The sequence below is a fragment of the Hyaena hyaena genome, unplaced genomic scaffold, assembly GCF_003009895.1.
Source record: "Hyaena hyaena isolate Hyena2069 unplaced genomic scaffold, ASM300989v1 scaffold_84, whole genome shotgun sequence".
Classification (NCBI taxonomy): Eukaryota; Metazoa; Chordata; class Mammalia; order Carnivora; family Hyaenidae; genus Hyaena; species Hyaena hyaena.
In genome coordinates this window covers 3734053-3806141 of record NW_024080716.1, presented here as the reverse complement: position 1 = coordinate 3806141, position 72089 = coordinate 3734053, and the positions used below count along the sequence as shown (strand labels likewise).

At 35.3% G+C, this 72089-nt stretch overlaps 1 protein-coding gene across 3 annotated transcripts; it reads right to left on the bottom strand.

Moving 5' to 3' along the window:
* Nucleotides 1-17407: 17407 nt before the first annotated feature.
* Nucleotides 17408-61138, bottom strand: OSTN (osteocrin). 3 transcript variants are annotated; one of them, XR_005528718.1, is made up of 6 exons: nt 61063-61138; nt 47060-47158; nt 44401-44615; nt 21404-21500; nt 18976-19016; nt 17598-17742 (listed from the first exon to the last, which is right to left on the bottom strand). XR_005528718.1 is itself a non-coding variant. In XM_039234236.1 (5 exons), the coding sequence occupies exons 2-4, from the start codon at nt 47156-47158 to the stop codon at nt 21416-21418; spliced, it is 399 nt and encodes a 132-aa protein (XP_039090167.1). In that variant the 5' UTR covers nt 61063-61138; the 3' UTR covers nt 17408-17461; nt 21404-21415. The 3 variants fall into 3 exon arrangements, 2 of the variants coding, with proteins under 2 accessions (XP_039090167.1, XP_039090166.1); XM_039234236.1 differs by lacking the exons at nt 17598-17742; nt 18976-19016 and adding an exon at nt 17408-17461; XM_039234235.1 differs by lacking the exon at nt 18976-19016.
* Between the last annotated feature and the right edge of the window lie 10951 nt (nt 61139-72089).

Sequence of the window (72089 nt, the reverse complement as noted above, 5' to 3'; positions counted from 1 at the left end):
TCTCTCTCTCTAAATAAATAAACTTAAAAAATATTTTAAAAACTTTTAATTTATATTTTTCATATTAAACACAAGAATAGAAAATTCCAACAACACAGATAAAAAATAAGAAATTTACCTGAGATTCTACTACCCAGAAATGATAGCAGGCAAATTTTAGGGTGTTACCTTTCAGACATACTCTCTGTCTCTCCTTTTCTCTCTTCCTCTCTCATAATCTCTCTTTGAGTGCTCCTATACATTCAATGATTTTTGAAACAGGCCATCTTTTTAGGTTACACACCTTTTTTTGGTGAGTATAGGCATTAATAGTTAGCTATAAAATGTATTTAATTAGAAGTGCTTTTGGTGACACAGATTGAAAATGGAGGCTTCATTACATTGGGGTGATCATTACAGGAAATGAATTGTTTCCAGATAAGGAAGATGCAAACCATGAAGAACTATTGCTGGCTCTACTGAATAAAAATTTTGATTTCCAAAGACCTTCCAACATTGGTGAGAAGAATTTATTCTGTCCTCTGACCTGCTCTTTCTCAATGTTAATTTATAGCAAATAAAATAATAACTACTCCTTTTTATGCTGCACTGGCACCTTAAGTATGTTTCATTACTTCATATTCACGATAAAAACAGTGGTATCACTAAGAAATATTAAAATTCTATTTTCTTCAATTAGAGGGTCTTAATGGGACCAGTAACCATCTAGTTACAAAATAGGTATCTTTACTCATATTCTCATCTCTGTAACTCCTCACTGGTATAGTTAATGTTTTCTTTTACTAAATGCTTCAAATCTATTCACAGGTTTCCATTAGAAATTTCACAAAGTAAGTGCAGTTTTATGGCAGTTAAGTTAGCACATTTTGCAATTGAATTTTCTCCACACGGGAAACGACTGGAGTAGAGACGACTGGGAAATTTAGGCATACCTATTGAGATATTTTTCTTTGAAGATCAAAAGAATCTAATTTACAATTATGCACCAGCATTTTATCCTAGAAATGACAAATCCTGTCAGAAACTTAGCAAGTCAAGCCTAAGAGAAAATGTGACAATATGTCAACGTGGTACACTCTCAGAAAACATGGTCCTCTAAAAAAATTGTCTAGTTATGGGACAATGTACTGACTATAACAATATCTTAATGACTTCTTTAAAAATGTAGGGTTTTAAAATTAAAAATAAGGTATTCTCCTTGAAGAAAATGTATGAAGTTATAAAAAAGAAAAATTCATACTCAAACTGTAAAACCCAGAAGGAGTTACTATTAATATTCTGGGAATTTCTTTCATGAATGAATTATATAGATATTTGTGTCCAGCTTTTTTTCACTTACGATTGTTTCATAAAATTCCTTCATGTTAGTAGAATAGTTTATTTCTAAATAATAGTCTTTGTTAGAACTATGATCTGTTTTAGAAAACTTTGTGCTTACCACAAGTAATCAAGTATTTTCTTATTACATAACTGGTTGCAATTCAATATTTCAGGCACTGAGAAAATATTAGGGATGTTGGGTGGTCTCAAATCTATGAAAAGGACCTTTGCCTTCCACATAGGATCCCAAATGTGTGTTGTAACGTGAATCAAATATTATTTGCCGTGAAATTTTTCATCTGACAAACATGTCTTACAGATACAGAACTGGCTAGCAAATTGGAAGAACGTAACCAGGTAAGAGTGTGAAATACTTCCATTTCACTTTTGGATATGGTCTCATATCCAATTCATATGGTCGCATGTAAAGGTGGAGCTGTTTTGTTTAAAACAGCTAGTTGGGGGCCTGAAGGGCCACCTCTTTGTTTTTTGTTTTTTGGGTTTAAAAAAATTTTTTTTATGTTTTACTTATTTCTGAGAGAGAGAGAGAGAGAGAGAGAGAGAGAGAGAGAGACAGCATGAACAGGTGAGGGTCAGAAAGAGAGGGAGACACAGAATCCAAAACAGGCTCCAGGCTCTGAGCTAGCTGACAGCATAGAGCCCAACGCAGGGCTTGATTCCACCAACTGGGAGATCATGACCTGAGCCGAAGCTGGGAATTTAACTGACTGAGCCACTCAGGCTCCCCAAGGGTCACCTCTTTGAACCTGCTCTTAGCCTCCTGATAGGGAGACGCTTAGCAGCCGTATTCCTCAACCCCTTGACATGCTGTAAAGTTGAAAATCACCAGATAAGATGATTTCAAAACTTTTTCCACATACATGCATGCAAATCCATTATTAGGCAAACCATGTGTCTGTTTGGGAGAGAGAATTGTGCCCTAACATCATTCTCAGTGGGACAGACATGGACAACCTCAGTAGCCAGGTTGAACTCTACTTTGGTAGAGATAGGTCTTCAGGGTGTAGACAGAGAGCTTGCTAAAAATTAACATATGTTGAATTCCAGGTAAAAACCTTATGGCTTCAAAATACTTCTCCCTTCCTGCTGGAAAGGAGAAATATTTCAGGAAATCCAAACACTTACATAACTCTGTAGAGCTCCTTGAAAAGCACTGCTCATTAGAGGTGACATGAAATCAAGTCCAGGAACACGGGCTATGTTTACAGGCTCCCCATTAATTAACACCCAGAGTGGATTTCCTTCATCATAAACCTGTTTTTTCCTGATGTCCTGTTGAATTATGTACCTTTTTCAGTCAGTCTCTAAATACAAGTTTCCTTGTATTTTTCCTATTTATTTCTTTTTGCTTATTTTCTTCATTACTTTTTCTCCTTTTCTATTCCTTATTTCTCCTTTCTCCCTTTCTTCCATTTTTCCTGCTCTTTTTCATTTTTTACTCAAATACTTTCTCTTCTTCAATAGAAAACAGCATTATTCTAATTAAAGATGAATAATTTTTATGTTTGTGTTTTAACAGCTGGAAAATCTAAAAGAACAGCTTTCGGAGACAGAAGATCCTGAGATATCCTACGCTATAGGTGGTCTATCTTCTTCCCATCCAAATAAGCGAGGTAAATTTTTATTTCAAAGTTTTACAACTGACATCTGAAAGATTACTTTTGCAATTACTAAGAAGGAAGAGACTAACTTGATATTTCTTAGTCTTATGGTAATGATCAAGGCTCATATTTTTATTTTTTATTTTATTTATTTTTTTAAAAAATTTATGTTTATCTATTTTTGAGAGGGAGGAGGGGCAGAGAGAGAGGGAGACACAGAATCCAAAGCAGGCTCCAGGCTCCGAGCTGTCAGCACAGAGCCCAATGCGGGGCTCTAATCCATTAATCGTGAGATCATGACCTGAGCCAAAGTCGGATGCTTAATCTACTGAGCCACCCAGATGCCCCTATTTTATTATTATTATTATATTATTTTTTTAAGTTTATTTATTTATTTTCAGAGAGAGAAAGTGAGAGTGAGGGAGAGGTAGAGAGAAAAGACAGTGAGAATCTCAAGCAGGTTCCATACTGGCAGGGCAGAGCCCAATGCAGGGCTTAAACTCAGGATCAGTGAAATCATGACCTAAGCCACAGACACTTCACCTACTGAGCCACCCAGGCACCTCCAAGGCTCGTATTTAAAAAAGAAAAGATTCCAATGAAAATGTTCCCATATGGATGTATCTGAGTTCTGCTGTGTTTGTAGCAGCATGTCACAAGGTCATACCTTCTAGGTAGGCCCTTATTGTTTGAAATTGTGACCTACCCTTGCTATTTTGCTTAAATACTGGAGTTAGGAGAATCACAAATAGGAACAATCACGTTTCAAGTCAATTCAGAATTTTAGAACATCTTAGTTAACACCGTTGCTCTAACATTTGGTTCAAGACTTGATTCATGATGTCTAATTTTAGAAAGATTGGTCTTTTGGATCCCTCTTACTTTTTATAACATTTCTTGGGAAATTCTTGTTTCTTGCTGAATTAGTTCTTATATTTGAAAAACTTGTATGTGTATTTTTCCATTCATAGAGTGATGTGAGCCTTCCTAAAATGAGTTTTATTTATACTTGTTCTTCTTCCCCCAGATTTGTCTTTAACTTGTACATAAACTTATGTCACAATGCTACTAAGAGGGAAGAGGAGGCACTAGTATTATTTAAACACTTAGCATATGCCAGACATTTTATATTTTAATATCTCAAAATATTGTGGTTAAATACATAAGCTCTAGAGCTAAACTGCCTGGGTTCAAATCAACATTGACGTTTTCTACCTGCTTGAACTTGTGCAATTATCTAACTTCCTGTGCCATATTTTCTTTGCCCCCAAATGCAAATCATAATCCGAATTATCTTTATGATATTGTTGGGGGGATTTGATGAGTAAATATATGAAAGGAATTTTGAATAATGCCTGGTATACAGTAAGTACTATGTAAGCTTAACTTGTTTTTTATGGTTTTGATCAATGCTATAATTATTATTTTATTCTCATCATAAATTATCATAAACTAGCTATTACTATGCCTATTTTATAGATGAGGAAATTACATCTCAGAGGGGTTAAATTATATGCTGAAAATAACCCCACTACTAAGTGACTCTGCCAGTGAGCCCGAAGGATATGGTAGTAGCAGATGAATTGGAAGATGGAAGGGTGAGAACCTTCAGGATTTTTAAGGACTTTGGCTTTTACTAGGTATCATGTGGGGCATCACTGGAAAGCTTGAGCACACAAGTAATATGAGATAAGGTTTCACAGAACCACTCCTGATGCTTTGTAGAGAATATACTGTAAAAGATGGGCAAAGGTTGAAGCAGAGAAACCTTTAATAAAAATAATTTAATGGTAGTAGCTTGGATTAGGTTTGGCAATAGTGAATTGATAAGGAGGGGTATTATTCTTTGGATATGTTTTCAACAAAGTCAACAAAATTTGTTGAAGAATTACATGTGGATTGTATTAAAAATAATGATGGAAGGTGTCAAAAATGACTCCAAAGATTTCTTCTAAGCAAGTAGGCAAAAGAGGGCAATTTCTACTTATTGAGCCAGAGATAGCTAGCAGAGGAGAAAGTTTGGTGGTGTAAAAGGGTTGAAATAGAGATTTGTTGGGTCTTCTCATAATTAACATAGCTTAGGCTATGATGTGTTACCAGTGTTAATCCAAATCTCAGAGGCCTATTATATAATATAGTCCAATATGTAGTACAACTTTCTTCTTTTTTCTGGCTATACCACCTGGAAGGTTGTTATATCTTGACTCCTTCTAATATTGTCGAGACATAGTAAAGGGTCTAAACTGCCTCAGTTCAGAACTTGGTTCAGTGATAGGTGTCATTTCTGAAGTCCACTGGCTAGAGTTAGTTACGTGGGCTGCCACCAAAATATTGGCAAGATAGGCTGAAATTTTAGGAAGTACATATAATACCTGGGGACCAATGCCTCTACCACAGTCAGTGTTTTGATCTCTCCTTAACCACATAGACTATACTTATCTCATTCCCATTAGAGAGAATCCCAGATCTCTTTCACTGACTGAACCCAGAACAAAGAACAGGTTTTCCAGGAGATACTTACTATTCTTCATCAGATACAGTGTGGCTTCTTCCGCTTCATTCACAGACCTGTTGGCTAAAAGGACAATACCAATAATTTGCAGAGGAACAGGGACAGGATAACCACACACAGAAATCCATCCATAAAGGAAACAGACTAGAGACACACAGAATGCTATCCTTCAACAATTCTGAAACACCGCTGGGCAAACATTATAAAGGTCTCCTGCCTTGGGGATGGAAAAAGGTGTCTTGATTGGAGTCTTTAGTAGTCTTTAGTCCTCTAGGAAGAGTCATTTGCCTATTGTAACATTTCCAGTGGTTGCACTGTCCGAGATTTTCCCTTTTTTCATTTTCATCTCTGGACACATCTTATGTGCTCCTTGGGGAATATTCCCTTCTCTAGGATGGTACCGTTTTCTTGGGTTTCATCCTGCTCTTGCAAAGTTGGGGGCCCAAGGTTTATTTTGCCTTAAAGTGTCAAAGATATTTTTATTTTAGGTTTTATGATGTCCTTTCAAAAGTTTAGAAAGTTTCTCATCCACTTGCTACATGCAAATGCTTTTGAAGAAACAATTTTAATTATTCTGCCTTCTCACCCCGATGGGTTGGCTCATTCGGTTAAGCATCTGACTCGGCTCAGGTCATGATCTCATGGCTCATGGATTTGAGCCCAGCATTGGGCTCTGTGCTGCCAGCTCAGAGCTTGGAGCCTGATTCAGATTCGGTGTCTCCCTCTCTCTCTGCCTTCCCTTCACTCCTACTCTGTCTCTCTCTCAAAAATAAATAAACATCAAAAATTTTTTTAAAGTATCTGGAACATACATTAAAAACTAAGCACTCACTCCAATTTTTGCCCTGACTTCTTTATTCAAATTTATTTATAAATTTATGTTATTTATAGAGCCTCTGTCACTTGGAATAATTTTAAATCTCATTTATAGCATTTGGGATGTTGAGGAAGTCAACCCTTTCAACATTTCAAGACCTTGTATTTCTGGATTCTTTATTCCCTTTGCATTTGTTGTCACATTGCATTTGGGGATGAATTAGGCAAACTACATTAGCAAAATAACCTTATGATCTCAGTGTGTAACTTGCTTTAAGATTATTTTTTATTTACATGAAGCCTTCTGTATATTGGTCATTTTCCTTTACTCTGTATCCACACTGTGTGTCCCTGGAGTGGGACAGGAAAGAAACAGAGGTAAACACATTCTTAGCTGCCAAAGTTAGGCACATGATCTTAATCTAACTTAATGGGGTCAGGGGAGCACCTTGGAAATGTGAAAAAAGCACAAGGAATATTTGGACAGTCACACCCCTACCACAGAGGTTTTGGGCTTGCTATGCCCCACATAACAATACCATCCCAGTATAGCAGGCCTCCTTATGTCCATTTTTGGGTTTCAGATACTTGTGGTCAACCATGGTCTAGAAGCAAATGATCTCCTTCTGACATACCATCAGAAGGTCAATAGTACTTTTATGCTATGTCACAGAGCCTACGTCATTCACCTTACTTCATGTCATCATATAGGCATTTTATCATCTTACATCATCATCAAAAGAAAGGTGATTGTAGTATAATAAGATATTGTGGAGGAAGGAGGCCACATTCACATAACTTGTATTATAGTATATGGTTATAATTGTTCTAGTTTATTATTGTTGTTGTTAATTTCTTTCTGTGCCTAATTTATAAACTAAACTTTATCATAGGTATATATGTGTAGGAAAAATACGGTATTTATAGCATTCAGAACTATCTGCAGTTTTAGGTATCCACTTATGGTCTTGGAACACATCCCACACAGATAATGCAGGACTTCCTGTAGGGATCGGAGTAGGCCATTAAGTATATAAATTTGAAGCTAGGGAAGCAGCTCATACTTGAGCTATACATTTGACAGTTATCAACATATCAGTATTGCTTGGTATTGTGATGAAGCCATCGAAGGAATGACTCTAGATATTAAAGAGAAGATAGCCAGGCCTGAAGCTTGGGTGATTCCTCGGTTAAAGATTGGGCAGATGAGAGTCTAATCAGCAAAGGAGACTGGCAGCTACCAAGGAAGGAAGTGACAAAGAATGTCTCACTCCTTCCAGGAAGAAGTTGTGAAACTGTATTTGAAGTTGGATTACTTCAGCTTTCCTTATGAACAGCAGTAGAAAGATTATTAATGACTTGGCCAAGAATTTTTTGGTGGACTTTTGTTTAAAGAGAAAATGATAAAACAAAATTATTATCATTTGTCAGTAAACACTGACAATACACACCACTTTTGAAAAATTTTGTCCTAAAGGGTAGACAAATTGGGATATTAGCTAAAGCATTTGTGGGGGTGGGGGGGTGTCAAAGAAATGTTTTGTGTTTAAGCAAGTACATATTAAAACATATTTGTATATAGCTGGAACAAAATAAATATTTGGGGTGATAAACATGAATTCGATGCCCAGGTTAGGTGACAAAAACAACCCACATTACATTTAAAGTGTAGTTCTATTGCAAAAGTATGAATAACATTATATGAAATTAAATGGACCCAGAGATCCACCTAATGCAATAGTAAATTATACTTACTGAGAAATACTATACTTATAATTAAATGATTATTATACATATAATTAAATTAAATGATTATCTGATCATTTAATAGTTGACATATACCTGCTAAATTCATTAAGAATTTATGATAAAGTCTGATAAAATAAAACATCTTTCCATGATAAAAATTCTTAACAGATTGGGTATAGAAGGAACATACCTCAACACAATAAAGTCCATATATAACAAGTCCACAGCTAATATTATATTCAATGGAGGAAAATTGAAAGAGATTTCTCTGAGGTTGGGAACAAGGCGTCACTTCTATTAAATATAGTACTGGAATTCCTAGCTATGCAATCAGAAAAGACAAAGAAATAAAAGGCATCCAAATCAGGAAGGAAGATGTAAAACTGTCACTATTTGCTGATGATATGATCTTATATATACAGAATCTCAAAGAGTTAATTTAAAAAACTGTTGAAATTTATTGATTATTTTAGTAAAGTGGCAGATACAAAATCAACTTACAGAAATCAGTGGCATGCCTTTATACTAATTATGAAGCACCATAAGGAAAAACTATCCTATCACAATAGCATAAAAATAATAAAATACTTAAGAATAACTTTTTTATTGAATTGCATTTGCTGTACAATATTATGTTAGTTTCAGGTGTACAGCACAGTGATAGATTAGAAAGTAATCACCAGGATAAATCTAGCCACTGTCTGTTAACCATATAGAGTCTTTCAATATTATTAACCATTTTCCCTATGCTATACATTGAATTCCCATGTCTTATTTATTTTATAACTGGAAGTTTGTACCTTTTAATCCCCTTCCTTTATTTCACCATTCTCCCCTCTGCCAGGTTATTCTCTGTATCTAAGAGTCTGTTTCTGCTTGTTTGTTCATTAGTTTTATTTTTCAGATTCTCCATGTAAGTGAAATTATATGGCCTTTGTCTTATTTTATTTAGCATTATACCTTCTGGGTCTATCCATGTTGTCACAAATGGCAAATTTTAATTTTTTAATGGATATTCCATTGTGTGTGTGTATGTGTGTGTGTCTGTGTGTGTGTGTGCGTGCGCATGTATGTGTAAAATTAATCATCTTTATCCATTCATCTGCTGATGAACCCTTAGGTTGCTTCTATATCTTGGCTATTATAAATAATGCTGCAATGAACATAGGGACACATGTATCTTCTCAAATTACTGCTTTCATTTTCTTCAGTTAAACGCCCAGAAGTAGACTTGCTGTATTCTATAGTAGTTGTATATTTAATTTTTGAGGTACTTCCATACTGTCTTCCAAAGTGGCTATACCATTTTGCCTTCCAATCAACAATGTATGAGGGTTCCCTTTTCTTCACATCTCTGCCAATTGTTGCTATTTATATTATTATTTACGTATATAACAGCCATTCTGACAGGTATGAGGTGATAGCTCATTGTGGCTTGATTTGCATTTATCTGATGATTTGTGATATTGAACATGTTTACATGTGTCTTTGGTCACTTATAGTTTCTTTGGAGAAATGTTTATTCAGGTCTTTTACTCATTTACCTAGGAATAAATATAGCCAAGGAAGTGAAAGAGCTGCACAATGAAAACTGCAAGTCTTTGCTGAAAGAAATCAAAGAAGACACAAACAGATAGAAAGAAATCTCTGTTCATGAAATGGAATAATAATTATTGTTAAAGTGGTGTATTCCCCAGAGCAATTTACAGATTCAGTGCAATCCCAAAATACTATTTCACAGAAAACAGCATTTCACAGAAATCATACAAAATTCTATTTCACATAAATAGAGGAAATAATCCTAAAATTTATATGGTACCACAAAAGATCCCAAATAGCCAAAGATATCTTGAGAATAGAAGAACAAAATCTTATTTTAAACTGTTCTTCAAAGCCATAGTAATAAAAACTGTATTGTACTGGCACAAAAATTGACATATATATCAATAAAACAGAATAGAAAGTCCAGAATTAAATCTTGGCATATAATATTCAACATAGAGCCAAGAACACCCAATAGAGAAAATATAGTCTATTCAACAAATGATGCTGGGAAAACTGGAAAATACATGCAGAATTGAATACATGAAATTGGGCCCTTATGTCACACCACTCACAAAAATTTACTTGAAATGGATAAAAGATTTAAACATTGTATTTGATAACATAAAACTCCTAGAAGAAAATATAGGGTAGTAGCTTATCAGTACTGGTCTTGGTAATGACTTTTTGGACACGACCCCAAAATTGCAAGCAACAAAAGCAAAAATTAACAAATGGGACTACATCAAACTTAAAAGTTTCTTCACAGCAAAAGAAACTATTAAAAAAATGATACGGCAGGCGATAAAAGGTAAGAAAATATTTACAAATCACCTGTTGGTTAAGAGGTTATTATCTCAAAAAATATAAAGGATACTACTTAATAACAACCCAAGAGTATCTGATTTAAAACATGGACAAAAGAACTAAATAGATTTTTTTTCTCAAAGAAGATATCAAAATAGCCAACAGGCACACAACAGATTCTCTGCTTCACTAATCAGTAGGGAAATACAGATCAAAACCACAATCAAATATCACCTTGCACTTGTTAGAATGGCTATCATCAAGAAGACAAGAGACAATAAGTTCTGGTGAGGGTGTGGAAAGTCACCCACTGTTGGTAGGAATGTAAATTAGTCGAACCACTATGGAAAACAATATGGAAATTCCTCAAGAACTTAAAAACAGATTTACCACATGATCCAGCAATTTAACTTCTGGATATAGTACAACAGAAGAATGGATAAAAAAGAAAATGGGGTATATTTACACAGTGGAATATTATTCAGCGGTGAGAAAGGAGGATATCCTGCATGTGTAATGACATGGATGTACACTGAGTACATTGAGCTAAGCAAGATAAGTCAGAGAAAGAAAGACAGGTACTGCATGATATCACTCATATGTAGAATCTAAAAAAAGTCAAACCTGTAGAAAAAAAATAGCAAGTAAAATAGTGGTAACCAGGGGACCATGGAGAGAAAGGCTTTGGTTAAGGTTGGTGGTGTTTATGTAAAAAACTTCTAATGAGTAGTAAATAAGCCACCGACATCTAATGCACAGTGTAATGAATGTGAACTATTATACCATAGTGATGTAATATGACAAATACTACTTCAATGGAAATCAGATTTACAATATATAAATTTATAAAGTAACACTCTATATACCTTAAATTTACAAAACGTACTGTGAAATTTATCAAATAGAAAAGAGAGAAGAAAAAAACCTCCGCTTAGCTTTTACTCCAATCTATTCACTTAGCTGGACTCCTAATAACTTTAGCTTTTTTTCTATCAGGATAGAAGCAGCACATTTGAAGAAACTTGGGAATGGGAGAGGAAAAATAAATATAAAGTGGCCTAGTATGTAATATCCTCCTAAAAACAGGGATTACAAGAGTGAACCAGACAGAGATCAAAAAACACCAGAATGCTGGCTGGAGTTTTCCTTCACCTAGATGGTACACGATAGATAAACACTAAGAAGTTTGGCTGCTCTATCAGGAGTATCATTTAACACACCTCCTTTAATACAGGTCCAAAATATTTCCAACTATACTCTATTGCATACTTCATCGAGCCACTTGTGTGATGTAATTTTTGCACATGCGTAGATTTATATTTTCCTGGAAGACTGAGATATTCAGTGATATCTGAAGGGCCAGAAATGGCAATGATGATAACTTTCTGAAGTACAGTATAAAAAGAAGATTGGATTGGTCTGCCAAGCTCCTCAGTTTAATGTCTGAAAATAAACTTCTTTCATTGGATTTGAATGTAGTTTTGTTTAAAGGAGGCTGTGACTCTTGTATAAATGAAAAGTAGGGGCGCCTGGGTGGCTCGGTCGGTTCAGCATCTGACTTCGGCTCAGGTCATGATCTCACAGTTCATGGGTTCGAGCCCCGCGTCGGGCTCTGTGCTGACTGCCAGCTCAGAGCCTGGAGCCTGTTTCAGATTCTGTGTCTCCCTCTCTCTCTGACCCTCCCCTGCTCATGCTGTCTCTCTCTCTTTCTCTCAGAAATAAATAAAACCTTAAAATTTTTTTTTAAAAAAAGAAAGAAAAGTAGACTCAGTGCTATCATAACACTGTGTGTAGGTGGTGGTGAGCTTGAGGATTACAGTTTACACAGTGAGAAGAGAGGGAGGAGACCTGATGAGTAGACACACTCACTCATTTATTTCAAAGGGTATCTTTACAGCACTCTGAGGTTTTTCTTTTTCATTATGCACCCCATTAATCAATAGTGAATAAAATATCCTTCTCTTTGGGGTCTTAATTTTAGAAACCACTTAGATGGAAGGAAATTAGATAAATTTATAATGAGTTCAATGAAGCTACTATAAGCCCGATGATGGATTGGGAAGAGCTGACGGAAACATCTAAAAGGACTCCTTGTGCATTTGAAGATTAAAATACGGATAGAACTGATTTTTCTGAAGCATCATTTTAATGATCAGAATGTAAAGATTCGATGTGATAATTAAATTACTTAAATAACATTTGGTGGTTTTCAAAGTGAGCCTTAAACTCTCTTGCTTCATTTTCTCCCAATAAATAGAAACTTATGTATCATCCTTTTTGCTCATGCGACTTCCTCTTTGGGATTTCAGTTATCCCAAAGACAAAACAGAGGGGTGTATCTAATAGCATGACCTACTGTATTCTCCTTATGGTATTACATACATTGTAATGTAGAAGAGTATTGTCCAATAGAACTTTCTGTGATGATGTGAGTGTTCTCTTATGCAGTGCCCATTATGTTAGCCGCTAGACACAACTCATTACAGAGCACTAGAAATGTGGCTAGTGTGATGGAGAAGCTGAATTTTCTCTTTTTTTTTTGTTTTGTTTTTTAATTTTATTTAAATCCAAGTTAGTTAACATAGTGTAATAATGATTTCAGGAGTAGGATTTAGTGACTCATTACTAACGTATAACACCCAGTGCTCATCCCAACAAATGCCCTCCTTAATGCCCATCACCCATTCATTTTAATTAATTTATAGATTCACGTGACGCTAAGAACTCCACAGGGAACATTCCTTTTACAAAACACTCTCATACTGGCACGCATCAACTATTTTATTCAAAGGTAATATTTCATCAAATATCCTCCTACTAAAGAATTTGTTTTGCTTTCTTTTTTAGCCTGCTTTTGGAAATACTGTGTCTGAAGTTTTCTCTCTGGATACAAAAGGATAAGAACATTAGAAAAAGATACACATCTACTCATGACTGCTTAAAGATTGTAGCTATTTTCAGCATAAAGAAATGGTGGCATTTATTTTGCATACTGTATGCTTAAGGTTTAGGTTTTGAATAAAGGCAAATCAGTTGCACTTTTGCATGGCATGGGCTATCAAGTGACCTTGTAGTGCTGAAACTGGCAATGCCGTCTGTATCTATTGGATGCTTTCCATAGATTCATTGTCTACATATAGTTTTGTTTGGTGATGACTCTGCTTTTGAGGTATCAATTAAAATGTTTTAAAAAGTGGGGCACCTGGATGGCTCAGTTGGTTAAGCCTCCGACTGCGGCTCAGGTCATGATCTAGCCCTGAATGGGGCTCACTGCTGTCAGGACTGTCAGCACGGAACTTGCTTCAGATCCTCTGTACCCCTCTCTCTCTGCCCCTACCCAGCTCATGCTCTCTATCTCAAAAATAAATAGGCATTAAAATAAAAAAGTAAAATATTTTAGGGGCGCCTGGGTGGCATAGTTGGTTAAGCATCCAACTTCAGTAGAGGTCATGATTTCCGGGCTCCTGAGTTTGAGCCTCATGTTGGGCTCTGTGCTGACAGCTCAGAGCCTGCTTCCGGTTTTGTGCTTCTCTCTCTCTGCCCCTCCCCTCTCACACTTTGTCTCTCTCTCTCTCAAAAATAAATAAACATTAAAATTTTTTTAAAAAACAGAATATTTTAAAAATCATCTTGGAAAATTAAAATAGATTTAATTATATGAACTTATGGAAAAATATGCATATTGTCCCTTGTCTTTCTTATGATTGTGCAAGCTATTATCTCTTTTCTGTACATTTGGACAATTGTCACTGAAACTACTACCACCAAATGAATACATTCATTACTGGGGGCAGGAATATATGGTTTATTGGACTCTGGGAGAAAGTAATACCAGATGTCTCAGAGATAGACAACTTCCTTATGAAACAATTTGCCTTTTGGTTTCTTAACTCTCATCTCTGCCCCCTGCACAGCATCACGAACTCTTTGAAACTCAGCATGTCTATAAGAGATTGGATTTGTTGTGCTACAAAATAAACAAAACAAAATTGCTTATTGGCTTTCTCTTGATTCTTTTTTTCCCTTTTCACATCTATACATCAAACTGCTCTTGCTTACATCTGAACAAGCTCATTTAGTCAATTCAAGGCAGGGAATTCAACTTCAGTTTTGTGTGTCAACTGTGCTATCCCAGAAACATTGTCAACTAAAATAATATTAAGGACTAGACTAGATGGTGAGGCCAGTCTGCTCACACTGTCTTAATTCACAATCTGGGGGAAATGCAGTTTATTTACATAATATCAATTTTGTGGTGCTTAAAGAGAAAACTATCTCAGAGTGTGAACCATATTGCTTAAGTTGAAAAAAACATAAAACAACCAAGTTGAGCGATTTATCTATAGTGCTATATATATACTACACTTATTAAGATCCACTCAAATGTACATAAATACTAGTTGCTCAATAATGCCTGATTATTCCTCCATATTTATAGCAGTTATAAACAGGAACATAATATTGTAATAAAGACAAAAATTCTTGCTTTCATCATCTCATGTTTCTTAAAGTTGGAACAGTTAAACAATACGCAGGCAGTTTGAATCTTCAAGAGTAAGGTCACACAAAAAGGTTTTTGCTACTTCTTCCATTTAGGAGAATCCATTAAATTATCTTTTAATCGTTTGCTTTAAGGAATTTAATTCTCTAAAGCTATCTGTAGATTAAAGGTAGAATTTGTTAGACTTTCTGTAGCGTGAGTAAATTTTAAGATGATGTAGCATCATAAAATATCTCTCATAAAAAATTTGTTATGTAATTGATGACAGAACACAGAAATCCATATTCACAGTCTGCTCTGTGAAGCTTCACAAATGAATGAGATAAATTGTCATATTCTGAACAGAAATTATGTTTTACTTTCCTGCTATGTTAAAAGAATGGCATATTTCAAACTGGTGTACCACTGATTTATTTTCTACTTTGTATAAGTAGTGGCAGAAATTAAAACATGAAATAAAATAGTTATAAGTGAAGAAAACATTCTTTTGTTTTTGTTCATTAAAGTCTTGTATATATATTATGAGATAGATGCATTATTACACATTATAATAGAATATAAATCCATACATTGTGACCTCTGACTTTAATCAAAAGGAATGCCATAAGCATAACTTTGCATTAAAAAAATAAAGGTGATAGGAAATCAATTTGTTTAATTCACCTTTAAACCTTCACCATGAGAAAATTTTAGGCTAAAGTAGGCTCTAATGCCTTTTGTCAATGCATGAAGCAGTAGCACCCAGGTGGATTAGAAGCTTACAAATAATCAAATGGGAGAAAAAGGGAAGAAAGAACCTTTAAGGAATAGAACACATTTCTAAAATTCAACAGAAGGTTGGGGAAAGGTGGCGAGAGACATTCTAACTTCTTCTTAAATAACTCTCAAATAGCAGATCCTACAAGACATTTTCCCATGTACCACTGCTAACTTTCTAATGCAAGTTAGTGAAAAACAGAATTGGTTAGCTCTCTTGAAATTCATTTCTCCTTGCTATGTATAGCCCATCTACCATAATTAACAGAATCATTCACTTATTTTTTTTCTAAATGTAAATTTGAAGATTTTCAGCAGCTGAAAAAAATTTCCCCCAAACTAAGAATTTATATACAAAGCCATCTGTATTCTAAGTGCATATGTTCATTTCTATGTTTCTTTGAGTTCATTTTATTCTTTGGATCATAGAGTTATTCAATTTTAGTTAAAATTAACAGCTATCCATTTCTCGCCTCTTGTTATATGCATTTACCTTCTCATAACATTCTTCCTTTTTATTTTAAAATAAATCTCTGCCCTATTGATCAAACTTTTCTCCTCACATATATCAGGTTCATCTGACAGTGATTGTTAAGGTTTAAAGAAGTTTTTCAGAGGCTTTACACACTTCTGCTACTGTCTGGTTCAAGAAACATGTTATCTTTGTGTTTTGAAGGCATACCCAATGCACTATGGGCTTATGTGCCTAAGTTGCAGTAATATCATACTTATTGTTGAGAACTGAGCTTTCCAGACTATCAAACTTTTTACTTTGATAGACCACTTAAAAATAATTGGAATCATTTAAAGAAATCATTCTTAAACACATTGTACTTTTCAATGCCTTTTTAAGCACAATATATGAAACGAATCAAACAGTTTCTTAGGAAGAATCAGTAGCATCAAGAAGATTGATTATTGTACTGTGCTAAAAAGTACGGTGCTAAAATTATGTGTACTTAACAAGCCTCTGACTGGTCCAGTGGTTTACTACTTGGTGTTTCTTTGCCTTCTTCCTTACTTTCCTCTGTTACTCCTGTGTGGCTATTCTCATAATCAGCCACTGCTACTCTTAATTAACTACCAGCTGTAATTTAGAGAAAAGGAAAGTTGTTAGGGGCCATGAGATGTCCAAACCTGACAAATGATTGATATCTTTCACTTCCTATTTCTGTCAATATGTTCTGAGCTGCAGGTATTTTTTTCAGTTCTTTGGAAGAATAAAATTGATGGCCTTAATTACTGTTGTTTTTTCCTGGCTTATACATCTTTCTTCTTTTATTTCTGGAACTGGGGCTATGCTTTATTTGATTGAACCTTACTGAAATTTGAATACACTAAGAGAAGCCTAATTTCATAATCATTTCCAAGAGGCTCACAGGAAAAGGATAAAAGAGAAGTAAAATATTTAAGAGAACATACACTGTCTTATCTTTCTGTGTTCCTCAATAATGAACAAATAGATCCTACCTAAGTTTTACAGAAACAAATCAGTCTTCAGTTATTATTCTTCAATTGCATACATGTAAGTGGAAATATAGAAAAGCATTTCACTGTATTGTGTTTTTTTATTGCTTCTTAGAAAAGTAGGGTTTGGGGCCAGCTAACCGTTCCTGTTAGCTAAAATGTATATTTTAAAAATATCCATACATTGAAATGGTCTGCATAATTTAATTAAAGCTGTAACAATACTGTGATGTGATGGACTGCAGTTCAAACTGTGGAAGGGATTTGCAGAAGGTCAGTTCCTTAAAAGTTTAATCATTAAGGGAGTGTAAAGAACTTCACTGGAGCATCTTCCGTGTTTCTGTGGCATTTCACCCAAGGAAGTTGTGTCTGCAAAAATGAAAGTTGAAATTGTTAAAGCTATTGAGAACTCCATAGATAAGGGGAATACCATCAACTTCGCTTGAGAAGAACGAAAACTACATGATGTTTCATTATAGCTTTTATTTCTAGGACATGTTTTTATTGCAAAGACAATAATGCAAAATGGCAATTACAGATCAAAATGCATTAAAAAGAACATCTTCAACGTACAAGCTAGGTGCTTAGTCTCAAGCCACAGTTGCTTTCTTTGGGTACCTGCTGCATTTTATTTCTTTTCCATTTTCAATCTTGGTTCAACGATGTTGCCATGACATAGAAAAGAAAGATAAAGAAAATCTGACTACTACTTTCTGTTTAGTGCTATGGTAACATATTGATAATTGTATATTTCGCTCTAACCAGGACCAACCATAATGCTGGAATTTAAACATCATATTTCTGCTCTTTCAGAGATCTGTTAATATACTTGAATGATAGTGTATCAATATTGTTCTAAAATAAAAAAAACTCCAGTATAATAAAGCAACATGTCTTACATTCTTTTTTTTTTCCAATCAAATGAAATTAAACATTTATTAGTTGCTTACAATAGGCACAATGCTAAGTTCCCTTGTACTCAAGGGTCTCAAAATCTAATAGGGTAGGCATACAAGGAAGCAGAAAAACAAAAAACCCACAAAACTGTAAAGTGTGACAGTGTCCTAGTGGCTGCATGCACAAGGTTCTGTTGGAAACTTGGAAATGAAAAAAAGCAACATATGTCTTACATTCTTAAAAGTCTTAGTACCTGTGACAGCAAGGGGTCGCATAATCAATAGTCATCTTCCTACCAAATTTCATCAGGAAGGCATCCTGATTTCAATGGCAAAGACCTAGAACTTGCTAACTGCATCTAGAGAAGCTATGAAACCTTAGATAAAACACCTCTCTGAATCTGAGTTGTTCAGAGCGGAAGGCTATAAAAAACTCAGAATTTTGGTCCAATATGTTAATGACTTGAGGAAGACATTTTGCAAGTACCAGATTGTCTTCCTTTCCAAAACACATAGCAGAGAAGAGGTTAGCCTTTCTTCTGCAAACGAGGTAACATAGAGCAGCTGTATCTAGACCTAAACTCAAAATAAGCAAAACTTCCACGATTAGAACCAGTTTCATTTTTAGTGTGAAGACTTCAAGTGAAACCCAGAAGGTGAAAACCCACAAATAAACCTGCTCTAAAAGAGCCTGCATTAACTCCCACAGAAGCGGAACAAAGATTTTCACAGTCTGACACACTGCTTCTGTTTGTTTAAAAAATGTCTAAGCAGAGAAGTTGGCATCCAGCAATGACAACTTACACCCTGAAGACCTTACAGGTGATGAAGAGAACTCTGGCCTAGAAGTCCAGAGACTTGGATCCTGGACGTTGCTCTGTCTGAGAGTCTGTAACATTTTGAGCAAATCAATTTCCTCTCACAGACCCAGTGTCCACATTTGTCAAAAACAAAACAGAAAGAGGATTGGATTAAAAGAGCCCTTACCTTCCTGAATCTCTCAGTGACTTAATCCAAAAGATACTGTACTAATAAGAAATAATAAACGAAAATTTTTAAAAAGTTAAATGGAAATTAGAAATCTACTTTTATATTTGTTTTTATTCATAAACTATAAAACATAAAACTTCACATGAGGAAGTAAAAAAGCATCTGAGAAATCCTGGTGATCATGGCAGGAAATAATGAATAGAAACCTAATGGCTGAATGGGTGCACCTGTAATGATTGACAAACGGGGAAAAAGAAAATATATGGTGTTAAGTTTTATTCTAAACCTGTTCTTTGTGATATTACTATCTTGAAATTTTACCCAACAAAGCCTTTTAAATGAAGGACATAATATACTAATTTGGATTTCACCCACAGGGATTCAGAAGACATTATATTAATTTAGCTACCTTTTCAAAGTTTGGTATCTATCTGGAGTTTATATGGTCTAAAACTTCATATGAAAATGAGTTTCCTGTGTGGTTTTTTTCTTATCATAACCTTTTTTGGCTTAATTCAGAGATACTAAAATGTAATCAAGGGTGTCCAAGGTGATAGAGTACAGGTGGAAACTAATTAAAGTTTTAATCTGTGTCATAATGTTCTCAATACATCAAGCAACTGGAGGAATATGATCCTGGTTTCAAGGACTTACTTGGTTTGTAATGGCAATTAGTTAGATCCTTCTCGAATATAAGGTGGTGATTTTTAACAATCCAAAAGAGTGGCCATACTTGGTATATCTCTAGATGTAAAGAAAGCCTGATCTACGTTTTGAAGACGGTACTGCTCAAAATGCACCGTTCGTCACAGTATTCATTAAGTCTCTCTATATTTGTGGGCATTCAGTAACTTCATAACTTCATTGATCAAGGCCTCCGTGGGCAAAAAAAAAGATTATTTTAACTAAGTCATTCTGAGAATAAGAAAGTTGAAGTAAAACACTGACTTCTCATTGTGGTTTAGGGCATTTGACGAGAAAAAACAGGCACGATTTAAATTGAGAGGTTCAGGGCTAATGTGCTGCTCTTGGGGACTCCGTATCTTTGGTTTTTAAGGATCATCTTGAGAGAAACAAAAACCAGAGTTTTCTCTTCTGTAGCTTGAAATTGGTAAAACAAACAAACAAACAAACAAACAAAAAGTTCCAGGTTGTCTTAGCTTCTAGGAGGGAGGATGCATTCTTGGTAGCCTTTCCTGGCAAAAAAATATATTACCTAGATTTTATGTGTAACATTTAGTGTTTAAAACATATAATGTGTATGACTAAATGCACTTGTGAAAATATAAGCTCAGGATTTTAGGTTTTTGGATTTGAATGCTACTTATATCACTTACTAGCTATATGGCATTGTGAATTAATTAATATATCTAAGCTTTGTACTTATTTGTATAATAATATATTAATAATACTGAGTACTACATGTCAGACACTATTCTAAATGTGTAATTTATACCAATAGATTTAGTCTTCTGGACAATGTAATGTGATAGAACTTTTTATTATCCTCATTTTATGAAGGAGGATTTCAGAATTTCAACAAGGTTCCATGGCTAACAGACAGATGAACTGGGATTTGACTACAAAGCTGAGCTCTCAATTTCACCCCTTTTACTATACTGCTTCTCAAGGTACTGGAAAGAGTAATATGACCTACTTTATGGAACAGGATGATTAAATGAAGCAATATGTGCACAGCACTAAGTATAGGGTCCAGCACAGAGTAAATTTACGGAACTGTAATCTAAGATGTTATCACTTGCATGTACTGTGTGTCCAATACATTCTAGAATTACTATATGCATCTAATTTAATATTCACAATACCACATTATGTGTCACAATACATTCACTATGTTATTACCTAAGTGTACAAGATGTAGAGGAATAAGATATTGTGAGGGAAACAAGATAATGAGTGAGTGACAGAACCAGCATTTGGATTAGGTGTTCTGATTCTATGACTATACTCTTTCTGCTACATCCTTCCCTTTCCTATGTTCTAAGTTATCATTATTCTGGGAACGTAGTTATTGGCAACAAAATGATGTGTGTCGCTGAAATGTGTCTTCTTAATAGAGGGATTACTACACAGTTATATGTGTAGCATATGCGAAGGTGATTTATTACATCAATTAGAACTTTAGCCATTGTTCACATATTAATATTCAATAATTGAGTAAGAATCTGTGAGAATAACTGAATCTTTTTTATGGCAAAGTGTATCTAGGACATTCTTTTGCTTCTTTAATGTCATTTAAATTATTTAGCATCAATATATTATTGAGTACAGAAATGTTGAAAAAGTGATTTTATAAGCTAAGAAATCAAAAGGGCAGTTTATAAATCAAAATGGATCAATTAGCCCATGGTGAAATATTAATTGGAAGCCTGCGTATATTGTTACTTTGTCAAATTGTACTCACAGTTGGAATCAATTAGCCTCTGGAATTTGAGAGACGATTTCCACCAATCCGATCCACAGGGATACCAAATCGCCTTTTTGGATGATCTACTATTTTCCTGAAATAAACCAAGTAGAACATTTTTAAGCTGAAGTCCAAGTTATTAATTAATGACGTTTGCTCCTTTATTTCTTGCAGATCTGGGCACATTCTTTAGGAGTTGGAATACATATGATAGTTACCATTCATCAGCACCCACTGTATGCCAGACACTATCTCTTATCCTTTCAACATCTGTCAAAGTGGGTATAACTACCTCCAGTTTTTATCTGAGGAATCAGAAGCTTAGAGAAATTAAGTGACTTATCCAAAATCAAATAGTGCAGATGAAAAGTTGGGTCTTGTTAGCATATCAATCTGGTAGGTGTTTAGCTTGGGTAAGTCCCTTCCTCTCTCCAAATGTTGGTGTATTCATCTGAAAATGGAAGAAGATTGAAGTAGGTCAGTGGTTTTCCCCAATCTCTGCCTCAACGTGGTTCTTTAAGGGAAAAATGGTGGTGGGGGAGAAAAAAGTGCAGATGACAACACTGAATGTGGAGTGAGTGTGCCTCTCATGTCTCCCCTCGGATTTTACCCAGAGATCCTTTGCACACAATGGTCTTTGTCTGTTACATAGTCTCTGTGCCAAATACTGTTTGGGAAAAAAAAATAGCTTCATTATTAAAATAAATTTTAAAAATCCTACAGGAGGTCTTCTAGCTTGTATGTTCTATCAATTCTCTCGTTAGAAAAAAGAAACATTTTAATTTGATTTGTTATTGCCATCCCTTAGTTCTATTAAATCAAAACCCTAATAAAGGAGGTTTCAGAGTGCTCAGTACATAACTTTCACTGGCCATGGAGCTACGAGAAGTTTTGAGTCTTCCTAATGAAGATAGAGACAATGTAATCAATTTTCAACAGCTTAAAGAGTTAAAAAGCTTTGTTTCAGAACATTTTGAATAGTTTCTATTCTAAATATTTGCATTATATTGTCAATATATGCTACACAATTTAAACACAAAAAACTAATGAAAACTTCAATATCTATTATTTTTTCCTATTATCATTTATGATGTAGGTGCTATAAATAAGGTTATTTTTGTGATTGTCTTGGGATTGATAAGTCAGACACAGTTTTGCTTTCAAAAACCTATAATTAAGTACTCACAGATGGGTAACGAGTTAATGAAAACAAGTAGAAGAAAAAATCTCTCATTTTTATTGATGCCAAATTTTTGCCTTCATTATCAATGTTCGTCATATTACTATTAGGTAAAAAATTTATTTAAAAACTCTGAAAAGTATAGATAATATTGGGGATTATATAGGTAAAAATATAGATAATATAGGGGATTTTTATTGCTGTGTCTTACACATAGAACAGTCTATAAACACTGCTTGATTGTAATTAAAACAATAGATTTGGTGGTAGTTAATATTTACCTAGTGCTTTGTACTACGGTTTGTACTGTGTAGAAGAAGATGATAAAAACAGACGTTGAACCTGATATGGGTCTTATTCCCAAATGATATTGTAGGAATGAGGCCATGTTATGGGTTTTGTTTAACATCCATCTTCCTTTCCAAGTTGACCCCTAGTTTCACTAGTCAGTGCAGGTAGTGTTGTATGTATGATCTTATAAGGCTGTCTGCTAGACAATAGTTTGTTAAGTGGGGAGAAAGCTGAGAAAAAAATATTTAGTGCTTATCCTTAATGGAGACATACCTCTGCCTCTATTCTTCAGATTTCTGAAAAACATGCCTCCTTAAGGGGCGCCTGGGTGGCTCAGTTGGTTAAGTGCTTGGCTTCAGTTCACGGCCTGATCTCACAGTTCATGAGTTTGAACTCTGTGTTGGGCTCTGCACTGACAGCTGAGCCTGGAGCCTGCTCCAAATTCTGTCTCCCTCCCTCTGTCTCTCCCCCACTCATGCACCCACTCTCTCTCAAAAAAAAAAAAAAAAACATAAAAAATATTTTTTTAAAACATACCTTCTTAAGTGATGTCTATCATTTGTACTTCTGGATTTCTTGATACTACATAGACTACATATTTTTTTGACTTGATAATCAAAGAGGAAACATGTTATCAGTCAAATTAGCATAAAATTAATAATGAAGAATCATAGGGAAATTATGTATATAAATTGTGCTTTAGGTATTCCGATATCATTATAAATAATTACTGTTGAAAAAAAGAAAAAAGTCTCTTTTCTATTTTGTTTCATTCATGTGAGTAAATTTATAGACTTTTATTTTAAGCAGTTATTTTCCTTGTGGTAGTAAGAATAAGTCCTCCTCAAAGATGTCGACACCATAACCCACAGAATCTATAATAAGTATGTCACATTACATAGCAACAGAGACTTTGCATGTAGGATTAATAACGACCTTGAGATGAGAAGATTATTCTGGATAATCTGGGCATGCCCAATCTGGTTTAGACTCCTTAAAAGTCGAAGATGATTGAAAAAGAATGGGTCACAGAGAAGGACTTAACCCACCACTTCTGGCCTTGATGATGAAGGAAAAGATCAAGAATCAAGAAATGCTGTGACCTCTAGTTCTCAGAAGGAAATAAGAACATCAGTCCTACAGCCAAAATGAACTGAATTCTGCCAACAACTTGAATGAGCAGAAAAAGAATTATTGTTTATAGTCTCCAAGGAGTACGGCTTGCTGATCTCTTCACTTCTTATCCAGCTGGCTGATGAGGAGAAAGAGAACACAGAGTAGCTAGCAGGGAGAAATTGAGAGGCTATCCAGTGACTAGCAATCAATCATATGGCTGCACTTAATTGAAGAGGAGATGGAGAAAAGCTGTCTAGAATGACATATGGTGATTGTTGTATCAGACTTCTGACCTACGGAATTGTAAGATAATAAATTTGTGTTGTTGTAAGTCTAGAAGTTTAAGGTAATTCATTACCATAGCAATAATATAGCTATGTGTGATTTATATATGCTTGTGTGATTTAGAGTTATATCTTAGGGTAATTCATTTTTATTTATAAAACAAATAGACTGATGCAATTTCTTATTCTTTGAACCCTTCAGTTCCTTTACTAACTACCCCCATCGTAACTCCAGGAAAGGGGTAAGGTAGAAGCCATCTCAGGGTGGAGGAGAGTGCTCAGAAGTCCCAGACAAGTAAGAAGAGGAAGTGAGAAACCAGCACCTTCCAGGTGTTTAAAGGACTGGTTCAGAAGGGGAAGGAAATGGCAGCTGGGAAAGAGAGTAGTGCCACTCATGTGAATTGACCTCCCAAAGCACCTGTGGGATAGACGGTGGCAGGAAAAGTAACACTTCTGCTTTTTAATTTTTAAATTTATTTTTTAAGGTTTATTTATTTTGAGAGAGAGAGAGAGAAAGCATGTGCATGAGTGTGTGTGGGGAGGAGTCCGTTGTGGGGCTCCATCTCACAAAGAGTGAGATCATGACCTGAGTGGAAATCAAGGTCTGGACGCTTAGCCGATTGAGCCACCCAGACGCCCCTGCTTCTGCCTTTTTAAAGGAAAGCATGATGATCTCATGCATCATTATAAATTAGAACAGAACATTTATTAGTTCATAGTACCAATGCATTTTTTTTTCAAAAATAAAGATACAATAAATGAAAAGAGCATTTTTTTTCTTTCTTTACTACAGTTGATCTTTTTCTGCTCAAGCAAATAAGAGGCAGTTGTAGAATGGTCAAAAGCAAAATAATTTTTTTCCATCCTTCTTTTCTCACTCCATGTTATTTCCTTCCATTCTTTCTCCAAGATTTGATTAGGAATCAGGACACGAAAGTCTCAGATTCTATTTGATTCTTCTACTTAATTGATGGTGTGAGCATTTGTAAGACTGTTGTCATTCTGAGCCCATCTTTCGTTTTTGATAAAATTTAGATAATACCTGCTCTATCTTCCCGGCATGGTTATTTATTTAACATACTTATTTGTTTAGTAATATTTGATTGCTTTATGCACAATCATATGTATTTGTTGTCTGCACTAGGGATAGAGTGGTAAATAAGACATGCATTAGCTGTTAAAACTCTCATTAGTTGAAAAAACTAATGAGATAACACACCGGAAATCATTTTATGATTTCCATTTACCATTCTTTTCTATAAGTCCTGTCCACGGGTTTTCAAACAATTTGTAGTTTACCATTTCTACAAGTAAAAGCTTTATAAAAGAGGCCAATACCTAGAATGTTAAGTGAAGACCCCTGTCAGTAAAGAAGTGCCCCTCCTTCTCCATATATAGTGGCCCCTGAAAGTGCTTCCCAGAAACACTTAAGGGTACTTAGAGCAGCATTTGAAAGCCACTAGCCAAGTGCATATGAATGTTTTTGTTCTAGCCATAGATCCATAATTACTCTGATTCATTTTCTAAAATTTGGGATTTGTTTCAAATGCTCACATGTGTCTTGAAATCAAATAAGAAAAATAAATAAAACATATATGAAAAACAATTCAGTATTTATAATTTTTAGCACTAATACAAATGGAAACAATTATTCTCATAAAGCAGAGAAACCAAAAACATGATCATAGCTGAGTAAGTTATTTCTACACTGTCTCTGTCCATTTAGAAGTAAAATGGCACGCTACTATTTATCTTTACATTTTTGCTGATAGGAAATATATAACACAGTACTAAACTCTATAACACATACACTTAAAGGAATAAACAGTGTGTAAAATATAAATATTAAGACAGTGAAATAAATATTCTCAAGACCAAAAGGGTAGGGGTGCCTGGGTGGCTCAGTCGGTTAAGCAACCGACTTGGGCTCAGGTCATAATCTCACAGTTTGTGGGTTCGAGCCCCGCGTTGGGCTCTGTGCTGACAGCTCAGAGCTTGGAGCCTGCTTCGGATTCTGTGTCTCCCTCTCTCTCTGACCCTCCCCTGCTCATGCTGCCTCTCTCTCTCTCTCTCTCTCTCTCTAAAATAAATAAAATATTTATTATTTTATTAAAGAATATTAAAGAAAAAAAGTTAAAAAGAAAAAGAAAGACCAAAGGGGAAAACTGTACTTTCTGACTACCTAGTCCCTCTTGTGACAAAACAATGGTATGACATGGCTTCTCCAATCTACCTTTTTCCACTCTAAAATTCTGAAATAGTTTAAGGATACAAAACATCTGTCAAACTCTTACAAAGGGAATGGATTGATTATTTTCAATACAACCTACACTTCACACTAAAGTATACTTCCTATATTAAATAGAATTTTTTAAACATTTACACTCATTGAAAATTCACTTTCTGAAAAATTTCTAACATTCTAAAACAGCAGTTAGAAACCTTGTATTTAAACTTTTTATTGAGAATCACTTCACACATACAAAATAGTCTATCAATTTATCTATGTTCAGTTTAAAGAAAAATAAAATGAACATTCCTGTTTTGGTGCCAAATTAAGAAATAGAATATTATTGACCCTTTAGAATTCCCTCATGTTCCTGTTTCCACACTGCATCTCTTTCATGGCTTGGTCCCAGAGGTAATCTATAGACTGAATTTTGGTCTAATAATTCTCCTTCTTTTCCTTATAATCTAAATGCATTATTCAAAACTCTCTTGTTTAGTGAGGATGGTTCTAAAATTTTATTTAAAGAAATCATGTGTGAATTCTTCTTCTTTCAACAAATATTTTGTGTTTTAAGATTTGCCCATGTTGATATATAAGATTTATTTTCACTGGTGTATAATATTTTATTGTACTAATATACAACAGCTTATTTAGATAGTCTATTGTAGATAGAAATTTGAGCTATGTTCTTTTTTGTCATTATGTACTAGTCAGCTGCAAATTTTCTTACAGATGCCGTTAATGCACACTTAAGGATTTCTCTAAAGTATATTTTTAGAAGTAGAATTGTCAGCTGTGCCTATACTTAATGATATTACATAGTGCCAGACTGTTTCAAAGTTGCTGTAGCAATTTACATACCCAAGAGCCTTGTATGACAGTTTCTATTGTTCAAATCTAGGCCAACCCTTCAATTTTGCCATTCTGATGTATCTGTAATTCTATCTCATTATGGTCTTCATTTGCTTTCTTTGAATAAGTTTCTTGTCTTTTCATTTGTTTATTGGCTGTTTCGATTTCTTCTTTTGGAAGTGCCTGTTCAAGTCTGTTGCCTGTTTTCTATTGGTCAGTTTTTCTTTTAAATATTGATTTGTAGGAGGGTTACAACTACTCAGAACATTAGATTTTGTCAGTTATATGCGAATATCCTTTCCCAATTGTGGTTAGTCTTTATTGTGTCTTTTATGAAAATCTTTAATGTTGTTTTTAAATTCATCAGTATTTTTATTCTTTGCTTACTCATGACTCTGCTCTAATGTTATGAGGGTATTCTCCTCTTTCATCCTACAATCTCTCTGTAGTTCTTTCACATTTATGTTTTCAATGCTTTTGAAATTATTTTTTATATATGGAATGTGACAAAGGTCATGTTTTTTTCATATTCATGCCCAGTCATTTATAAGTATTAGATTCAGCTTAAGTGTCATGGAAAATCCTTTTGCAATTTGACCTAGCATTGCATTGCTTCTAAGGTATAAATATGTTTGGAGAGAATTAAAACTTTTATGATATCAAATCTAACTATCTAAAATCTTTTACTAAGGTTATCTTTTATGACTTCTCAAGAATTTTTATAATTTTCTCCGTAAAGACCTTCCATAGTTTATTGGATTTGTTGTTGTTGTGGAACCATTTAAAAATATGTGCTGCAGGTGTTTCAACAGGTGTCGCTTACTTGGTTAAACAAATTTCCTTCTATTTCTATTATTAGCTTACCAGTGATTTTGATCATGAATAGATGTTTACTTTTATTAAGTGTTTTCATGCATCAATTGAGTGATGTGGCTTTCCATCTTCAATCTGTTAACTGTTTGTTTGTTTGTTTGTTTCTAAAGAAAGAAAGAGCAGCATGAGTGGGGGAGAGGAGCAGAAAGAGGGAGGGAGGGAGGGAGAGAGAGAGAGACAGACAGAAATGAGAATCTTAAGCAGGCTCCATGCTCTGCTCAAACCTGACACAGGGCTTGATCCCACGGCTTCAGGATCTTGACCTGAGCCGAAATCAAGAGCCGGTCACTGAACTAATGGAGCCACCAAGGTACCCCTGTGTTAATTGTCTTTCCAAAGCAAATCCACCTTACACTGTTTTTTTGTGATGAAACCAACATGATGATGCTGTATTGTCTTTTTAATACATTACTAGAATTGCTTTGCTAAATTTTTTCAGTAGAAATTTGTATCTACACTTATTAATGAGGTTGTCCTATAATTTTTTCTTATTCTCTGCATGTATGGTATTAGTGACCAGATAGTGCTATTCTCATGAAATGAGTTGAGGTTTGCACCTTCATTTTTGATTATCCTATTGTTATTTAATTATATCATGGTATGAAAATGTGTTCCCTATGACAGCCAAGGCCTTAAAATTTTAAAGCTTATTTTGTGAACTGGAACTTCACTGACTTTAATAGTTGTTTCATGTGAACTTAAACACTTTCTCCCAACTGTTGACAACTTTTACTGATCCTGCTTATGATTTTGAGTTCCAAGGAAAGAAACCTAAGAATCAGAGTGTTGAGAATGATCCCTAAAAACAACAATCTGATTTATTGGTATATCTTTTCTATTTTTAATGTTTATTTATTTTTGAGAGAAAGATAGAGAGTGCGCAGCAGAGGGGCAGATAGAGACAGAGGGAGAGAGAGAGAGACAGAGGGAGACACAGAATGTGAAGCAGGCTCCAGGTTCTGAGCTGTCACCACAGACCCTGACACAGGGCTCAAACTCACGATCTGTAAGATAGTTACCTGAGCTGAAGTTGGATTCTTAATCGACTGAGCCATCCAGGCACTCCTGATTTGCTGGTACATCATAAATGAGAAGTAGAATGCTAGGCCCTGTCAAGAAGAACATGCGACTCCAGCAACTTTGAGTAATATGCAAAAAGGAAGGATATAGTAATGGCTAACGGCGAATGTTCTTTCAAATAGTTCAGTAATTTAGATTGGTAAAACATAGAATTAAATTACTACATTATAAAACTTAAATGAATACAGTAGCCACGCTCTGACATGAACTCCAATAATACTACCATAATACCATCTCCTTCCATACTGAGAAGAGCTTACTTCTGTAACCAATAGCATATTGTGATTAATGTGTGATGTCCAAAGCTATGTCATAAATATATTGCAGCTTCTGCCCTGCTTTGTTGGATCTCACACTTGGGAAGTCATCTGCTATTTCCTAAGGACACTTAAACAGCCCTTTAGAGAGGATATGTGGCAATGAACTAAAGCCTCCTGCCAACCATGAGTGAGGAGCTTGGACTTCCTGCCACCAGCCATGTCGAGTGGGTCCTTTTGGAAATGGATAATCCAGCCCTGGTATAGCCTTCAGATGACTGCAGCCCTGGCCAAATTCTTCACTGTAACCCTTAGAGAGGCCTTGAACCAGATGCGTTCAGGCAAAAGTTTTCTGGATTTCTGATGCACAGAAACTATGTGAGAAAATAAATGTTTATTAATGTCTTCAGCTGCTCTGTTTTGGGTAACTTGTTTGTATAGCAACAGAAATCTTACAGTGAGTTTCAAAGGCTCTGGGATTCTACAAGAGATAACATCCAATTTGGGGGTTCCAAGGAAGAATTTACAGAGCACATGGAAACAATAAACAAATGGTGACCCTTGAATTCTGCAATCTTGGCTTTCACAATTTAAAATTAAGGTATAAGATTAAAAAATGACTATAGGAAGGCATGCCTGGCTGGCTCCGTCAGATAAGCATTACATTCTTGATCTCAAGGTCATGAGTTTGAGCTCTACATTGGGGTTAGAAGTTACATGCATACAGATGTAAATAGAAATGACTGTAAGGGGACATATATAACTATATGAACTTGGAGGGCGTGATGTGGGAGGAGTGACTAAAACAAAGGATTCAGCATAGCACCCATAAAGAATGAAAAGGGAAATCATCAAAGTCCACAGAATCATGTTTAAAACAGGCAATTAGTCTTTTAAATTCAAATTCCAGCGTATTAGGAATGAAGGACCACAACAAGTGAATGATGATGCAGTTTTTAGGGGCTAATATATAACGTCCCTTTTTCCCAGAGTCTACATTCAGAAACAGTAGAGAAATAAGATATGACCAATGCATGGATTTCAAAATGTCATTTGCACTGGTGATCAAGCTAAATATAGGATGTGGCTTTATACTTGCATTTGAAAGGGCTTCTTTATATTTCCTGCTTGGATAAGACAGATTTATATAACTAGTCATTATTATCTAATAACAACAGGAAGACAGGGGACTAACTAAACATGCTCAATTCCTCCTCAAAAATTGGCCTATTAGGTAAATGACTGCTTTCTCTTCTGGAAGGAGTAGATCAAGGATGGGGCAAGAAGCCAGTCTTTCCTTAACTAGAGTTCATCTTCACGGAAATCTGAGGCTTCATAAATGGGATATGTTTAGGAGGATGGAAGAAAGTGCTACTTTGCTTAGCAGAAAGTTGGTGTATGACTTTTGGAATTCTATTTCAAAGTGGTAATCCAATTTTAAACGGATTCTGTTAAATTTATGATGATGGTGCTGAGTATACATAATATCATCTTCTGTATTGTCTCAAGGAATGGGTATATGAAGAGGCATTCAGAAACCCACCACAAACACTGGAATAAATGATGAGACTGAGCTCTCTGCAAAGTAACACAGGCATGCTTGATTTGGAAACTGCTAGAAAGTTCTAGGACAAGGCAAAGAGGATCTTCATTTGCTGGGCTCATGGACCTTTCTGAGGGTCTAATGAAGCTTTTGGGACTTCTACCCAGCAAACAGATTTACAAAAAATGTGTTCTAGAATTTTCTTTTTGGGGGAGTGGGTGATATACATATCAAAGTCTATGCTTCACAACAGAATCAAGTATTGCCACTTTGTGGAAAATACTTTAAATATACCAATTAGGCTAGGGAGCAAAGGCAAAAGGGACTGTCTCAATCTGTGGTGTTGAGCTTCAGTGACCAGAGACCAGCAATAAAGAACAGTTATGAGGAAAAATGGCCCCAGATCATTATGCTTAAGAGCTTTTCCTATTGTATAGCCAGGCTTTTCAACTAGGAGGAAGGAAGCATGGAAATAAGGCACTAGACTCTGCATCATTTTTCTGTTTCTCACTCTGAAATGGAGCCCATCTTGAATTACCTCCTTTGGTCATCACCAAATAAGAGCTGGAAAGAGATAGTAAAAATCATGAGATGTCTAGGGTGGCCAAGGTCTGTAGTATTGCTTTGCAATTAATTAGCAAGGAAAATAAAATGTTAACATTTTTATCTTTAATCTTTGGGACTGTCATCAAGAAGGGCAATTCGTATTTAACAAAATGTAACCACAGTTGCTATTCTCAACTGTAGTCTGAATTTTATGTCTGGCTTGGGATAGACACTCATGTATCATTGGCATAATTTTTCTAAAACTATTTATTTAATGTGACCATTCTAAGTGAACCTTGCTGCTCCAGGCCTTGGAAACATGCCTTATTTATGCAGAACTTCAATTTCTTTATCAGAAGCTGCTATTTACCTGGGAATTCATTAGACTTGGAGTTAAACAATCTAGCATTCTAGCTGGTAATCTCAGGAAAATCATTTTGTCTCCCTGAAAATATGCAAATAAAATGAGGGTAATAATATCTTTGTAGGGTGTTATAGGGATTGGAAAAACAAAACAACATATACCAGAATGTTAAAATGGGATTTTTTTTCTATCTCAGTTTCGACAGTGGCCTCAAAAAGCTGAGGGAAAAAACAGAAGTAGGTGGCAAGTATTTCCTCTTGCATTCTGAAGTGAAACTCTAGACTCATGCAGTGTTTGCAAAGGGGTTGCCTACAAACTGATTTTCCCAACTTGAATCCAGTAAAAGGACTGATGTGGAATAAGTGAGGAAGGAGAATTTCTGTGGCTTGGGCTATTGGAGAACAGTGTTATTTTTGTTTCCCTCCTCCTCTTTCTTGTAGAAGGAAGGCTTCAAGAAAACAACTTAGACAGCTCGACGTAAGCCCATGGAAGCGGGAAGGACTGAGAGAACAGTATCAATAAAATCTAAAGAGCAAGAATCTGTGACAATTTGCTCCAGGCAAAAATGAAGAGATCATTCTGTAAGGAACAGCTTTTGTTTCAGGGAGCAGAATCAAGGGCGTGGGTTTTCTGTGGAGGAGACGCAGAGCAAGTGTGTAAGTAGAGTTGGCCAAGGTTAATCAGAAGAGGCATCTTCCCTGAGGGGCTTGCTGCCTGGAGTGATGGGTCAAGTGACCAAAGGAGGAGGCTGGTGGCGGTGTCAAATGAAGAAGCCTGAAAAGGACGAAGGGGAGAAGCATTGCAGGAAGCAAGGATATTTATGTCAATGTTCCCAACAGGGGTTATGGGATGGTCTTACAAAAACACCCCACGATAAGGAATCAGTTTTGAACATTTACCGAGACCAGAGAGTAGTAAAGCCAGGTCATGATAGTATTGGTCACAGCAGATTTCTCTTTATCTCTCTACGTTGTCCTCTCCAAGACTGGGGAGGCAGAAGGCAGCCCACTACAGTAAGGAAAAGGCTGAGGATAAACTGATTATAAGCAACCCCCTTCCCACTGCAGCTTTACGGCATGAATGAGGCCTAAGCTGGGGACAGGAGAAACTTTAACCGTATTTATAATTTGGGCTAAGACCTAAGAATAAGAATAGTTGTTTAAATGACTGAAATATAGATGTTTTCTAATAAAACTGACCCGCAGAGATTTATTATTTCAATGGGACCAGTAGAGTCATAGTACGGCCTTTGTTTTTATCCAAGGGGTAGGAAACAACTACTCTGAATGGGTGTGAGTGTATGTGGGTGGGGATGAAAATGGTTTTTCTGAGTATGTCACATGGAATCCTTTTCTTTGCATTAAATGGTTATAATAACAGGGTACTGGAGCAAAGTTTATTGACCTGAATCTGTACAATGTGTAATTACACTGGGTGCCTTGTCTGTTTGCCAGAGTCAATCTCTGCCTTGTCTCATTTGACTTCCAGTCTAGCAGGCTAACCTCTTTGGATCACATAAAAATTTCTTTGCTTTCTGGCTTTGGTTTGGGGGAAGCAATGGGTAGCATTGTAAAGAGACTGCAAGTGAGGCCAGGATAAATTCCCCTGCCTTGTGCCTTGCAAGGTCACTTCCCCCTGACTGAAGGTCACTGATTCTTTCAACCCATCTGATCAGGCCCATCTCTCTGACTTTTGGAAAACCTTCCTTTCCCTATCTCTTCAGACCAGTGCGTAAATCCATTATGATTCCTCTATACTCAGTCTTTTGTAAAAAGTCTTGTGAACAAACCCTTCTTCAATTTTCCTACTTCACACATGCTACCTGTTTCCTGCAGAAACCCTGTCTGACACAATAACATTATTTGTTTCGCTAACCTCAAGATATGAATGAGAGAATTCAAGCAATAACAGTTGTAAAATGTTTATAGTAAGTAAATAGAAATATAGAATATTAGTATTTTTGTTTCTGTAAGGTATTCTCAGTGTTGTGTGAAGGAGTGAGGGAAAACAGTTTTTAGAGAAATCCCAGGTCAGTTATTAATATATCTTATATTAAAGGGTCATACAGTAGATGCTATTTTGCCAGGGATATAATCATAGCTGCTTTGTTTGACTTGCATAAATGAGAAAACCATTCATTAACTTCAGGCTTTAAACAAATGAACTGAATTAGGAAACTACTTTGGTCTTCAAAGCATAATTAACTTTGTCCTGAGAATTAAAGTAATTTGCACATCCATTTGAAAATGAAGCTAGTGTCAAGTTGAGGTGGAGAAAAAGTTAAGCATCCTACAAAATAGGAACCAATAGGTGGTTCTTTGCCTCCTTTTAATATGATCTGCAAAGACATTGCCTGGTTTGACTTTTCATGATTGTTTTTATTTCCTCCCCATCCATTCATTCATCCTTCCATTTCCATCTCTTGGGAAACTTTTCAAAAGCAGAATTTAAAACTTTTCTTTTTACAATAATTGAAAATAAAGTAATGCATGTCGTATGCCTGAAAGTCAAGTTTTAAATATGGAGTCATATACCAATATAATTCTGGGATCCACAGATGTGATAGGAAAATGTTATATCTTCAGTGTCATTACCCTCTTATTAAAATATGAATATGAATGCAGGGAACAAATCGCAATAGCAACACAATACCTAGACCTTTGTCACAAATAGAAATGACAAATACATTCAGATCACATTTCAGCCATTGTAGAAACTTTGAAATTGCTTTTATGTTCAGCACTGCTTGAAATGATTGTCCCTTTTTAGATTTGTCTTTTAGAACTTGTTATTTTATGTATTAATAAATAATCATTTATGTTGTATTTACTAGTTACTTTTACATTTTTTGGTAATTCTGTTCTTATGTATTGGTAACCTTTGAACTCTTCTGAATACTATTCACTTAAAGAAAATATTATGAGAAGGAAATCATGGGTTTCACCAAACTACCAAAGTGGCCCATAGCCCAAAAAGTTTATGAATCCCTGGGTTAAGTAATGGATGAAATCTTGTACCTACAGTGTGAAAATGGATCTCAGACCTATGTCCTTCTCTGGGTGAACATGAGAAGGTAGAAAATGCATGCCTGAGAGGGAAAAATCTTGATGGCATACCCATGAAAACCACAGGGGTTTAGAAGCAACAAGAAAGTGTGTTAAAGTGACAATGCTAATTCACAATTTTGTGAAAGCTTCAAAAATAGATAGGGAAGGGGTTAAAGCTACTTGGATTAATGGACCAAAGCTATTGTCTCAAATATGACAAAAGAATAGCAATTAACCTTATGTGTGGCTCTCTCAAGCAAAATTACTATAATTTTTATGAATTTTCTTTTAATAAAATAGTTGCAAAACTCTGAACTGTGTCTTTTTACACTAAATATGTGAAAATATTTATTTTTCCCTGCTACTTTATTCTATATATTTCAATGATAATGACTATTTTTGTAACAGATGATTGAAAAATTGTTTTATTTTATTTTTTAAATGCTTATTTATTATGAGAGAAAGCAAGAGCAGGAACAGGGGAGGGGTAGAGAGATTGGGAGCCAAGAGGGTCTGAATTAGGCTCTGTGCTGATAGCAGAGAGCTCCATGTGGGACTTGAATTCATGAATCAAAACGTGAGATCATGACCTGGGCCAGAGTTGGACACAACCGACTCAGCCACCCAGGCACCCCAGATGATTGAAATTTTTAATCTTTAATCTTGAGTTATCATTACACTTTGAAGAAAATCTTATTTTTCTTTTAAAACTTAAGAAGGTGTAGATAAATATTTTATGCAAGAACTATTACTTATTTCCCATTGTTTTCCACCATTCTAATATACAAGACAAGTTTAAATATTTGCTTTGAGACTAAGAACAGGAATTCCTATTAAAAACATAAATTCTGGGAAAACCTCACAGGATGTGCCCTTTGAATTTAATTTGAAAGAATAAAACATAAACTCTTGAAAATAAAATTATAAAATGCATAAATAAATTACATCTACATAAGAAAATTATATACAGGTCACTCTAAATAAATTCTAAATAGAACAGTCTTGACCTTGAAGATCACCTTTGTTGCCATGCCATAGAGTAAAGCCTCGTCTCTGATTTTAATCCCAGATGTGAAACAAAAAGTCTAGATTAAGGGAGAACTTCAACTTTTTAAGTTCATGGGGAAGTTCCGTGTAAATGTATTAGTTCCACTTAACCCATGTCCAACTTCTAGAAGCAGCTGGAAGTGAAAAGAAAGGTAGAAAAAAAGAAAATAGAAAATTATGATTTTTGACCTCTTGAGATCATCAATTGCTAAAATCCTTTCTGGCTTTCATTGGATGAGACCTTCACATTCTAGCTTCACAGATACTTTATAAGTTTTTAGGGGTTTTGCATTACATTTTGAATACAGCATCCCTGAGTAGCCCCAAATCTCCTTCCCAATTTCATTTCTTACCCTGTTTCTTATCTGTATCTGATATCAAGCCCACACCATGAATTAAGCCTCTTCAAGAACATGCCCTGAATGTTCAAGCCTGTAAACCATTTTACGTGAGTCTCTCTTAACAGAATAATTGTTCTTAATCCACTTAACCTTTTAATAGCAGTACTGGTTATTTCAAAGTTTGTTATTACTGCTAAATATGAAAAATATTTTTTACCATTTCTAGAAAATTATTGAAAAGCACCCATCATCTCCTTAAATAGTGATTGTTTCTCTTCCATTTGTTCCCACTACAGTCTCATTAATTTATATGCTACAATTTCTCATTCTGTTATCCATCTCTTTTGATATATTATGAAATCATTTCCTTAGTCTTCTCATATAATGAATTTATTTACTCTTTTGCCAGATCTAATCTACTATTTCTTGCACTGTGTGGTCTTTTTTCCTTCAGTTTATCATGGGACATGTTAGACCTCAGCCAGGCAGAATAGTATAGAAAGCTCTGAAGTATCTCTTAGCTAAGTCAACAATCAGCAATTAGGTAAATCTCGTTTTTTCTGTTTGGTTCTCATTCCTGTACTATTTTGAAGCAAATCCAAAATAAATACTTTTTTACAGTGTAATATTAGTTTCAGGAACAGAATTTAGTGATGATAAGATAAATACTTTCAATTAAATATTAAAATGAGGATCTCTTTCCTTTTAATGTGACCACGGTGCTATTTTCATATTGAAAAGTACTCAATAATTACTTAAAATCACCAAGTAGTGCCTGCTCACATTCACAATTGTTTCTTACGGACATTATTTTTTCATCTTTTTTTATAGTTTATCTATTTTTGAGACAGAGAGAGACCGAGCATGAGTGGGGCAGGGGCAGAGAGAGAGAGAGGGAGACAGAATCTGAAACAGGCTCCGGGCTCTTAGCTGTTGCACAGAACCTGATGCCGGGCTCGAACCCACACGAGATCATGACCTGAGCCGAAGTCGAATGCTTAACCGACTGAGCCACCCAGGTGGCCCATACATACATTATTTTTTAAAACAAATCATTTATTTGAACCAGGACTCCCCAAAATTGTGAGGGTTAATAAATGTCTTATTCTGCTTTAATCTTTAGGATCCCCTTTCACCTCCATCTCCTTTTTTCTCTCAAAATCTTGCAGTTTATTTACTGGAGAAACTGGGTTATTTGTCTTGCAGTTTCCTATAATCTGACTTGTGCTGTTTTTATCACTGTTTTATGTCTGAGGTGATTTCTCTGTCTTTCATATTTCCTGAAAATCTACCTACTAGGCAGATCTAGAAGCAAAACTATTTTGTCTCTTTAATGGATTTTTGCCAATATAATAGAAACAAGAAGAGTATCAGTAAGTTTTAGTAAGCCTATTTCTTATGACAATGGGTGGTATCTTTTCATGTGATTGTGCATGATTTTCATGTTTTTTCACGAATTATTTTTACCTCATTCTTGAGCCTTGTTCTTTCTCCTCTCAATTTTTAAAAGTTATTTATATATATTAAAGTTGTTAACACTTTCTCTTTCATGTAACTTACAAGCATTTCTCTGATTTATTATTTTTCTTTTTACTTTGCTTTATGACATCTGGAGTTATGGACACTTAAAAAATGTAAGCAAATGTATCTAGTTTTTCCTTATTTTTTTCCTGAGATTTTCTGGATTTTGCACCAGGATTTGGAAGACTTTACCTCCTCTATCTCTGAACAGAACTCACCAATGTTTTCTTCCAGTAATTATATGGACTCATCTGTTTTCTTAATTAAATTTCTGATTCAAGTAGAATTTATCATAATATATAGTTTGAAAAGGGATCAGTTTTATCTCTTTTTTCCATGGATCCAAGTGATTTATTCAGAATCTATCCTTTCACTCACTAATATGTGAGGCTGCTTTTTAAATAAAGTTAATGTCTATTTCTTGAATTTCTGTTCTGTTTTTGTGGTGGTGGTGGTGGTGGTGGTTTTATTTTTGGTCTATCCTGGGCTATTATTTTATTTATTTATTTATTTATTTATTTACAAATAGTTTATCCCTGGGCTATTATTAAACTACTGTAAGGAAGGGAAAATATTAAAATATTTGGTAGGGCTCTTCTTCCTTCTTTCTTTGGGGTTTTTCTGTCTCTGCTAGTTTCTATTTTTTCAAATTAATTTTGTAATCAATTTCTTTAGATGCAAAAAGAACCCTGAGGGTATTTTTTATTGCAACTGGCTTAAGTTTTAATTTAACTTAAGAATTCCCACCTTTTCTGCTTTTGTGTCTTTTGTTGCAAGAACACAGTATGAACCTCCATTTGTTCAGTTTACTTTTTGCATATCAACATCATTCTTAGAAGTTCCCTCATATATGCTTGTATATGGGCTTTTTAAAAAAGTTTTTATTTAAATTCCAGTTAGTTACAATATAGTGTGGTATTAGTTTCAGGCATACAATGTAATACAACATCTAGCTCATCAAAACAAGTGTGCCTTCATCTCCATTACCTACTTCACTCATTCCCCCACCGCTATACCCTCTGGTCACCATCAATCATTCTCTATAGTTAAGAGTCTGTTTCTTGGTTTGTCTCCCTTTCTCTCTGCCCCTCCCACCTTCTTTGTTTCATTTCTTAAATTCCACATATGGATGATATCATATGCATTTGTCTTTCTCTGACTGATTTATTTTGCTTAGCATAATACTCTCCAGCTCCATCCACATAATTGCCAATGGCAAGATTTCATTGAGCTTTCTTTGCCAACTGTATGCCTAGATATTTTCCTATTTTAATGCCACTATAAATGAGGTCTATCTTCTATCTGATCTCTGCCTGTAATATAGAAATACTATTAGCGTTCTATATTTATGCACTTGCATTTTAATCAAAAGGGTTTTGTTGTGGTAGTTTTTCCATTGATTATCTTTGTTTTCCAACTTGTCATTTGTAAATAAAAATAGTCTTACTTCTTTCTTTTCAGTTCTTATGTCTCTAAATGTTTTATCTTGTCTAAATGCATTTCTAAATTATAGTAGAAATAATGGGCATGGTTTTCCTATTCCTCACTTTAGTAAAACTTCCTATATATGTCACCATTAGGTAAGATAGCGGCTTTGGGCTGCGGTATACATACAATACTCACACATACACACACATATACAAATATCATGTTAAGGAAGTATCTGTCAGTTCTCATTTTGTTGTACCTTTAAAAATATAATAAATGTTTGATTTTGTCAAATGCATTTTCTGCCATCTAAGTATATGATCATATGTTTTTTATCCATAGCCCTATTGATATGATGGATTACATGAAAGGAATTCCTAATATTGAGTGACACTTTCCTGGAATAAGCCCAATTGGTTAAGATGTATCATATTTTTAAAGTTTTTTAAAGTCTATTTATTAACTTCTTATTTCTGCTTTTTGCGCTGATATTCGTATATGACATGAGTCTAAAATTTCCTCTTAAAAATCTAATGTTTGTTATTTGAGGATCAATATTACTTGTATCAGGAAATGAACTTAGAAAGTTTACTTTATTATGATCTGAAAAGGTAAAATAACCTTGGGATTATCTGACCTTAAGATTTGGTAAAATTCTCATATGAAAATATCTAGATCTACTTTCTCTTGGCAAGCTCTTTTTAGATTAAAAAAAAAAATCTCCATGGTAATTTAACTATTTGTCTCTTTTGGGGTCATTGTTTGCAAATTATATTTTTCCAAACTTTTATTCATTTTCCAGGTCTTCAATTTATTTGTGTATAGGTGAGCAAATCAGTTCTCTTTTTAAAGATTCTCTAATTTGGTATTTCCATCTTGTCACTTCTAACCTATGCTTTCTACTTTTTTCTTAATTAGGTTAGGTTGATGAGTGGCTTGTATTTTTCTTAAAAAACACAGTTTTACATTTATTTTTTATACATTTATATGTTTTGTTTTACAAACATTAATTTCAGCTTTTTTCAATATTCTTAGCTTCTACTTTTCTATCTCATGGATTTTCTTCACTTACTTTGCTGTTCTTTGTAGATGTTTTTCTGTGTCATTTTGGTTTATTTCTACTTTGTATTTTTATTTGTATAATGGTGACTTTTATCTGATATTTGCTTTATCTGCCCCAATATGACATTTTCATTATTATTTTGAACAAACTGTAATTTTATTTTGTATTCTTCTTTGGCCCCATAGCTGTTTAGCAACATGGTCTATAATTTTAGGAAAAAGTGACTTCTTGTTTTCTAGTTTTGTTATTAAGTTCAGTTTCACTGTGAACTAGACTAGCTCACTGACTAGTTCAGTCAGTGAATGCTTTTTTAAAATATCTGTTCTTTAGAATTCCTAGAGGGTTTGTTTGTCACCTCAGATATGGTAAATTTTTTGAATACTCCATATACACTTCAGAAGATGCTATATTTTTTGTTGAAGTTCAGAGTTCCAAATAGATCTACAAATTCTATTTTATGGATTATATTTTAAATTTTAAATATATAATCTACCTTATATTTTAAAAAATTAATTCAAGTCTCCTATTCTTAATATGTTTCTTTCTATATCCTAGCATTACCTGTGGCTTCTCTTTGATATTGTTACACTATTTTTAAATTTTATTTATTTCTTTTTTTATGTTTTTATTTTGTTTTAACGTAATTTTTCCTGGTATAACTTGTCCATTTTTTTATTGCCAACCTTTCTATATATCTTTAATTTAGTTATATATTTTAAATACACAAAAGAGTTGGATTTACCCTTATCAGCCAATCTGCAAATACTTGCATCTCATTTATTTGTTGGTTTGTTTAATTATTTTTAATGTTTATTTATTTATTTTGAGAGAGGGAGAGTGTGTGAGCAAGTGGGAGTAGGGGAGGGGCAGAGAGAGAGGGAGAGAGAGAATCCCAAGCAGGTTCCACGATGTAAAGTGCAGAGTGCCAGTTGGGCTGGATCTCATCAACTATGAGGTCATGACCCAGGCCAAAATCAAAAGTTGGGCGCTTAACTGACCGAGCCACTCAGGCACCCTCAAAATACTTGCATTTTCATAGACAAGTTACATCTATGGACATTTATTAATTATTAATTACTAATTATTAAATTATTTATTTATTGATATAATCAGTATATTCTGAATCTATCATACTATGTTAGATATATGTTAGATAAATATAAATCTTATATTTACATATGCCAATATTTTATATCAAGTTATAACAATGCCAATATTCCTTATTGTTTATGCTCTTTTTTATAAGAAAGTTTTAATTTTTTTAATTTTTAATATGAAAATCTCTGTCCTTGCTCTGTTCAGTTGTTTTCTTTTATTCTTCAGTAAAATATTCATTTAATTTAGTGTGTAAGCCTTTTTTCCCTTCTCCATGTTTCCAAGTAACTATTTGTAGTGACAACTTTGATTCTCAGTTAATAGATGTGAAATAATCAAAATTCATTCTAAGTTGTATATGCTCTCAGTATTGTTCCTGAATTGTTAGTTATTTATGGATCTATACTGTCAGACTATATAATCATGGACTATATAATCACATGGCTCTTTTTTCCTTGAAACCATGATTTCCCTTAAATTCTACAGTTATGCTCCCACCAATTCTTATGATGATACCTCTCCAGTCATTCCTGATGTCCAAAGACCCTCACCTAGTGTCTGTCTCGAGGAGTGCTCTTGGGAAAAATATTCCCTAAGTTTTTCAATGTTTATAGCAGTTTATTTGTAGCCTTTATGTGTGAAATCTGTTCAAATGGGTATTAAATGGGCTTGCCAATTTCCCTTTATTTCTTGTAAGCAGAGCTAGGTTAGATAGATTATATCTCACAACATAGTCTCCCCTTACAATACTGCCTAAAGAAGTTGATTGGATGAAGCCTCAAAATGAATTATATGTATTTATGATATTGATGCAATATGTTTTTGGTATATATGGCTTGTGTTTATGCTATTATGAATTTATATTTAATATTTACATATAACATCTATATATTGATTTTTCAATTATTTACTAGACTATGTGGCAAGATCCAGGAATCAAAAACATAACATTTATTAGGAGGTATAATATTTTCTCTTCTAACATTTCACTTATTCCTTGAGTTTCCATGGCCATCTTCATACATTGGTCTAGAAACATATCTCTTGTTTTGCATTGTAATTCATTATAAGTATTTTCATATTTCTTATTTGTACATAATTTCTATGAAGGAAAGAGACTGTATACTTCCGTCTTCTTTACCTTCAGAACCCAACACAATGCTTAGAACATAAATGGAATTAATTTATATCTGTTTATTTAAAATAGAGTCTGAGTTTCAAAACCTTGGTGAGGGATTATTTTCCAAGCACAGTAGGATAAATTACAGTCCCCAAGTGGTAATTTTATTTCTTCACGTAGCTCTGAGACTCTCAGAAGTCCAGCAAATTGCACCCTGCATGCTAAGTCATGGAACATAGCAAAGTCATGAAATTATGAGCAAACATGACAAATCTTAGAACTCCAAGTAAGCACCTAAGACTGGAGCAAAGGACACAGAACTGAGTGCATGAAAAAGTGCCAGATAATGACAGTCTTTGTAGGGTTTGCTCAGCAGTTTTCTTCTGTCTTGTAAGCAATGGGATCATTTCACTAAAACACTTTTGTGTTAAAAGATGCCCCTGGTAGCTAGGTAGAGGGTACATTGGTGCTAAAGAGATAGTGACAGTAATAGAAGTGGAGATGAAAAAAGACTGGAGGAAAAAAAAGTTTAAAAAAATGATTTAGACCAGAATTAGGAAAGCCTTTATGGGAAAGGGTATTCCGGAGATATTTAAGATACAAAACAAATAGGATTTAAATAATTTAAATCAATTTAAGATTTAAAGAATTTTATGAAAAATGGAATGCTAAAAGTAAGCAAAAGGAATACTGGTAAATTCCTCAGATTCCTGATCTTGGTAATTGACTGTCCGCTTGTGCATTTCTAATATGAAATGTATAACATGAGGAACAAAGACTGAGGTAGAAAAGGAATTAACTTTGAAACAACTGCTTTAAATTACTGATAGTTATTCAGTGATTAAAGAGTGATTTAATTATTCTAATTCCAATATCATTACAAACTAATCATTTGAATTTTATGGAGGTTAAGTCATCATCCCCATTTTACAGATAAATAAGCTGAGGATCACAGAGGCTGAGATTCTTATAAAAGTCATAGGGCTACAAAAGATCAGAAATTTGACTTAAACACACATATTCTTTTTTTTAATGTTTTTTTTTTTATATTTATTTCTTAGGAGAGAGAGAGAGACAGCGTGAGCAGGGAGGGTCAGAGAGAGAGGGAGTCACAGACTGAAATAGGCTCCAGGCTCTGAGCTGGCAGTCAGCACAGAGCCCGACGCGGGGCTCGAACCCGCGAACCGCGAGATCATGACCTAAGCGAAAGTCGGACACTTAACCGACTGAGCCACCCAGGTGACCCCTAAACACATATTCTTATTCCAAGGCCTGAGAGATCTTCACTACCTGTTGGTATATGAGAGTGGATTCATTCACACATTCTGGAAAGCTTTGTATAAGGGTAAAAATAGAAATGGTATTCTGGTTACCTCCATCAAATGGAAGACTCAAATGACCAGACCATTTATCCCATAGACACACATCCTCCTTCACCTCCCAAATCTGTAATATCTTATAATAACTATTTGACATTTGCATGCAATGGAATCTTCCTCAGGAAAGTATGACAAAAATATTCATGCATACCGTCCAGTCATTTTACTTCCTCAGCAGTTATTTTCCAAATCACGCTATTAAACTCATAAGTTAGCTAAAACACTGTCAAATATGTTTACCTCTAAGGTTTTCATTATCTTGTGTGGAACTCTATTTCTGGAGTTAGAGTGGCAGAATTAAAGAATAAAAATGTTCCTACTTCAAGAGTTCACTTACCTCTGTTTACCTTTATGATCGGCAGAGCCAGCTGAGAGTCTGTCCAAAGGAGCCCCAAAACCAGAGAAGCTCCTTTTCTTCTTTGTTTCAATTACATCATTCTCCAGGGACACAAGTTCATCAAGAAGCAAGATTTTTGCTACCAGATTAGTGGCTGATTTCTCTTCCCCGACTGTGGGTGGTGACTGCACATCTATGACTCCAGAATCAAAAGCCTGTGGGGCAGGAAAGGTGATTCCACTCGTTCAGAAAAGAAGCCTCAAAAATGTATAACCATCTGCATTTGGCTTTTGCTACCTTTAGCTGACATGCCTGTCATGTCATATGGCTTGATTTCGTGTGGATTTATGCTCCCAAGAGAAAGACTTTGGGGAACAAAAATGTATAGAGACGAGGTACGTCCAAAAGCAATGAAAACAATAACAACATCACACACACACACACACACACACACACACACACACACACACACACAGGAAATAAAGGAAAAATTATAGCTCTGCTTCTAAAATTTAGTATATTAACTGAGCATTCTTTTAGGCTCTTTGCCAGTAACAACTGCATCTTTCCTAATCATTCCCATAGAACCATCTATACTTCTTTCATCATTGTACACATTACATTTTCCCTTGTGTTAGATTGATTACAATGTATTTGTATTGCTTATTAATTTGTGAGTAACCTGAGGGCAATAACTGTGTCTAAACTAGTCTTTTATTTGCTCTTTTCAATGCTTAGGCCACTTTTTGCTCATAGTTTGTATTCAGTAGATATCTGAATGTTTATGATGTGAATTTTGAAAAAACCTTGCATTGTTTTCTTTTCACCTTTCCTTCGTACCTTATTGATTCAAGCTATGCTTAGCATCCGCTATGTACCAGCTTCTGCATCAGGCCTGGAGGACACAAAAATGAATAAAATCCACTCTCTGTCCTCAGGAAGCTTACTATCTCTTCCCATGTGATTTATTACCACACTCTTAATGAGTGTCTACAGTGAGTCAGAAATATCCCAATGACTTTGACGTCTCATGTAAAATTTCTTATTTGTTTGTTTCACATTTTGACACTTTACACTTCATTCAAGTCATAGAAGTGTGGGTGTCATTTATGAAGCCTGTCTTTTCCTTTCTTAAGCCCAATCACAGCATTTTAAAAAATGTTCCTATTAATGGTCTCTAGTCATTGTGAAGTCTGGGGGATATTACTTCTTTTCTAAGAAAGTGAGAATATTCCCCTGTGGGAAAAGGCAGCTCCAGGGACCTCTTCCCTGCCCCCTTGTTAATCACATTCCTTGTGCCAGACCCTTGGTCTTGGTAAGACTCTTTTTCTTCACTTCCTGTCTTTCTTCTTAGATTGTTTCCTCCATTTTTATGTTCTTCATTTTCCCCAATAAAATGAAAGAGTAGCATCTTTCCAAGCCTTTTCATCACAAGCTCCAGCAACTCTCTTATGAAATTATACATATAGTCTGACACTCAAAGCTACTGAGCCTTCTCTTTCTTAACCCAAATCTACACTAAGTCTGGACAGTTCTTCCTCGAAAACCTCTTCCTCCCTCCCCCGCTTCCTCTCCCCTACCCTCCCCTCCCCTCCCCTTCCCTCCCCTCCCCTTCCCTTCCCTTCCCTTCCCTTTCCTTCCTTCCCTCCTACATCTCAGAGAGGGAGAATCTTAAGCATGCTCCATGCCCAGTGCAGAGCCTGACATGGGTCTTGATCTCATGACAGTGAGGTCATGACGTGAGCCTAAATCAAGAGCTGGACCTTTAACAGATTGAACCACCTGGGTGACCCTCTTTTGCTCTATCTGACTCCCATAAGTAGTAATTTATATCAGCTCCTCTTCACTGCTTAGTGTACATTCTTAGTCACCTTATAACCTGCTTCTCTGTTTTCTATCTCTCCCATTTCTATTTGATCCTGAATACTGCCATGAAGCTAATTATTCCAAACACCCTCTCATCTTGCAGAAATAAAATAAGAAATCTCTCATAGCTCTTGTTATTTGCATTGCAAACTCCACAATGTGTCCTAAACTCCTCTTAAAATCTCAACATCTATCACTACCCCACATAAGCCTGACAACATAGAAACTGGGAAAGGGAAAGATGCTCTTCTGAGAAAGAAATTCTAAAGAGCAGGAAATAAACTTTCAAAGGGCAAAAACATTTAAGAAGTACAAGGACTATTTTCTAATAAGATCAAATAACCAAATTAATGTTTCTCTGTGTGGAGATGTCCTCACATTTCTTTTTCTTTGTGCTTTAGTCATGGTAGCAAGAAAACATTTGTACAGTAATACAAAGTTTGACCAAAGCTACTCAAATTTTGACCAGTAACACCTTCAAATTTCACCCAAAAGCACTTCATCTTGATGTAATTGATTTAATTAAAACTATGGATGAAAAGATAATATCTTTTCTTTTATGCTTTTTTTCTTCCCCAATCACTAATCTTTATTAATTCCAGTTATTTTCTGACATTCAGATAACTCACCTTCTCTGAATCTACAGTGAGGTCAAGACAGTAGAAAACAATATATTTTTCATCAGTTTTGTGTTATTAAGACATCGATTTGTCAGCAGCATCTGCTTCTGACATTAGTAGAAATGGCTTATGATCATAAAACATATATGGTCCCTTAAGCTAGTTTCCATTACCTCTGTTGCTACATCCACTGAGCATACTTTTCCTGAACTCCACAGCATCAATGTCACAGCCAGAATAAAATGTGCATTTGCCAATCTCCCGTCCAGCATCTGAGGGTCACATACATCATGGTCAATATTTATTAGTTTGGCATATAAAGATAGAAAACAAAAGCTCCTGTAAAGCTTGTTAAATGCAGGTGATAAACCAAATTATTCAGCTTATCTGTGCTAGAGTGCATCTCTGCAAAATTTAAATTATGCTTAATAAAAGCTGTCAGTCTCCTGGAATGAATTCTATCAAGGCATCATTTCTTTGACCGAGATTGGGGTTGTACAGCTATAATCATAATTCAGACTAATCAAAGTTTGGGAAATCTAGTTTGTGTAATTTTATTCTTTGACTATCTAATCCAAGGATTACAACCTTGCATACCTAAGGGGAAATGTATGAAATTGGTCAGATTTTAAAAAATAAGGTCTAATGGGCTCTGTGGTGAACCTGAGAGAATGTGCTATGTCTGAAAGCATTTAAATTCACAATTTCAAAAACACCACATATCTAGTAGGCGAATGTATTTGTGTCCTTGTGCTGTGTAAGGATTTCTTAAGTAAGATTCAAAAGATGTACATCTTATAGAAAAACTTGTCATATTTTATTCTATCAAAATTGAAAATCTCAGTATGGTAAGATTTAGTAAACCAAAAAAAAAAACCCCAAAATCACAGTACAGAATGGAGTATACTTTCAGCATGATATAAAAAATAAAGATCAGCATTTGGAATTTAAAACCTGATATTTTTTTATAATCTTACTTTTTAAAGTTTAATCCTAGTTAGTTAACATATAGTGTGATAATAGCTTCAGGAGTAGAATCTAGTGATTCATCACTTACAGATCACACCCAGTGCTCATCCCAACAAGTGCCCTCCTTAATGCCCATCACCCATTTAGCCCATCCCTGCACCCAACACCCCTCCAGCAACCCTCAATTTGTTCTCTGTATTTAAGAGTCTCTTATGATTTGCCTCCCTGTTTTTATCTTATTTTTGCTTCCCTTCCCCTATGTTCATCTGCTTTTGTTTCTGAAATTCCACATATGAGTAAAATAATATATTTATCCTTCTCTGACTAACTTATTTCACTTAGTATAATACACTCTATTCCATTCACGTTGTTGCAAATGGCAAGATTCCATTATTTTGATCACCGAGTAATATTTCATTGTTTATATATACCACATCTTCTTTATCCATTCAAAAACTGATAAATAAAATTTTAAAAATAACAACTTGATTAACAATTAAGTAAAAAGGGGCCAAAGTTATGAATGGATATTTTGCAGAAAATGAAATAGCCTGATGGAAAATAAACATCCCAAAGTACCCCATCCAAAAATACATGCAACTTCTTTAATGCAAAAAAAAAAAAGAGAGAGAGAGAGAGAGAGAGAGGGAAATATACCCTTAGACATACGTCAGATTGACAAAAATTCAAAGTGAACATTGCACATGTTAGAATGGTGCTTGAAAACAGAGAAATGTAAGTGATGCTAGTGAGACTGAAAATGAATACAATCATTTGGAGAAAATTGAACTGTATCTAGAGAAGTTAAAAATGATCATGTACCACCTATAACACATTTATTTCACTTCTTAGTATATATTCCCAGGGACCTCTTACATGTTTATATGGAGACCTGTACCTGAAAGTTCATAGCCTCAATGTTTATAGTGGTAGAAAATCAGAACCAATCCAAGGACTCTACTCAAGAGGGAATGGGTTTAACAGTTGAGGTATATTCATACTATGGACTTAAAACAAATGACTTAAATACATGTGTGTCTACTGTTGAAACAAATGACTTAAATGTTACGTGTATGTATGCAAGGATTTCAAAGAAGTCACTTTGTGGGGGCAGAACAGGAAGTTGTAGAATATATATGGTGCGCTACCATTTACCTAAATTTGGGATACACAAAGCAATTTTATATATTTTGAAATCTATATATATAGTTAAAGTATCAATGAATGAAACTTGATTCATGACTATGATTACCTCTGTGGAAGGAGAAAAATAAATAGGATTATGGAGGAAACATAGTGACTAAGTTTTTTTTTTTTTTTTTAAGATTTTTATTTATTTCTAGGAGAGAGAAAGATAGCGTGAGCAGGGGAGGGTCAGAGAGAGAGGGAGTCACAGACTGAAACAGGCTCCAGGCTCTGAGCTGGCAGTCAGCACAGAGCGCGACGCGGCGCTCGAACCCACGAACCGCGAGATCATGACCTAAGCGAAAGTCGGACGCTCAACCGACTAAGCCACCCAGGCGCCCCATAGGGACTAAGTTTTAATCCACACATATTTAAATCAAATGTGTCTAAAAAGCACGTTTGTTAATTCTGTATAGTAAGCACAAAGATGTGTCATTTATATATTTATGATTTTTTTATATTAAAAAAACAGTATACAGACAATAAAAGCTAATCTATGATCTATATCAGGTCTGCTAGCTGCCAGTTTGTCCGTTGGTAAAGGGAAAAGCCTTATCCGATTTAGGGAAGATCACAGGTTGTGGGTTACAATGGAATGGGTATGACTTCACCACTTAATATGTGGCTTTGGGAAGGATCCCCCCCATCCTATCCATCCCTGAATGAGAAGTGTCAGAGAGCTTTTATCTCCCTAAAACCATCATTTGGAAAGCTGTTGGGAGCAAAAGGGAAAGGATGCTTAGATGGATCTGAAGAACTGGATTTGAGTCTCCTTGTGGCTTCAGCATTAGTGACCTTGGATATGCATCATTTCACCTACTTGCACGTTATTTTTCATATTAGTGAAGGAGTAATTCTCACTGCAAAAGAGCTTTGAGAGAATTTAACTGATTTGTGTATAACTTCTTTATCCCATATAGTATTTATAATTTGTAAGAAAGAACACTTATGAGCTAATACTAAGTATTTCTTTAGTAACTACATTCGCTTTGGTGTGACTGAAGACTTTTTAATGACACTTCCTTATAGTACTGCTATTGTGAAACCTCGGTGCGGATTTTAGCAGTAAAGATTATCTGCTAGAATACAGACAAATAAATGTTTTATATAGACAGAGTGGCATGTGTATTAACTATATCCATTAACATTTAATGTGGGCATAAAGTATTTTAGAGTTGTTGATAACTTTTATCAAATATGATTTTAATTTTCATGTTATGTAGTCTAAACTAGTTCTTTGGTAGGTTACCAATAAATATTTTTAACTCTTGTAATGTTACTCTCTAGTTACTTCTCTATATCCAACCTTTCCGGAAGAGACCAGTAAATTCTGTGTTCTCTTTCTGACAAATGGATATCTCAGTGGAGTATTCTTGTAAGTATCAAAAAACAATAAATCATGATTCTGTCTCTAAATTGAGACAGTAGAAAAATCACAATAAAGAATGTAATAGTTATCTGTTAAAAATACCATCAAAAAATGCATCACCTATTGTTTAGAAAATCTGCCACTGAATCATATTTTTGTTTTTTACTTCTGATTATGCTGATGTCTCTTTAACTTTCTTCAACATAGAGGAAGACATATGAAAACCTTAACTGTATTTTAAAGATGATCTCATATTTCTGGCATATCTTTATTTTTTAAAACTAGGTTTCTTCAATCAAAGATAAACTGCAATTGTGATTTTTCACTTCCTCATTTTTTATCATGTTAAAAACAGGTTACAAAGTGTGAAATTGCCCAATTTTATAAGCCTTTCCATGTGGACTTCCTTTAACTATTTTTATCTGTGTTTTACTAACCAGGTTTCTCTTCATCTCTGCAGTATTATAAATGGCACAGGATGATGGACATTTATAATATTGATGACTATGTCTGAGGCATATATTTTTGTGCTTGGGTGTATAGAGTAAAAAAGTCATACTGTATCATCTTACAGATAACCACATCCTGATTTTTTGGATAGAGAGATGGAAAAATAAGTGCTGAGTTTAAATACACACATTTAATGGTTTAAAGCCATGCTTGTAGCCAGTTAACCAAAAGGCCAAGTTCCTAAATATGGCAGTTGGTACACTAATGAAAATAAACACCCTGGCACCTGCCACACAAAAGACATTTGATTAACTAGTTGAAACTTGATTGCCACAAAATTAGAAACAGAGGAAATTATAGGGAGGGAAGGAAAAGAGTAGGTTCAGTTCCATTTCCCTGTTTTGTTGATAGTGGATAAATATAGCCCATGATTTAAACATCTAGTTGGCCCCATATACACTCCAAATCACGGACAGAGCACTCAAGGATGTTCACTGTATGAATACATCAGAGTAGAGATGTTTGCAAATTTTTCAGTGATTTTTATTGAGTAATTTTTGAATAATATTCCTCTAGCTAGTGAGGAGCTTCAAAAGACACAGTGAGCATGGGATCTACCTTATAAAATTAGGTGCATACTTCCATTCATTTGTAGTCAATTGATCTGCTATGTTCGTGCATTTTCACATTTTAATTTTATTTTTGAGAGAGAATCTTTAAGATGAATGTTTTAAAGTTGATTTATTTTGAGAGAGATGGAGTGGGGAGGACAGAGAGAGAGAGAAAGACTGGGGAAGGGACAGAGAGAGGGAGAGAGAATCCCTAGCAGACTCCATGCTGTCAGCGCAGAGCTCGATGAGGGGCTTGATCCCACAAACTGTGAGCTCATGACCTGAGCTGAAATCAAGAGAACGACACTTAACTGACAGAGCCACCCAGATGCCCAGTAGGGTGAGAATTTTAAGTAGACTTCACGCTTAGGGAAGAATCTGTTGCTGGTCAATCTCACTACCAATGAGATCATTATCTGAGCTGAAGTCAAGTCCGATGCTTAACTGACTGACTGGCACCCAGGCACTCATCATTCCCATATTTTAAATAGTATTGCTGAATAAACAAACATTTACATTGTGTAACATCTTCACCTTTGTTTCAAAGACTTTTCCATACTTGAGAATTTCTTATGTCCCAAAAGGATCCTCCTAACAGTATCTGGAGCGGCAGTAGAAGGAGAAAGGGGGGAGGTGTGAAGTTCTGTCATAATTAAGTTTGAGAAACAACACAGATTGTATATTCCCTACAAGAACATTCCCTACAAGACGTATTAAAAGCTCTGAAAATGCAGTAGCAAAGAAATTATTTAATTCTATTTAAGCTAGAATTAAATGAGAATCTTGCTAAAATGAAGAAAGATGTTTGTGCTGAGAACTGGTGCTATAATGAAACATTTTTATGATGAAAAGAATCTCTCAAGTGGGCAGGGGCAAAGAAAGAAGGATTGAGAGCCATAGATCTAAAAATGAAACCAAAGGGGAGTGAGGGGAGGTGTTAGAGTGAAAGGGTTAAGTTGAAAAAAGAAACAATGTGAGCCAATATCTGATGGAATGCACTTTGTGGTTAAACTTGTAAACTATCTGCCTTGAGGGCTGGTGTTGAAAAGAACAAAAACAAAAACCAACAACCCGACTACTCAGGTGATTAAGAACCTTTCTCTTCAACCTGAGACTTCACTATTAATGTCTGATTTATGGAGGGGCGCCTCCGTGGCTTAGTCAGTTAAGTGTCCGACTTTCGCTTAGGTCGTGATCCAGCGGTTCATGGGTTCGAGCCCCGCGTCGGGCTCTGTGCTGACTGCCAGCTCAGAGCCTGGAGCCTGTTTCAGTCTGTGACTCCCTCTCTCTCTGACCCTCCCCTGCTCACGCTCTCTCTCTCTCTCCTAGAAATAAATAAAAACATTAAAAAAAAATTTAAAAAAAATGTCTGATTTATGGATAGTAGATCTATTAGAAAGTCTTGAGTACTGAGTTGGGGGGGAGGAACCTTGATAATTTTGGAAATTTTTTTAAATGTTTATTTATTTTTGAGAGAGAGAGAGAGAGACAGAGAGCAAGCAGCGGAGGATCAGAGAGAGAGAGAGATACACACAGAATCCGAAACAGGCTCTAGGCTCTGAGCTGTCAGCACAGATCCTGACACAGGGCTCGAACCCACAAACTGTGAGATCATGACCTGAGCCAGAGTAGGCCACTTAGCCGACGGAGCCACCCAGGTGCCCCTGGAAATTTTTATTTTACTTGATTGGAAATACCGAAAGCAGACTTTACTCCATCCCTGTTTTCAACAAACATTAAAAATAAAGGGCTTAGAGATAAGGGATAAAAGACTTACAAACTAATATTAAACTTTTATATCTCTTTTACCCTGTCTTCCCACTTTGGCATAAAGTAGACATTTAAGTGAGATTTAATAGGGCATGTTGAAAAGGGTCCCTAGTTCTGACACTATGAAATGGCCATGTGTGCCTGCCCACAGCATTGCCCACAATCTTCTTGGAAAATGGTGGCGGTTCTCTAGGTAATTAGTGAGTCAGCTTGACCCTAAGTGAATCTGTTAAACAGAGTAAGATCAGTGTACCCTATACCCTGCCCTGCTTTGCAAGTTATAGTTACCCAGGTCCTTTTTTTGTTTGTTTGTTTTTTAAGTAGGCTCCATGCCCAGCACAGAGCCCAACAACAGGTCTTGAACTCAGGAGCCTGAGATCAAGACCTGCATTGAGATCAAGAGTCAGTCGGATGCTTAAACTACTGAGCCCTTTTGATAAAGAAAAGCTTCAGGAATAATAGAGAGCAGAGTAACTATCTTTTTTTTTATTTCAAAAGAGGGCCTAACAGGGACAATGCTTAACACAACGTCTGTGTGGCTCACTGTAATGAAGAGACTTGTGAGACTCAGGCCTTGCCTTGGCTTGACCATATAGCTTGCACAAACCCTTTCCTTTCTAGGCCGAGTGAAATGAATTTGGTTTAAACGGACTCAAGTGTTGCTTCCAGCTTTTTGAAAGTCTGTTGGTGAATCTGGCTCTTTTCTGGTAGAAGTACAGACATTGTAGGTAATGATAATATGTGGTGCATGTTTAGGTAGAAAACCTTTCTGCTATCCCTCAAGTCAGCCAGTTGACACACTAGATTGCATCTAGGTTTTGACATAAACATGCATCTATTGAATTTAAAGTATTTCTAGATGAAAAGAGAGAGCCTCCCAATCTTTCATTTTAAGATGTCATTTATAGGGGCACCTGGATGGCACAGTTGGTTGAGCGTCCGACTTCGGCCCAGGTCATGATCGCACGGTTTGTGAGTTTGAGCTCCACATAGGGCTCTGTGCTGACAGCACAGAGCTTGAAGCCTGCTTCAGATTCTATGTTTCCCTCTCTCTCTCCTCCTCCCCTGCTCATTCTCTGTCTCACTCTCTCAAAAATAAACATTAAAAAAAAGATGTCATTTATAGTAAGAGATCCCATTTTATACATGTAGTTTGAAAGAAAATTGCTACCAATTAAATTATGACATCCTATCAAGTGTGAGACTCACTCTAATTTCAGACATGTAAAAGTGCTTCAGAATGGGTGAAATATGGTACATCTATGTATTTTTAAGTGTTTGCTTGTTTTTTTTTTTACTTTTTTTCATCATGCTTAAGTCAGTATGCTCAATAGTTAAAAAAATATAACTCTTTCAGTCAGTACATAAGTATTTCAACAATATCAGAAAAATATTTCTGTAATGGTGAAGAAAAAACCCAGAATTAGATTTCAAGAATAGGGAGAAGTATCCTTGCTGTGCTATTTCTTGCTCTGGTGACCTTTGAATAAGGTGTTTAAATTGTCAAAATTGTCTAATAAAATTCACTTTATGAATTCACAGAATTTTAATTTTAGTCAACAAAAATTTTTTAAAATTAATTTAAAAATAGCATAAATAATTATGGATTTGGTTTAGGGCTGCCTAATAAGAGCAATAAGTGTATTTAATCTTATATTTAATGTTATTTACTAAAAATGTATAAAGATATATAATTATTTATGAAAAAAACACCAAAGCCTTTTTATTCTTATTTTATGATAGGTTAAAACTTTTCAATGGGAACTCTAAACTGCACATGAAAACGTTTTGTAAACTACAAAATAATGTGAAAAGATTAACTACACAGATTCAAAGGGATTCTAATTTTTGCTAAAGGCAGATCTTTGAAGACAAATCCTTCCAGGGAACATAAAGTCCATAGTCAACAACCAGATAGGGAACTGAAAATTTGGGGCCATTCATAAAGGCAATCTGCAACATTTATTTTACTTTATTTTGTAAAACTTTTTTAAAAGTCTTTATTGATTTTTGAGAGACAGAGCACAAGTGAGGGAGGGGAAGAGAGAGGGAGACACAGAATCCAAAGCAGGCTCCAGGCTCTGAGCTTCAGCACAGAGCCTGATGCGAGTCTCCAACTCATGAGCTGAGAGATCATGATCTGAGCTGAAGTCGGATGCTTAACTGACTGAACCACCCAGGCACCCTTGCAACACTTATTTTAAACAGTCAGGAGGATATATTTCAGTTGGACATCATATACATAATTTTGATATTTCAATGAGTGACAATATTTGAACAGAGTGTTAAAGAAGGTTGCTAGTAGTTTTCTTTCAAGGGTGAAATAATCACATGCTTGAGACACTTGCCTATTGCAAGGCAGAGATTCGGACCAGGGGAGTTTCACGTCTCTTACTTACTGGAGCTTCAATTCCACTGCCCCTGGTGAATTTGGCCCCACAGTCAAGACTATTGAGTGTGGCTGGGCACTTAGAAGGTTAGAAGTAGGGAATTGCTTTCAGATCCTCATAAATAAGAGACTTAAAATCACTGAGGATTTTCACTCCCAAAGCAATTGAATTGAAGTCATAGCTTCTGTCAGTTAATACACATATCATCTATATCATCCTCACAAAAATACATCTGAGAAACAGACTCATGCTGTTTAGACATTTACGTGAGATTCTCTTTGTGAAATTTGTTCTTTTTGGTAAATTGTATGATGAGTATTTTGCTCCATATTTTGGGTATTATCCTGCAAGAAAGGTGTAAATTGAGACAGTGCTTTAACACTTCCCATTTTTTTAAATTATAATATCAGAAACATCTTCTTTCTTATTTCTCATTGCTCTCCAGTTGGTAGTAGTACGTTTTCCAAAATCACAGAGCCAGTTAGAAGAAGAGCCAGAAAAACATCTTACATTTTCAAAGTCTCAGTTTCATGCTATTTCAAGTGTAACCTATTTGTAAAAGTATAAAACATTTTTCCATTTCCCAAAAAAATATGCTTATAAAGTAAAATGCTTACGATGAGGTGTTCTTAATGTGGCAGACACCTGAATTTTAAAGGGACTTTTCCTGAATGCTATGAATCAGGAAAAAAGATAATTTCCTACTATACATATGTTAATTGATTTTATTCTATGTGGCATCATTTTCATTCTTTCTCAGACACTACCACTTTAGAAAAATCTCAAACTTTGTTGTTAAAGTTTTTGGAATTTTTGCTTATTTGGAATTTCCAATCATACTACTCATCTGTTGCCAAATTTATGAAACCTGCAATGACACTTTAAAGGAAGACTTCATTGTTTAAAAGCCCAGGCATATATGAGTAACAAAGTACTTATAGTCAACATGGCGTGCTGAATGAATAAATGAATGAAGCAGCCTTATGTGGTAGGTAGATAAGAATGCAGAGCAGATATTAACATCCTGGCTTTGCTGACAGGAAACTGAAGCTTAGAGAAGGGTAGATAGAGATTTGGCAACGTTGTACAACCACAGTAATATATGATGAACTTCATGCCAGAGTCCCAGTAAGTCCAGTAGGGTTTCACATCTCAGATTCTCATTCTAATGAAAGCAACATTAATCAATATTCTCTAAGAATTATCCCAGCAGAGTTTAAGACTTCTTATCAAACCATAGTTTGTGCTTGGATCCCTGAATTAATGCAAGTTTCTTGATATAAAATGATGTCACCTGAAAATAGAGAAAAACTTTAGGGTATGACTGTAGACAATTCTGCTAAGGGGATTTGTTCTTTAATTCTAACGCTTTATAATGAGAAGAACAAGAATCTTTAAAACTATGGATACACTCAAATATGCTGCTTGTTCATTTGATACATGGAGAATTTTTACCTGGCATAAAGAGGCTTTCAAAGGATAAAGTTGGATAAATGCAGGAATAGATGACACATATAAGCCCCAGGATATTGTAGACAGTTATCACCTCTTTTACCTTTACCCCATTTTGTACTTACATATAATATTTAATAAAGATATTAACTTCCATTTTAATTACATTCAGCGAGCCAATATAATCAATGAAACAATACTGTCGAAAATGGACACGAAGGGCCCCAAATATAAATTTCATAATATGCAATAGGATTTATTAGGTAAATACTACATGGCAAGTCCTGGAGATACAAAAGTGAGTAAAACACCCTCCCCGACCTCCAGTGCCCACAGCCTGACCAAGATGGAGACCCCCTCAACCACTTGCTCTGCCAGGGGTTTCCTTCTGCAACACCAGACTCTTCCTGGAATGCTTCCATTGCTTTCCAGTGCAGTTGTTGTCAATAATCACTTTTTAAACATTTGCGTAGTACTTTATTATTTTGAAATTAATTTACTTCCCTTCATTACCACAGTAGTTAGAGCTACAGGAAAAATATTATAATTTTTCTTTCTTAAATAGATGTACTGAGACAAGCAGAGTTACTTTAGAATCCTGGTACCCTAATGCCTGGGACCGTGTGTATACTTTCTAATACAATGACGTTGACCAGTAGAAAGAGGTAGGCCCTTAAGTTACACTGATGTGGATGTGACTCCTGAGTGGGGCATGCTACTTAGCCTCTCTGTTTCAATATTTTCATCAGGAATATGGGGCAAAGATTTACTTCTTAGGGGGGGCGCCTGGGTGGCTCATTCGGTTGAGCATCCGACTTCGGCTCAGATCATGATCTCAGGGTTCCTGGGTTTGACCCTTGCGTCGGGCTCTGTGCTGATGGCTAGCTCAGTGCCTGGAGCCTGTTTCGGATTCTGTCTCTCTCTATCTGACCCTCCTCTGCTCATGCGCTCTCTCTCTTTCTCAGAAATAAATAAAACATTAAAAAAATTAAAAAAAAAAGATTTACTTTGTAGGGTTATTATAAGGCTTACAAGTAATAAAAGTGACTACCGCAAGATAATTATATATAGCTGTCATCCTTCCTGTATTGCTTCTAAATCTGGCAACTTCACAAAATATGTCCTACTACTTTTTTCTGTTATGAAAAATATTTTTTTCATTCTTTTTCATTTTAAGGAACAAAGTTACTTGAAATCTAGAATTATGGCAAAGTGGTAGAAGATAAATTATAATAAGGTAATATTGACCGAGGGAAGGGATTTTACTGAAGTGAGTTATACGTGGCAACCACTCTAACATTTGATGTTATAGCATATTATGCATTATCGTTAATTTCAGCAATAATATTTCTGTGAAATATTTCCATGAAAATATTAGCATACAACAGAATATCATAATGGGAAGAAAACAAAGGGAATTAATCCAAGTTATATTCAAAACATATTCAAGTTCTAATTATATTAAAGTGAATTTTAAATTAAATTTTAGTATAATTTTATATGATACATATTTTTGTTTTACGGCTCATAAGATATCTTTAGTAACTTTTTTTCTTATGTTGTTATGATCATGATTTTTCACAGGTTTTTTGGTGATATTGACAGGGTAGCATAGTCAGACTGTGTCATAAAAAGCAGAAGCACCATGAGCATTATGGGAATGAAGGATCTTGTTACTGAAACTAGACCTGATACAGGCATGGAAACAACTGAGAAGAAATGGACTGCAGAAGAGGCAGAGGAAGAGAGGCTGCCTCTTTGAGCCCTGACGTGGACAGACAAGTCAGAGCTAGCAGGGAAATGCAACCACCAAAGTGGTCCCATGGGAACCACAGCCCTGACTTGGTGGGTCAGTGCGCAAGTTGCCAGTGGTGGCCTGGATGACATTCTAAAAATGCATTTTTCACATGGTTACAGTCTTATGTGTCATAGGAACACAGAGTTTTAGAAAGGGAGGGGATGCTCAATGGAAACTGTTGGATTTAATGCTCTCAACAGACTGAGAGAGTGCAGCTCAGAGACAACGAACTTGGCCAAAGGAGAGGAGATGAAGGAGAGATTTAAGATGGACAAAGAAGAGGAGGGAGCAGGGTGAGGCATGGCAGAGGAGCCATTTCTCTAGGGGCAGCCTCATGCTGAGGCCTGACATGACGGAATATTGATAAGGGTAAAGCTGGACAATAGCTAGTTCAAGCCCATCAAGGCGCCAGGCAATTACTGGCAGGTGATGCTAACCACTGCTCCACAAAAGTACCCTGAAAACAATGTGGAGAAAAAAGAGAGAGGCCTCTAATCAGAGAGATCTCAGACACAGGGGAGTTGGCCTGTGTGGAGAGGTATCCAGGGCTAGGAGGGGACTTGGGATCTTTTATAACCTCCTGATCTTTAGAACGTCCCAAACTCCAGTTTTACTGAGGAAAGAATGAAGCCCCAGGTAGGCCGTGTGAAAGGTGCTGAAGTCAGGGCCGGGATTACACTTCTGGTCTCCTGACCCCAAATCTCCTATTCCTTTGATGGCACCATAGTAACTGAGCAAAAGGTGTCCGGTAGGTAAAGACTAACCCCAAGTCTTCATTCTTGAATACAGGAAAAATTGGCTGATGTGGGAGCTTCCCTTGGTCATTCTCCCACTCAGTCTCCCTGGCACTTGCACCTCTTTTGTCTCTTTCCATAATAACAGAATATTATTGAGCCCTACTCAGTGCTTCAGGCTTGCCTGAAGTTACTGACTACCCAGAGACAGAGTTGGGGCAGCATTTTGGGAACCCTTACTTTGAGTTCTATTCCTTTGGGACAAGTTCAATTAATCACATTTTATTAAACAAAGGTTCAAATCATTGAAAGTATTCAAACAAGCAGTTAAAATTATGATCCTGAGGCCCCCAGATCTGACCTATAAACAGATCTGCTTCTCTACTGCCCATGATTCATTATACAAGAATCAGTTCAAAACTCTGAGAAATAAGGGAGTGAAACAAATGTCAACTTTAAATGTCTTATTGAGTGACACCACAGTGCATGGGAGAGTTTCCTTAGAAAAATTCTATAAGAGGGCTGAAGACTAGTATCAAAATAAGGAGAAGACACAAACTGTACTTGATGCTTTTGGGAAGACCTATCAGCTTGATAGCTTATATGGGCATTAAAATAATCATAAATTATTGTTAAGATTATTTAATTTTTAGAAAGGTAACTTAGAAACAAATAATTATCCCATTCCTTAAACTATAGACTCTATAGTTGTAATTTGAAGGAGGAATCTTCTGAATTAGACTGAATTTATTGAGTGTTCATTTTTTTCACTCTTAAGCAAAATTTATAATTTCTTAAACATAACTCAAGTATATGTTTCAGATTAATTCTCAACTTGATCACTTAATTGCAAGAACACTTCAAATACGAAAGAATAGATACGATTTAAGTCTACTCTAAACCGGTATTAATATCATACTTGTGTATTTGAATTTCATAATAAGAGAAAAACAGGATATTTTAGGTTTGAAGAATATGGAATATTGAATTTGGGATTTGATTACTTTAGGGCTATTTCTTGGGCTCTAATTTTGATAGAAATAAAGATAAGAAAAAATCTTTCTTTTCTACTTAGGTTTTTAAAAGTCAACCATTCTTATACATTTAAAATTTTTCTCACATTGAACATCTTTGATGAAAGCAAATTTAAGATATTAACACATATAGAAAATCATTATCTTGAGTTGTCTTTCTGTTTGTCTCAAAGTAGAAAATAAAAGCAAAATTAATCAATAAATATGAAATGTCTGAAGATACAATTAGCTCCACCCTAATTTTATAATAATATCTTCTTAGATTTTCTACTCATTTTAGAGAGACAAATATTACCATAAAACATTCGAGATCAGGATATAATCGAAACATCTTAAAAGTATGTGAAATGAAAAAAGTAGTTAAAAGGAAAAAAAAGCCTTACACTTTTCTCATAGCTTTTACATATAACTTACCTTGTGAAAAATCAGGAGATTCTAACTTTAGAATCCTGTCTGTGCAGTTTCTTCCAAACTCAGCCCTGATGGTGAGTTTTCTCTCTGAGTTTTTATAGTCTCAGTTATACACCCCCTACTCCAATCCCTGCCTTTGCTTTCTCTTACATCATTTCTAGATTTTCCACTGAACATTTTCCCGTCTCTTTTCAATCTCTCCTCCCCTCTCCCTCTCTCTCTTATTCCCTTTCTTTGAGTCTTTCTCTTTCCCTTTCCTACTCTTCTCCACATTGATTTTATCTACTGCTTGGATCCTGGTATTTAAGTAGCAACAGGAGCTTGGGCTCTGGAAAACTTAAGTATCCATTTAGTATTGTGTTCAGCCTTAGACCATCACTTCTTCCTGAGGTTTTAGTTTAGCTCGGATAATTACACAGCATATCTGGCAAATAAAATGCACTAAGATTTGTTAGAAAGAAAGTCACTAGGATATTTCAAAGTAAGATTTAGGAAGATTATAATCAGAAACCCAAACTGATTTATTGGTATTTTTTTTTTTTGGACCCTTACATTAAACGATCATCTGTGAAAATGGTGAGTAGTTTCAGGCTCAGTCAGGTGCACAGCTCTGTGTCAGTGAAACTGACAGCTACTTCGTAATTAACATTGCTATACTGGGAAGGTTGTCACCAACAAACCTATAAATACTGAACTGTGACATGTGGGCTATAAATGCAGACATTGTAATCATTCTTATCTTTCTCTGTCCTCCAGGATTTTAATTTCTTTCTTACCAAAACATTCCTGCCTCTGTCTGAATGTTTTCTTCACTTCCATTTCCTACTAGCCACATTTGCAACCTTACACACGCAGGTTGTAAAACAAATAATAATGAGTTATTAAATCCTAGAGGTAATAAGTCATGCTGTTAGGTCATTATTAGTTCATTCGGTTCACTGCTAGATAAATTCCCACTTGACAGACAGAGAAACTGAGGCTAGATAAATTAAGTGACTTTATGAAATCACACAGCTAGGAAGCAGTAACAGGGCCAGATTTCAAATACCAATCTTCTTAATTCCTTATCCAGTTCTTTTCCCGCAACTTCATCCTCTCTCAGTATTTAAAAATCTAGAAAAAAGAATCCAAGTCAGATCATGTTTTTGCACAAATAGAAATAAATTTGTACTTTTTGGTTTTGCTTTGAAAGTCATTTAAACTACTACTCACTAGTGCAGGAACTAAAACATGGTTAATTTGGATGTAGGTGGGAATGGACTAGAGCACACTGAATTGGGGGGACAGTAAAATGCTTTATTCTTTTATGAAGGGTTTCCAGGGATAACATATGTCTCAACAAGCTTGAAATTTGAGTAGTTGGCAGTGACAGTTCACAAGTCAAGATAAAAATACAGCCTAATTGTGGACTCTTGTTTAGACATAAACTGCCATAAACAGTTAATGTGTCCATAACTAACATATATTGCCATAAAACGATTATGTTAGCTTGAATCCACATGATGGAAAACTCTCAATATAGATTTAACGGATGCATTATAATTCTACCAAAGCCAATATTCTTGATGTACCTTCTACCCTTATTTCAAATGCCTCTCTTCGCATGCTGACAAGTGATATCTGTGGCTGATTTATTCCAGATCTGTCCCTGCTTAGACAGCCCAAAGATTCCACCCTATTTGTGGATTTTGTTGACCTAATTCAAAAGTTTGACTTAACTGTACTGCAGCAGTAGAAATAGCAACAGTTTATTCCAGTAACATAACCATGGTACATTTAAGCCATTTACACAGGATTCTGCACATAATCTACCCCTATATAAATTACTTATGCATTTATACATCACAGAGAAATTCAAGGTAACCACCTTGAAAGACAGAGCAGAAATCAGAGCAAATGAAGAAATTGAAAGAGAATATACATCTAGTGATAGAAGGGAGAGATTGAGATGAGAAAGGGAGAACATATTCATGAAAACTTTTCAGCTGGTATATTATTATTTAATCTGCAGGACAACCTTGCCAAAGAGGTGTTATTATTATTCATACTTAACAGATGAAAAACACTGAAGCTCAAATATGTGAAGTGGATAGCCCAAGTGCTCACAGCTGAAAAGTGATGGAGTCAGGAGTTGAGACTTGCACTTTCTGTCAGGATTCTGACAGTAAAGAGATGGCACATTGAGTAATTTAAGGAGAATTTAATGGGGACAGAGTGTAGAGGAACCAGAAAGGACATTACAGTCATATTATTGGTTCAATCCAGGTAACCCTAATCTTGAAGGATTAAAGGTAAATAGAGACAGAGGGATATGGGTAGAGAAAGTTGCCTGGCAGAAGTGTGACCTTTCATCCAGGCATACAGCCAGTCAAGAGACACCTAAATGAGAGGTGTAATTTATGAAAGAAACAAGATTTCCCTCTGCTTCCTGAATATAATCTCCTGTTGTGTTTACCTTTAGTCAAACCCAACTGGAAAAAGGATTGGAGGGTGTAGATAAAAGACCCAGAATATTGTTTAACCTCAAAACTGTGTTAAAAGACATATAAAGGAGATGCTTGGTAAAGACCATTGTGACAGCAAATGTCATGACTTGCTTGTATTAAAATCTGATACTCCTTAACATGTTTTTCAAGTTTATTGAGGTGTCATTTATACCCACACAATCCAACATTTTAAAATGTACAATATTAGGAGTTTTGACAAATGTAAACATTATATAACCTCCACTAAAATCAAGATATAGACTTTGACTATATATACCCCCCTCACACTAAATTTCCCTCATGGTTCTTTATAGTCAAACCCCTTTCCAACCCCCGGGTCCTGGTAACCACGGATTTGATTTCTGTCCCTATAATTTTGCCTTTTCCAGAAGGCCGTAGGAAATTATACACTATGTAGCCTTTGGTGTCTGGCTTCTTTCACTTAGAATAAAGTTTCTGTGATTTATCCATGATACTAAATGTATCAGCACTTTCCTTCTTTTTTATGAGAGTGTTCTATTGGATGGATGTCCACAATTTGTTTATCCATTCACCAGTTGGTGAAAATTTGGGTAGTTTCCAGTCTGGGGTAATTATGAATAAAACTGTTGTAAACATTAACATAGGACTCTTGACTTGATATTTATGTTTTCAGTTTACCTGGACAAATATATGAGATTCCTAAATCATGTGGTAAGTTTAACTTATTAGGAAATAGCTAAACTGGCTTCCAAAGTGGTTCTGCCATTTTTTATTCTTATCAGATATGTATGAGGCTTCCAGTTGCTCAGCTTCCTTTCTAGTTTTTGACATTCATTGCTGTTTTCAAAAATTTAGCCATTCTAATAAATGTGTACTGGTATCTCACTGTAATTTATTTTTTTTAATGTTTATTTATTTTTGAGAGAGAGGCAGAGAGAAAGAGAGACAGCAAATCTCAAGCAGGTTCCATGCTGTCAGCACAGATCCCCACGTGGGGATAGAACTCATGAAGTGTGAGATCATGACCTGAACGTGAGATCATGACCTGAGCCGAAATCAAGAGTCGAATACTTATCCTACTGAGCCACCCAGGCACCTCTCTCACTGTATTGTAATTTGTATTTTCCTAATGACTAATGATGTTGAAAATATTGCATGTATTTACTTCCCATTCATATATTTTTGGTGAAGTATCTGTTCAAATTTTTTGCTCAATATTCAGTTGTGAGAGTCCTCATATACCTGGACACAAGAATTTTATAAGAGTTGTGTTTTGCAATTTTTTTCCACTCTGTGACTTCTCTTTTCATTTGCATAACATAGTCTTTCACAGAGTGTTTTTAATTTGATTAAGTCCAATCATCCATTTTTAAAATTGATCATGCTTTTTGTGTCCTGAGAAATCATTCTCTCAGCCAAGTTTGAAAAAACATTTTCTCCTTTGCTTACTTTCAGTTTTTCAAAATCCTTTCAGCTATTCTAGGTCTCTTACATTGATATAAAAAAATTTAGGATCAGCTTATCAATGTATACAAGAAAGCTTGCTGGGATTTTATTAGGATTTCATTGAATTTATAGATCAATTTGCAGAAATGTGACATCCTAACAGTATTAAATCTTTTGATCTGTAAACAGAGTATACTTCCCTTTTACTTATTTTATTGTTCTTAACATTTTTTTTGTTTTATAAAGCATATAAATCTTGTATATATTTTGTTAAACGTATTTCTAATTTTTTTGTTGAGGTATAATTGACATATAATATTATATTAGTTTCAAGTATGTAATGATTCGGTGTTTGTGTACACCATGAAATGATCATGCAATAGTGTCCATTGATCTCCATACACAATCATAATTTTTTTTCTTGTGATGAGAACTTTCAAGTTTTACTCTCTTGGCAACTTACAAATATGCAGTACAGTCTATTAGCTGTGCATTCCACTGCCATAACTTATTTACTTTATAGCTAGAAGATTGTACCTCTCGACCCTCTTCGCCAATTTTACTCACCTGCAACCATTCACTCCCTAGTGGATTATAACCTTGCCCTCCTAACATAAATTCCACTTGATCATGACATAGTATCCTTTTCTATATTGCTGGATTTGAAGTGATGCAACTTTTTAAGTATCTTTGTTAATGAGGGATATATAGGCCCTTTATCTCTTTAAAATATATATTTCAGGTTTTGGTAACATATTTATTATGTTGGTCTTATAAAATGATCGGGAAGAACTACATACTTGCCTTAGTCCATTGGGACTGCTGTAATTCAAATACCATAGACTGGCTGGCTTAACCAACAAACATGTAGTTCTCATGTTCTGGAAAGTCCAAGATCATGGCGTCTGCAGACTGTTTTCTGGTGGGTCCTAATTTCTGGTTCATAAATTGTGGTCTTCTTAACGTGTCCTCATATGGCAGGGAGAGTCAGAGATCTCTCTGGAACGTGTTTGATAAGGGGCAATATTCCCACTCATGGGAGCTCCACCTTCATGACCTAATCACCTCCCAAAGACTCCACCTCTGATTAACATCACATTGGGGAGTTTGGATTTCATTCGATACATGAATTTTGCAGGGACACAGGTATTCAGTCAATAACAATCCACATCTATTTTCCAGAAAAGTTGGTGTGGAATTTGTAATGTCATTTGCTCCTAAAATGTTTCACTGAATTCACCAAGTGGGGTCATCTGTTCAATGAGTTGCCTGTGTGGGAAGGTTTTTAACTACAAGTTCAAGTTCTTTAACACATACAAGGCTAATCATTCTAGCAAATTTTCCTGAGTATACTCTCACGGCTTTCATCTTTAATATAAATATCCATTTCATTAAAGTATTAAAGTTATTTAATTCTGGTGTTTTCTTCAGTCTTTTTTTTTTTTAATTAGTCATTCTAAAATTCTATACATTTTATTTATCTATTCAAACAATCAGCATTTGGTCATTTTGTCATTTATTTATTTATCCTAAAAAGTTTTAATGTTCATTTTATTTTTTTGAGAGAGAGAGAGACAGAGAGAGAGAGAGAGAGCATGAGTGAGGAAAGGGCAGGGAGAGAGGGAGACACAGAATCTGAAGCAGGCTCCAGGCTCTGAGCTGTCAGCACAGAGCTCTACGCAGGGCTCAAGCTGAGCTGTGAGACCATGAGCTGAGCAGAAGTCAGACACTCAAAGGACTGAGCCACTCAGGTGTGGTGGTCATTTTATTTTAATGACTGCTACTTCATATTGTTTTCTTCCTTTCTTCTGATTTGTGTTTAATTTCATCTTTTTCAATGTTCTTAATATGGATGCTTAGATTATTGATTATAGATACTTCTTTTTTTCTAATGTAGTTATGTAGTGCAATATATTTTCCTTCTAACTACTGCTTTAGTTATATCCTATACATTTTTATATGGTCTGTTTTTGTGTTTTATTTAATGTGGAATGTTTTCTATTTCCCTTTAAAAGTTTTGACTACTGTTTATTTAGAATATATGTCATTTAATATCCAAACATTTGGTGATTTTTTCCATATTGTTTTGGTTATTCATTGATTGTTTCGTATTAAGGAAACATATTTTGTATTATTTCAATGCCTATAAATTTGTCAAGATTTGTCTTATGGCGCATAATATAGTTGTCTGCATTGGTGAGGTTTCATGTGTATTTTACAAAGAATGTGGGGGTGCACAGGTGGCTCATTCGTTAAGCATCTGACTTTTGATTTTGGCTCAGGTCATAATCTCATGGTTCATGGGATCAAGCCCCACATCAGGCTCTGAACTGACACTGTGGAGCCTCCTTGGGATTCTCTCTCTGCCCTTCCTCCACTCTTTCTGTCTCAAAATAAATAAATAAACATTTTTTAAAAATTTAAAACCATATTATTCCACCCAGTATTATTACGGGGTGGAATATCCTATAACCCTCAGCTAAATTGGCTGATAATGTTCAAAGCTATATTTTAATGATTTTTGTCTGCTTGTTCTCCCAGTTCCTGAGGAAGGATTGTCAATGTCTCCAAAATTTCTCTATTTCTGCTTTCAGTTCTATCAGCTTTTGCCTTATGAATGTTAGGGCTTTTTATAAGTCTTTATCATTATGCAATTTATTTTTTAATCCCTATTAAAAATATTTGTTTTGAAGTTTACTTTGTCTGACATAAAAAATTCACTATAGCTTTATTTTGATTATTGATGGCATGGTGTATCTTTTCTCCACATCCTTTTACATTCAGTCACTCGAAGCCATCTGACACTGACAATCTCTAAATTTCGACTGGTCTGTTTTGACCATTGTATTTAATGCAATGATTGATATATTTAAGACTACAGTCTTAAAAATTGTTTTCTTTTGTCTCATCCTGTTCTCTGTTCCCCATATGCTCTCATTTTGCCTTATTTTAGATGATTATTTATATGTCTTTTTTATTTTTTATGTTGTTGCTACAGGTCTACAATATATGGCATGATGTTGCTACAGAATTCCTCCAAATATTTTTCTACTTCATTCATAACGTAATAATCTTCCCACAATTCCTTCCACTTTGTCCATCTCATCCTTTATAATTTTACTGTCATACATTTTAATTTTATCTGCTATAAACCCAATTTTTTATATTTTTGTTTTACACAGTTGATTATTTTTAATGATTTTAAAAATATTTAAAAATTCATATTGACTACATTTACCATGACTGATGCTGTGTTGGGTGTGTGAATTTACAGTTACAGTTCCATGAAGTAGTATTTTCCTTCTGTTCGAAGAATTTCATTTAATAGTTCTTACAGGGTTTTATCCAAGAAAGTGTTTAATTCATCTTTATTTTTTCAAAAAAATGTTTTAAACATTTATTTATTTTTGAGAGACACAGAGAGACAGAGCATGAGCAGAGCAGAGAGAGAGAGGCAAAGAATCCAAAGTGGGCTCCAGGCTCTGGGCTGTCAGCACAGAGCCTGATACGGGGCTTGAACCCACAAACCCAGAGATCATGACCTGAGCAGAAGTTGGACACCCAACCGAGAGAGCCACCTAGGCACCCCTGATTCACCTTTATTTTTAAATGTTATTGCTGGGCATGATAGAATTCTGAGGTGGTAGCTTTTCTTTCTGTATTTTAAAGTCCATGTTCTTTTTTTTTGTTTTTTGGATTGTATAGGGTCTGATGGGTAGTCTGCTATCATCTGCTTGTCTATGATGTGTTTAATTATATTTTTATTTATATTTATCCTGAAGGTCTCTGAGTTTCTTGGTTGTTTTCTTTCATTAATTTAGGGGGAAATAGGCCATTTACTTTTCAAATATTTCTTTTGTCCTCTCTTGCTTTTTTTTCTTCTGTTATTCTAATTACATAGATATTAGATCATTTGACACTGTCCCCTATCTTTTGGAAGGTCTGATTATTTAAAACTTTTTTAAAAAAATGTGTATTTATTTACTGAGAGAGAGAGAGAAAGAGAGAGAGAGAGAGAGAGAGAGAGAACATATGCAAATGGGGGAGAGATAGAGAAAGAGGGAGAGAGAGAATTCCAAGCAGGCTCCACTCTGTCAGCAAAGAGCCCAATGTGGGGGGTCGATCTCATGAACAATGAAATCATGACCTGAGCCAAAATTAAGAGTTGGACCCTTAACCTACTGAGCCACTCAGGTGCCTCTAAACTCTTTTTCTTTTCTGTATTTCAGTAAGAATATTTTCCATTGATTAAGCTTCAAATTCATTTACTATTTTCCGTGCTGAGTCCAGTGTCTGCTATTGTTTGTGTTTTAGTATGTCATAGGCCTAGCAAATGAATGAGAATTTCACTTATGTCTTGAGCTTTGAGGAAATCTAAATTCTCATGTAGCCTATAGATTTGCTTAAAAATATTATTTAAATATCAACTCTTTTCTTTTGTAACCATTTTAATGATGGCCTCCTCTTCCTTATGTGCTCTACCCAAGGTCAAACAATTTGTGTGCCCTTTCTCCCCTCAGAAGGGCTGCCACCATTTGAAATTTCTATCCCTGATTGTCTATTGACCTCAGCTCCCTGCTGTGCTCTAAAAAGTTCTAGTTTTGCATGATTTTGTGAAAGTGACATTGTCACCCAGCTTCCTATAAGCTAGGCAGAAACACAAGTCTTCCTCCTTACTTTTTTTGTTGTGTAGTATAAGAATATTTTGATAATCCATTTCTATTTATTTTTGACAAGATTTTCTTATCATCCTAATTTTGTAAACAAGAAAACAGATTTATCTGAGATATGCAAAGCATGTTCTCTTAACTGGTTCTTCCTCTTCTATTGCATTTTTCATTGATATAAATCATCCCTCCAATTAAATTCAGAGGTGTGAGAACTGCATTTACAAGCCTCCTATTTTCATCTGTATTTATCCTGAAGTGAACTCCAGAAAACTACATTTCTATTTCATCCAATCTTCCTGGTCAGAGGACTGAACCCTGCCTCTGGACTCTAGGAAAGTCCTCATGTCCCTCTGGATTGTATAGATTTTTGATGGATTCCATGTCTAGGGCACATTGCACGTATGTGCTTGCTATGTTGAAGCTTTTTACAACAAACTAGAATCCCCACTGAGACAAAGCCCATTAGCTTCTGCCTTTATTTTATAGGGCTAGAGTCTTGTTGGCTGTATTTCAGAAACTGTTTTTACAGCCACACCATTTGCTGAGCCTGATGGAATACCTCTGCCGTTTGATACTACTGCCCATTGCACTCTCTCCCCATTAAGATCACCCCTACTGGTTACATTAACTACAGGATTCTGTCTGCTAAATCCTAACAGTTGAAGTCACTGACTTTACCAATTTAAGGACACAGAAATGCTGGGACACCAGAAGCCACACTAGAAAACAAACTGCTGTGTATATTCTTAATTCTCTCTCTCCGTCTCTCTCATGCACACGCACACATGGTGTCTGAACATGGAATGATGTAATGATCTGTCAGCATATAGCACTTCAAAATTGACAAGTCTTTATGTAATTGATATTACTGCTATAGTAACTTCCCTTGTGGATACAACAGTACTCTTAGATAACAGAACAATTATTATTAACACCATTATACAGATGAAAAAACTGTTTAGAGAATTATACAGTTACAGATAGATACAGATATATAAACTTATACAAGTTTAAAGAATTATAATTGCATGTTCCTTTAATATGCAAGAAATTTTGCTGGGTCTATGGAAGTCCTGACTCTGGTCTCAAGGAGCCTATATTTTAATGGGGAAGATGAAATTGAAATGCAAGTAACTCCAGGATGGTCTCCATATTATGCTATAAGGAATTCAAGCCTCCTATTTTAGCTTATTTGCACTATTTTTATAAGGGTTTCTTTCCCTAATGGATCATCTGATACTCGAAAGTTTTCCAACAACATCATTTCAAATGTGTTCTCTCTCATGCTGAGTCAGGAATTATTTGTCTAAAGTTAAAATTATAGGAAATTATAGGGGTGGGCACTGAACAATAAGAATAACCATTTATTGATCACTTTCTTTGATACAGGTATTGTACTATGCTTTCATAGTCCTTATAAAAATCAACATAATTGATTGAAAACTTACCAACTGACAGCATTGCTATTAAATTCTCACTTCTATGCAGTGAAGGGAGATTGTGATTATCCTCATTTTACAGAAGAAGAAATCAAAACTTAGCCAAAGTCAACAAACTGGTTAATAGTAAAGCCAACATTTCAGTCAAATTTTTCTGATGTTAAAGTTTATGTTTTTAGCAACTACACTGTACTTTCTCTCTGTGTCATCCTAAAAACAATCTACAAGGTAAGTACTATCCAAAATTAAATCATGGGAAAACCAGGTTTGGAATATGTTCAAAGTCATGCAGGTATAAACGAGAGAGCTGGGACTTAAGTGGATGAAAGACTATCCCCAAACCTTTTCTCTAAACCCTACTCAAGACTGTTTTCTACTGCACTATACCAGAGAGACTGAGAGGTAAACTTGGCAGCTCTGGGTATCTCTGCCTTTCCTGATATGCATCTATTTAGGCCATCAACTTCTATCATGGGGGAGAAGTAAATGTCTCTGTGAATTATGCATCCCTTAAACTTGTCTCCATGAACTTACACTGGAAAGGATTCTCGGGCATATCAAGGTAAATAAATTTTGTTCAATATGCCTGGGGACCTAAGGTAAGTACACTAAGATCTCTCAAATAAGTAGGAAATGCCACTAACAAGGTGATTCAATTCTCTAAGCATCTAGTAAAGCAAGTCTTTACCCTGAGTAAACACATCCAGGACAAATAAACACTGTGAAAGAGATGCCTAAAAATGCTAACAAAACTTTGAAACATGGATATGATATCCAAAGGATGGGGGTAATAGTCCTATGCTATGTTGGTAACATTGCATCATTCTTCAAAAGAGATACGACAGACTAGAGTTTCACCAATGGGAGGGGGTTGGGTCAGCATAGGGTGGGGTATGGATAACAGTTAATCTAAGGACTATTAGAACTATGGATATATTGAATTTGAAGGAAAAATAAATCTATAAGAAATCCTAATCATTATCCTTGGTAATAAATTACAAAGAGAG

Bases quoted from the DNA above. Each gene is read 5' to 3' on its own strand.
- OSTN (XM_039234236.1), bottom strand. From the start codon at position 47,158: ATGCTGGACGGGAGATTGGCAAATGCACATTTTATTCTGGCTGTGACA. The intron at 44,616-47,059 runs GTAATGGAAACT...CCTGCCCCACAG, and splicing joins CAGTGGATGTAGCAACAGAG to GCTTTTGATTCTGGAGTCAT. The intron at 21,501-44,400 runs GTAAGTGAACTC...GGTTTATTTCAG, and splicing joins GATCATAAAGGTAAACAGAG to GAAAATAGTAGATCATCCAA.